This window comes from Stenella coeruleoalba (assembly GCF_951394435.1).
Source record: "Stenella coeruleoalba genome assembly, chromosome: 1".
Lineage (NCBI taxonomy): Eukaryota > Metazoa > Chordata > Mammalia > Artiodactyla > Delphinidae > Stenella > Stenella coeruleoalba.
This window is the reverse complement of record NC_137169.1, coordinates 1099583-1169378: the sequence shown is the minus strand read 5'-3', so window position 1 is coordinate 1169378 and position 69796 is coordinate 1099583. Positions and strand designations below refer to the sequence as shown.

General features: G+C 62.2%; 1 protein-coding gene across 1 annotated transcript; it reads right to left on the bottom strand.

Annotated features, from left to right (window-relative positions):
- Positions 1–10427: 10427 nt before the first annotated feature.
- Positions 10428–68844, bottom strand: SKI (SKI proto-oncogene). The gene is made up of 7 exons (XM_079927341.1): positions 67587–68844; positions 13376–13495; positions 13179–13294; positions 12433–12695; positions 12031–12332; positions 11222–11452; positions 10428–10651 (listed from the first exon to the last, which is right to left on the bottom strand). The coding sequence occupies exons 1-7, from the start codon at positions 68553–68555 to the stop codon at positions 10463–10465; spliced, it is 2190 nt and encodes a 729-aa protein (XP_079783467.1). The 5' UTR covers positions 68556–68844; the 3' UTR covers positions 10428–10462.
- Between the last annotated feature and the right edge of the window lie 952 nt (positions 68845–69796).

Genomic DNA, 69796 nt, shown 5'->3' with positions numbered 1-69796 from the left:
TGAGCCCCTCTCGAGGACCCCACTAGAAAAGAGGGCAAAGGTGGAGCAGAGATGAAGGGGAGCCTTCAGGCAGATGCCTGGGTCAGGGCTGGGGGTGCACCTGGAGCACCACAAAGGCCCCGATCTGGGAAGAACCTGCTGGCCAGCGGGTGCACTGGAGAGCTGGCCAGTGGACAGTCCAGACCTGCTGTGAGCTGGTGGGGGTGGGGGGGTGGGGAGGTGAGGTCCCAGAGGCAAGGCAGGGCCTGGGGAGGGGGCCCCAAGTACCAGCCAGTGCCAGGGAGAGGAAGGGTGTGTAGACGAGGGGGTTATCATCCTGATGACAGTGAGGGCTGGGGACAGAGGAGGCGAGGCCTAGAGAAGACAGGGACAGAGAGAGAGGCGGGGAGAGCACTTCTACAGGGGAGCAGGTCATGCGAAGCCGTCTCTGGTCACATCCTTCAAGGCCCATCCCACCTCCCACCCTGGGGGCTGGGGTGCCCTGGGGCTTCCCCACCCCCACCCCCCCCAGCAGTGACTAGACTCAACTCTGCGCCTGCATGGAGGGCAGTGGGGAGGGACGGGGCCCAAGGCCTCCAGGGAGCCCGCGCAGGGTTCTCACAGGGATGCTTTTCCACACCGGTGGGAACGCGCTGCCCAAAGTTCCGAGGGGTCTTAAAGGATCCGTTTTGCTTCGGATCTGGCATAAAAGGCAGGCGGCCCCCCAAAGATAAGGACACCCAAGCAGGCTGAGCGCAAACCTCCTGGGGAGGGCGGGCTCGTGTGCCGACCCCGGAGCAAGCCCCTCCCCGCGCTCGGCCCGAAGGTGCAGTTCCCGCCTCCGCCGCCGGGGGTCGCGCCGACACCCCGGCCCCCCTAGGCCGCGCGGCGCTCGGATGCGTGGACACGTCAGCGCCCGCCCGCCCCCGCAGGGGAGACGCTCGGAGCGCGTGGGGAGCCCCTATCTTACCCCGGAGCGAGGGCGCGGGGGCTCCAGCCCAACGTGCCCCCAAGGCCCCTCCCCCCACAGGGTACACCTCTGTCTCCCCCCCATCCCGCCTCTCCCCAGCGCGCAGGGCGGGAGGGGGGGCACTTCCTGCCGCCCGCTCCCTCCTTCCCGAGGGCGCGCCACCCCCGGGCCCCGGGTCCGAGTGCCCGGGCTGCGGCGTGTGGGTTGCCCCGGCCCGCTCCGCCCCCACCCCCACCCCGGGCCTGAACCTGATCCCGCCCCTCGCGGTGGGTGGAGGGGTCGACCTCGCGGCGGCGGGGGAACGCGCGGCCCCACCCCCGCGCCCGGCGCAGGCGTGGAGAGGAGGGGCCTAGGGGGGGGCGGGCCGCCCCGTCGTAACCCCATCTCCGACCCCGCCCCACGGCCGGAAGCGCCGCCGTGCCCACCCCCGTCGGAATCGGAGGCGGACTGAGCCCCGCGCCCCCCGCCGGGAAGGGGGAGGGGAAGTGAAACCGAGCGGCGGGGCCCGGGGGCCGCGTCGGGGTTTCTGTAGACGCGTAATCGGAAACTGAGGCCACGGGGCGGGGGCGCGGCAGCTGCGCGGCCATTCCCGACCCCGGCCGCCTGCGTTCCCGCCGCCCCGGCTCTGCTGGGGAAGCCCCCTCGACTGCGGAGATGGGGCGCAGCAGCCTCCCCTCTCCAGCCTCGCTGGATCTCAGGAGGCAGCTCCGGGGAAGGAAGTGGGGGGGATCTGCCCTGTCCCGACTGGAGCAGGGCCTTCCTGGGCAGGGCGTAACCCACCGCCCCTGTCCCCGCAGCCCGCCCCCCAGGCTCCTAGCACCGCCCACGAGGGGCGCACACCCTCCGGGTGACTCACTCCGGCGGAGACACCTACTCGCTGCCTGATTCACTGGGTGCCGGGCCCCACACGGACACCCCGTGCTGGGGGTGCATCTCGGGTTCGCGCTCTGCACCCCCATCGGCACGTTTGCTGGGCGTCCGAGACCCGCGTGACTTGGGAGAGGCCTCCTGGGGTGGCGCGCGGCCTTGGCCCAGCAGGGCGTGGCCCCCGACCCGCACCCCTAGACTCCGGACCGGGAACCCGGAGCCGCGTGCAAAGCAGGCGGCAAAGGGGCTTAGGTTCACCCCAAAAGGGCCTACCACAGGCCTCCGCACCCAGCCCGCGCGCCAACGCCTCCCCCCACCCCAGCCCGGCTTCCGGCCAAGCCGGAAGGAGCAGGAATTTGGAATGTTGGGAACCAGCATTATAATTCTCCAGGGGCTTCTCCGCCCCCGCCCTTCCCCCCAGGGTGGGCGGGGCAAGGGGAGGAGCCTAGTCTGCCTCCGACAAGGCGGGGTGGTACCTCCAGGGCCGGGGGCCACCCTGGCGTCTGGCCGAGACGCGGTCTCGCGGGTGCCGCGTAAACCGGGGCTGGGGGAAGGCCCGGGCACCCGGCCCAGCGCCAACCTCAGGCACGGGGGCGCAAGAAGGCGGGGGCGAGGCCCGTGTCCTGGCAGGGGTGCCTGCAGGGAGGCCGCACTGGGCGGAGGAGCCCCGACCAGCTGGGCCTCCGAACACCGGGCGTGTTGGAGCAGCCGCTGCCTTCCCGCCGGGGAAGCAGTTGTGGGGAACGGCAGACGCCCCAGTGACGCGGCCAGTGACACCTGCCTGGCTGCGCCGGCTGCAGCCCTCTGGACGCAACACCACCCTTCCCCGGCCCGGCCTTGGCAGGGAACCTCCTCCACAAACCACCAGAGCCTTTTCTGGGACTGTTTTTTCTTAGAAACAGGAAGTTGGGGTGTGGGCCACACGTCCCCCAGGTCAAGGCCCCGCCGAGGGCAGAGCAGGGTGGGGGTTTGGACTCTTGGGAACTCGCCATCCTGCCCGGCTCTTGCAGCCCTCTGGCGCCCGATGGAACCCCAGGTGTACGCAGAACAGAGGCGAGGGGAGGGAAACAGGATGACCCGGCCTGGCTGCCTGGGCTCTGCTGCCCACTCGGCACCAGCCGCAGCACTGGGTCACTTGGGCCTCTCGGTGGCGCCTCCACGAGTCCGGCCCCGGGCGTGTAGAGCAGGCGCACCGGTGCTCTCCTCCCGGCCCCAGCCCCGCAGCCGCTCGCCCGAGCAGAACCTGCCCCCCAAGGCCAGGAGACCCCTGCCCCGGACGAGGTGCCGCAGCCGTCCTGGGCCTGAGGACCTGGGTCTCTGACCCCAGCCCTGGTGGCTCAGCCCCTTCCTCTTCTCCAGCGGAGCTCCTGGGCCCTGTGTCCTGCTCACTGGGCAGGGTGGGGGGTCTTCTCCACCGCTGCCCCGTGTCTGACGCTTTCTCGTGCTCACAGGTGAGCATCTGTCCGGTGGTCCCACTGCCAGCCGCTCTGGCTGGGAGCCCCGCGGAGGGCACCGTGAGCACAGCCCTGGATGCCTGACGCAGCGCGCCCAGCCTGGCCGTGCGCTAGGCCCGGCCAGGGACACCAGCTGGCCCCGCCCCACCCGCCCGGCCAGAACAGGGAGGTTTGGTTTTGGAGGGTTTCAGGATGCAGGGCTTCCTTCCAGGCAGGCCCCCACCCGCACCCTCGCCGTGGGCCTGGGGACCCCAGGGCCGCAGAGGATGGAGCCCAGGAAGGCCTGTGGGGTGGGCCCTGATGCAAGTCGGTGCGCACTTGCCGCCCAGCGGCACCTGCTTCTCCTGACTCGGTGGAGGGACCAGAGGGTTCTGAGCGTGGGGGAGGGGTGGGCGGAGGAAACCTGAGGGGCTGAGGAGGGGGAGGGTGGGCACCCCGACACTAAGCGCGCGCTGCCAGGGCTTTCCCTACACGCCAGGTTGTAGACCGCAGAGCCGCGCCCACGGCCTGCCTGGGTGCAGGGGGTACCCGATGCCACCTGCCTCTCTGGGGCTGCAGGGGGCACCGGTGACGGGGCGCTGCCAGGTACCTGCCTCCCCTCTCTGCTTGGGTTTTGCAGGACTCAGGTGGCCTTGGACATGAGTGCTGTGATGGGGGCCTTGCAGAGAAGGCAACCTCAGGCTCCCTCCCACACAAGGTGCCCTATCCCTGGAGGTTTCCGGAACAGGCCTCCACGGCAGCAGGAGTGACCTGGGAGAGAGCTTGGGCCGAGCTTCCTGCCTGCAGGGGCTGCCAGGCCGGGCACAGAGCAGGAAGGCCCGACCCCAGCCCGGCCGGACACCTGCCTGGCACAGGACGCGCCACGACAAGCCAGGTCGGGCTGACTCCACCTGCCTGCCCACCCCCCTGCTGTGCGGCCACCTGGTCCAGGGCGAGGAGCCCCAGCGGCCCTGGCCTCTGGCACAGGCCTGGGCACAGATGGCCCTGCAGGCGCACGCCCTCGATCCTTGGGGGCAGGGGCCGGCAGGCATCCAGGTCCCCAAAGTTCTGTCCCCGTATCCTTCCCAGGGTCGCCCGTCGGTGGGTGGGCAGACGGGAGGGTGCAGGGCTGCTGCCCCCCAGAGCACAGTGCGTTTCTGTGGGGAGGGGTTCAGGGTCACTTCCGAGGCCCTGGTTTCACATTCTGCTGACAGCCCCACCCTTTCCTGAGGGCACACAGACTTTCCTGGGGGATGAGCCAGCGTCCCTGTTCCCTAGGGGATTCCACCTCCCTGCGGGGAGAGGGGGGACTACCCAGGTCACCCAGAGTGCGGCCAGGGCTCCTGGCCAGCCCCGGTGGGCCACCAGCTGCCCAGCGGCCTGGTGAGCACAGTGTGGGAAGGAGGCCTCAGGGGTCTCGTGAACCGCCCTAATCTTAGACCCGCTCGTGGAGCCCTCCCACAGTTCTCTTCCTGGCCAGCAAGAAGGGGTGACCCTGCGACAGGACAGGCAGAGACGAGGGGGCAGGCGCAGGTTGGGGTCTGGGGCCAGGTGGGCCAGGGAGGCGGCTGCTGGCCACAGCTGCGCTCTGCTGGAGGTGTGGGTGGGGTGGAAGCTGGGTGGGGGCCACACCGAGGGCCAGGGGCTCGGGGAAGGGAGGATGGGCTGTGCCAGCTGTTGCTGTAAAGGGCAGGCGGCTTCCTCTTTCCACGAGGGCGCGCCTGGCATCCGCCTCCCCGGATAAGGGCCCAGCGCTCGGCCTGCGGTTGGCCCCTTTGACCACAGGACGCTGGGTAGGGGCTGGGGGGGCCAGACTGTGGCTCTGGGACCGGCAGACTAGAGGGGTGAGGACCCCAAGACACAGGCAGGCACAGCTGAGAGCCCAGGGGGCCGGGGTGGGGCCCGCAGCTGCCAGTGACGGAGCAGAAGTGAAAGCCGGGGGGTGGGAGCCACGGGGCAGGGACAGAAGCTGGGGAGCCGAGGAGGTTCTCAGGAGCACCCCGCCCTGGGCTCACGTCACCCCAGGCCTCGGGGGGACTTGGGAACTGGCCCCAACGTGGGCGGGGGGCCCGCCGAGAGCTGCCGGTGCAGGGACACTTTCTCCAGCCCAGGGCCCTGGGCAAAGGCCAGGCTGAGGGATGGCCCCGTGGGTCCCTACAGAGGCCCTTGCTGGTGTGACAGTCCCGAGCCTGGGGACTCAGAGGTGGGGGGGTGGGGCATGGGGCTGCCAGGAATTCCCGAGGAGGGGTCCCTCCCTCCCCGAGGGTCTGATCTCCTCTCTCTGAGCCCTCGGGGTGCCCTGACCCCTTCAGCATGGGCTCGGGAAGGGGGTTCTGAGCTCAGACGGCTCCCATCCTGTCTTCTCTGGGCCGGGGGTGCCCAGAGCCCTTTAATGCCATCAGGTCCCACCCAGAGGTGAACCCAGAGGGAAGCCCAGGGCAGCGCAGGAAGACGGCTGAGCCCGGAGCCCCCGGGAGCTGCCACCGGCCCAGCTCCAGGCCCCCGACAGGCTGAGCACCACGCTGGCCGTGAGGACACCCCCAGACTGCACACCCACTGCACTCCCCCAGCCCCAGAGGGCCCCCAGTCTCCCTCGGGAACACCTCCCCCCACCCATTTCCCTGGCCGTCAGGACCATGGGTGTTACGTGGACCGCCCGAGCGGGGAGCCGGGGTAGAGCCAGGGGCCGAGGGGCTGGGCGCTGGCGGTCAGAGATGCTCTGGGGGAGGGTGAGGAGAGGCCGTCGCCAGGCGGAGCCCAGAATGAGGCCTCACGTCAGCTCTGGGGACAAGTGCAGACTGGGAAGCACATGGCGCCCACTCAGTGGTGACAATGCCCCGCAGGGGCGGCAGATCTGGACACCGGACATCACCCCCAGTCACACCACCCAACCCTGCTGGGCTCAGTGGAGGTCGTGAGGACGACGTCCGTGTCCAGCATTGGGAGTGGCAGGGCCTCAGCTGCCCTCAACTGGCGTCCATGCCTGCAGGACCCCCGACGGGCCGCAGTGGACGGCTGACCACTCAGGAGACCCCAGAAGATAGTGCTGCGCAGCACCCTGGACGTCCAGGCAGAGGCAGCGGTCAGGTGGACGAGGGACCGCACGGCCCAGTAACGTGGACACAGTGTCTGGCCACCGGCCTTTCTCCCTCTCTCCTCCCCGCTCTGGGTGCGTGGGCCAGGAGCGCTCCCTGGGGGCCGTGCCTGCCTCATCTCTTGCAGGGCAGTGCCCCAGGGTCCAGCCCTGCCCGGGGAAGGGGGCCCTCAGATTCTGACTGATGGCCCTACAGCTCAGTGGAAGGCCACTCCTGAGAGGGACAGGAGTCAAGCCCAGGTGACACCTGCAGCGAGGGGGGCAGAGGGCATCGGGCCCAGGGCCCCAGGCAGCGCTCTCGGGTCCAATGCGCGGGCGGGAGGGGCGGGGCTACAGCTTAGGGCCCCGCCCACCTCCCGTCCCCTGACCTGTCCCCGCCCCTAGGTGGCACCCCATGACCCTGGACCTCGGGGCTGCTTTCTCCTGGGCCCAGCTGTCCCCGCCCCAGCCTGGCCTGCGCGGAGTGGGCTTCTGCTTCCACACTGCAGCCCTTCGTGTCCCCCCTCCCTGGGGGCTCCAGGGGAGCACTTCTGGGCCCAAGTCTGGGGGGCTTCCCGAGGCTGGGGGGAGGAGTAGGGACCCGGGAGCCCTCCCAGGCTGCGGTGCGTTTTCTCCAGGTGACCTGGGAGGCCCCACGGCCTGGGCTGGGAGGCCGGACCTGGGTGGCCAAAGGAAGCCTTAGTGAGGTGGCACTCTGGGGCCCAGAACCGGGGGCGCGGCGGTCCTGGGGAAGCCCCTAGGTAGTCGGACAGGCGGGTGGTGGCCCTCTGCTCATCCTTCAGGGCAGCACATTGGGGTCTGCGGTTCTGATACCACCTGGCCCCCTCCCCGTTAAAGACATGGGGCAACTCTGCAGGGAGCTGGCCGTCTACCCCGGGGTGGGGGGGGCAGGCCTCCAGGCCCCATGGGGGACAGGCCAGGAAGGGCCCCCAGCCGACGCCCACAGTACAAGGAGGAGCCGCAGCTTGGCGTGACCTGGAGGGAGAGGGATGGAGGGCGCCCCAGCTGGGACCTGCCCGCTTGTGCCCCGTGTCCACTTGGGTTCAGTGGAGACTGAAAGGCCCCAGGGTCTGATCGACCGGAAGACAGGCGCCCCTTCCTGGGCTCAGGCCTAGATGGTGGCTGGAGAGGAGGGGTTCTGGGGTGGCCAGGCGAGCGAGTCCTTTATCTTACGATGTCATCTGTTTGGGGAGGGGCGCCAAAGGACTAACGGGTACACAGAGAAGTAGAGAAATATGCCAAGCTGTTTTTTTCTTTTTAAATCAGGCATTTATAAACAAGAAAGCATACATTAATTACATAAAAATAGTTTTCGAATAGTGAGTAAGTCATCATATTGTCATTAGCAGCAGCAAAGGAGAGAAGGGGACGGTGATGCAGACGCTCCTGGCGGGTACGAGGGTGGAGCTGTGGTTTTTTTCCTTAATTGAAAAAAAAAGTGTCATTTGTGACTCCTGACTTAAAGCAAGAACAAGATGGCCTCCCCGAGCCTGGTGGGCGCGGCGGGCGGTGTCGCCCAGAAAACCGGCTCGAGCCGGTGGGCATGTTCTGCCTCAGGTAGAAATAACCCAGAAAACAAGACAGCTACCAGGTAAGAAGAGAGATCCGGCAAAGGACCTACCACGTATACGTATGATACACGAGTATCAGAGGAAAAAGTATTTACATGGTCGCTTTGTACATCTGCGAGTTCTGTACGAAAAGCAAGATATCATGTGAGTGAGTTAGCTGCTCCACAGATATGAATGTTATTGCTGTTGTTTTTTCCCTTCGTTAAAAGTCTTCTTTCAGCATAGAAATAATGAGTGATTAAACTGAATACACGATCATTTCGATAATGGGTATTACACACGGGGAGAGTCAACAGCCTACGGGAGAGTGCCTCTTCAGCAAAGAAACTCCAACTGCAGCCGCACGGCAGGAGCCCGGGGACCCTGCCCCCGAGGACAAGCGTGGACAGCCCCACGGCCGGCCTCGCCCAGGGGCCGCCAACGGCGCTGGCAGGCCAAGGGACCTCGGGGCGGGCCTGAGTCCACCACCCCACCTCCAGCTCTTCCCGACATCTGGGGACCAAGCCGGACAGTGGCGGCGTAGACCCGATGGCCGAGACGTGCGGGTGACCGGAGGGAACAGAGCGCGGGCAAGGAGGCGCAGCGGCCCCCACTCGCAACTTGGAAAAATGTATCTCCCTCTGGAGCCTAAAAACTCAGAAAGTAAACGGAGCAAAGCAGGTGGCCTCGGGCGGGTCCCGGGGGCCCTGCGGTCTCACTACGGATTTTCAGACTTGGCAACAGAGCACAGCCGCACAGAAGCACACTGACACACGCGTCACGCTTTGCTCCAACTACATCATTTACTTTCCCTTGAAGAAATGACCGCAAAAACACAACTCTGGAAAAACAAAGCTAAACACAGCATTCTGAGTGTTGCGTGACACAACCGACCCTCTACACGACACGGTAATAATGCCCATCGGTGGATATACGTGTGGCAGAGGTTTTAAATTCCATGCATACAGATTTAATAACTGCAAAGAAAAACAGAAGCAAAAAAATTAAAAAACAAAAAAGAAACAAAAAACAAACAACAACAACCAAACAAACGCTGCATATACACGATGTCCCTTTTGCATTGCACTTTAGAAGGGAGGCCGGCAGCACCCGGCCCCCACCCAGTAAACCAAGGGCAAAACCCCACCGACGATGCCGTCACCCGGTCTCCGCTCCACTCGGCGGTTGCGGCACCACCCCCGGCCACGCTCGCAGCTGCCGGGGTGCTGGAACGGACTCGGGCAGAGGGTTCTGGTAAGATCTCTCCATGTAAATAAATACCATGATTTTAGGACGGGCAGCCACCTCGTCTACTGGGAAATCATTTTTCAAGCTTGGGCATAAGAAACCTTATACAATTCGCATACAGTTGAGAGTAAACGAGATTATTTGGAATAAATGCAAGTAACTCATTGTGATAGTGGCAGATTCAATAGCTACTGAAGACATATTTTGGGGGTAAAAAGACAAGTCAGGGTTTGCTGTACAAGATGCTGGAAGGCACAGAACTACCCCCCGAAGTTCAGTTTTTGCATTTTCGTTTTCGTGTGATTCCCTTGTTCAACCAAGCACCAGAGGGGTTTCTAAACACTTGAGCACTTAGGATGTGAATGCTCTATAAATCGGTTTGCAGTATTTGAAAGTAAAAACCTCAGTTAACTGGGGAATAAAAAGAGAAGGGAAGATTTTTGACAAAGTGCAGTTCTAAATATACGTTTAAATGAACGAACAAACAAGAAGTGAAATAATGCTGTGTTTTGTTCCAATGCTGCAGCCTCAGTCCCCAAACAGAAGGAGCAACGTTTGCCGAATTGAGAGGGTTGCCTGGTCGAGGGCGCGTGTGCCCAGCCAGCGCGGACCCATCTCCCGTCGCCTCCAAGCACACCTGCGGACACACCTGTGGAAGGCGGGCCGGAGCGGCGGGCGGGTAAGGCGGCAGTGTTCCAGCTCATCGTGCCTGCGCGGTGCTCTCCGTGCCCTTCCCGGTGGCAGCACAGGAGACGGGGTTCCTTGTGGCTGAAAAAATAGACTCTGGAGAAAAACCCTTTGTGTTGTCACGCGGCCGCGGGCGCGGCATGAGCTGTGATGGCTTCGAGGGGCAGGGCGGCTGCCACCCTGGCTCCCTTGCGGGTCCTCAGGTGGCGTCACGTGTGGGTGGGGCTTTTAAAAGTTAGTCATTAAAAAACATGTTGATTTCTTTGAATATCAAGTCTCCTTATGGGTTTTAAATAGCTTATCACAAAAGTGTAAATGTTAGAACGATCCGGCAAGCGGAGCGCCAGCTGCAGCTACCGAGCTGGCCTCGACGCCGGCTGCAGGTGGGGACCGGCGTGCTTGCTTGACCTTGGCCAGTAGAAAATCTTGCAGTGGATTCCAAAAGCATGTGGTTCCGAACACTAGCTTGGTTCTAGGCACAGTAAGACGTTGTGCTATATGGACCGGGGCTGGGGGGCCGGGGTGGGGGTGGGGAGCGGCCCCGCCGGCACGGAGCCCCCAGCCCCGCCGCCCACCTGCCCGCCCGCCCGCCCGCCCTGCGGCGTCCGCCCCGCGCAGCAGACAGTGGGTCCGGCTAGGGCTCCAGCTCGGCCGTGCTCTCGCCGCCCGTGGCCTCAGAGCGGGGCCGTGGCCACAGCTGCTCCTGCAGCCCCTTCACCACCTTCTCCAGGTGCTCCCGGGCCTCCCGCTCCCGCAGGAGGTCAGCCCGCAGCTGCTCGCGATCGGCCTCCGCGTGCTGCAGCTTCACCTGCAGGTCCTCGATCTGGAAGGGGACGCCCCGCGTTAGCCGGGCCCGCTCCCCACCTGGCCGCCGCCCCGGCCCCGGCCTGACCCTCCGGCCCATCACAGGCTCGCCCCGCCCGCCGCCCACTGGACCCGGGCTGGTGAGCCTGGCAGGGCCTGGGGGAGCTTCCCGGGCAGCACCAACCCTGCCCGCGGAGACCCCGAGTTGGGGAACTACCCGAGCCCCGAGTGCGGAGGCCTCGGGGCACCTCTCAGCCTCCTGGGCCCCGGCCCGGGCCCCGGAGATGGCCGTGAGACGGGACCCCGTCTCCCGACCCCAGGCCAGGCAGGGTGGCCAACTGGGACAGGCTGAGACTTTTAACGGTGCGTGAGGGTGAGGGTGCGGGTATGGGTGCGGCCCTCCCCCCAGGACGGGAGGTGAGGAGAGCCTGGGGCCAGGACACCCCCCTGGAAGGAGGACCCCAAAGCCCAGCAGGGCCAGGTCGGCCTGCAGGCTCCCCACGCCCGGGGCGGCCCCGCGAGGAGGGGAGGGACCCTGAGATGCTGATGGACGGTGCACGTGTCCTCCCCGGCCGGACAGCCCACATACCTGGGCCGAGTACTTGGCCCGCAGGCGGCCGGCCTCACAGCCCTTGTCGCACACGCGCGCCTGCCGCGCCTGCTCCAGTTCCCGCTTCAGGCGGAGCCGCGCCTCGTTGGCCTCCTTCATCTTCTTCTCATTCTCAGCCCGGAGCCGCTCGATCTCCTTCCGAAGGCTGCGCTTGGCCTCCGTGGCCTCCCGCAGCTTCTCCTTCTTGGCCACGCGCAGGAACTCCAGCTCCTGGGGCGAGGGCGCCGGCTCAGGGGCGCCCTCACGCCAGGCCTCTCCGGCCCCGGCCCTCCGGTGCCCACCGTGCACAGCCCGGGGGGAGTCCCTGCGGCCGGGGGAGGGGGCTCCCCCAGGCACGGTGCCATCTGGGGGCCCCGGGGACCCTACGCAGCCAGAAGGAGAGGCGGCGGCCCTTTTCGGGGTCTCAGCCCCGGCCCCCAACACGCTCATGAAGATGCATGTGGGGAGCCACACCTCCAACCAGAACCAGGGAACTGGTGCGGGTTTCTGAGAGAGTGGTGGAAATGGGGCTCTCGGGGCTGGCAGGGCTGTGCTGTGCTGGGGCCACGTGTCAGACGCCGGCTGAGGTGTGAATGCAGCTGAGCCCTGGGGTGACAGCCCCGCCCCCCACAAGGTGGCGCACAAGGCGACCAGGGGGCCGATGGCACAACCGCAGGGCCTCCAGCCCCCGCCGGGAAAGGAAGCAGTCCCGGGTGGAGCGGCCCGGAACCGGCGCGCAAGGGGCCGGCGGGGCAGCGCCCGCTCCTTCCCCGCACACTCGTGCCCCCGCCGGCCCCCGCCCGCCCCACCTGGTGGAGGCTGCGCTTGGCCTGCAGCGCGGCGCTCAGCTTCTCCTCCTGCTTCACGCGCATCTTCACCACCTCGTGCAGGAACTTCTCTTTGGCTTCCTTGGTGTCCAGGCCGCCCTCCAGGGCCTGCCGCAGATGCTCCAGCTCGGCCTCCAGCCCGCTGCTCGGGGTGTCGGCGGGGGCCGCGGCATCGGGGGCGCCGGGCGCCGCAGGCAGGGCGAGCAGGCCCGGGGAGCTCAGGTCCTTGGCGGAGCCGGATGAGGTAAAGGACGGGGAGGACAGCGAGGACAGCGAGGAGGTGACTGCAAGGCAGGCGGCGGGGGCGCGGGTCAGCAGGGGCCGCCCCCGGAAGAACGGGCGGGCGCCCCCGCCGCCCCGGGGCAGGTTTGCGGCCGCACTCACACTCCTCTCTTCCCTCCACCTCCACCTCGGCCTCCGAGTCCTTCTCCTCCTCGGGGGCAGGCCCGGGTGCCGGCGTCTCTGGGGCTCCAGGGGTGTCCACTGTCAGCTTCCGCTTCCGAGGCTGGACGCAGCTGGTGACGGGCTCGGGGGCCCGGGAGACGACCGTGGCGCAGGGCGGGCTGCTCGCCACCTTGTGCTGGGCTGGCGGTGCTAGGGCCACGTTGGGGGCCACGCCCGTCTCAAAACTCTTGTAGGAGTAAAAGCTGCAGGGGTGTGGCGGGCATCGGGGCCTCGGCATCTGCCCCTCGCAGCCCCTCACCCCGCCCCTGTGCCCCTGCACGTCTCCGCACCTCCGCTGCACACCACCCCCCATCGTGGCCCCAGCTCCCATGGACCGTGCAAGGGAGCAGACACTACAGCCCGGGGCCCTGGGGGAGCTGCAACACGGCGACCAGCCACCATACGTGGGACAGGCCACAGCCAACGTAGAGCGCGCGGCCAACTCCAGACGCCACAGAAAATCCTAGCGTTCCCCCCCCACCCCCCATGCCATCAAAGAACCAGCACTTCTGCAGCTGCCTCAACCGGGGGGCTGGGGATCTGACACACAGCCTGCAGACCATGTGCCCGTCGAGCTCAGTGATGATTAAAGCGGGAACCTGCTTCCCCGACTGCTTCGGGGCCCCACAGCAGGGTCAGGCTGAGCTGGGACGCAGACATGCCCGTCAGAGCTGGCGGGTACTCACCTGTCTCGAATCAGGGCTGGGAGGTGTGGGGAGAGCTCTTTGTCACTCGCAGAAACCGCAGGGGACCAGGGTCGGAAGGCAGAGAGGCGCTGGCGAGGGTGGATGCAGCCCAGGCTCTGTCGGGAGAGAGGCGCCGTCAGAGGCTGGGCCCCAGGCCGCCCCGCGCGCCCGCCCCGCACGCCCGGGCCACACGGCACCTTGCTGGAGGAGCCGGCCAGAGTCCGCAGCCAGCCAGACTGCTTGTCCTTCTCGGAGGGTGTGGGGTGCTGGGAGGGGGCGTCGTCTGCTTTTCTTACGGAGGCCGGGGGCTCGGAGACCTGTGAGCAACACAGAAGTTCCCGTTGGCAGGTTGCGAGGGGTCCCCCAGGGCCCAGTCTCAGACGCAGCTGAGTACGAGTCGTGTCCAGGGACGCGTACACCCTGCCCGACTCATCACCCAGGGCAGGCCCGGCCCCACAGCAGTGCTGCACACACGCCCACCGGGCACTGGTGCAAGACAGCAGGAGGGACCCCTGCCCCTACCCTCAGGCCACCGCCGGTCTGGAAGAGGCAGCCCGGCAGGCAGGCTCGCTGGCCGAGTATAGGGCCCTGTCGGCACCACGCAGAGCTTTCCAGGGGCGCCACGCAGCACCCCCAGAGTTCTGGACTTCACCACATGGGGCCTGGGGCAGCTGCACGCTAGGCTGGCAGGGCAGCCCTGGGCCGTGCCCCCTCCCCGCCTGAAAGAACATTCCCCAAATGAACTGTGTTCAGTTTGGCAAGGAAGCCCCCTCGACTTTCCCAAGTCTTGCTGTCAGGGAAGGAAGCTTGGGACAGCGACCCCGGGCCCAGCAGCCGAGCGTTGTGTCTGCTGGATGCTGTGGCCCAAGTGGCCTCCTGGGCTGGTGTCAAACTTCCCCCCAGTCTGCTGGCACCAGAGTCCTGAGGACACAGGGTCCCTCCCCAAGAAAACAGAACAGTCTTTGGAGGACGGACGGTGCCTCCCCCACCCCGCCCCGGCCGGAGCCTGGGCGTATCCGGGAGGCCACTGAGGGCGAGGGGCTGGGGGACAGTGCCCATCACCCCCAGGCCAGACCTCAAGAGGGGTGGGGTGGATGGGGGAGGGGCTCCTTCTGCCCCAGGGGGCACTTGGAGAAAATACTGAACCCCAGAACTGACCCGAGGGTCAGCAGAGCCATCACCACAGAACTCAAGAGACAGGGGGCCAGGCTGGGCCAGGCCCCCCAGGGTGAAGGAGCCGGCACACGTGGGTGTGTGCGCAGGGAGCCAGGCTCCCTAACTCTGCTCCAGGCAACGTGTAGCCCTCGGGCCCCAGACCTGTGGGTCGGTCCCCGCACAGGGCAGCTGTCCCAACAAACAGCCTGCCCACCCAGCCCCAGGAGACGGTTCGGGGGTCCCACAGACAGCAGGGACCGTCTGCTCAGACCTGAAAACACTCAGGAAAGAGAGACCCACTTGGTGCTGCTTTTCAGGGGAAAGGAGTCGTGGTGATGCCTAGACCGGGCGACACCCACAAGGGTGGGGTTTCCTGTCTGAGCCCAGTTCTCAAGGGAGAGAAGCCACAGCGGCCCCGCCGGCTCCTCCGATTCCGAGAAACCTCAGGGAGCCTCGTGGCGGGTGTCAGATGAGCCGCGCGGCAGAGCCGGCTTCCCACTTCGGAGAAGGGCCGGAGCCTCCTGCCCCCGCCTCACCCCGAGCCCTGGTCCACCCAGGACGCGGGGAGGCAACTCGGAAAGCCGAGCAGCCCCTGAGACTCCGGACCCCGGTGCGCCCTCCAGGAAGCGCAGCCGACCGGTTACGAAAACGAGGAAGCAGCGGAAGAGGGGCTTGTGGAGCGAGGCTGGGCGGGCACGGGGCTGCCAGGGCCCCGAGGGAGTGCGGCCTCCTCAAAGCCCTGGGAAGGACGGGCCAGCGACAGCAGGCAGTCGGGGACAGAGCTGTGCGCGGCCATGGCCGCATGTCCCCCCGTGCGAGGAGGTGAGCCTGTGGCCTCCGGCTCCTGACCCCGCTGGGCGCCTCGAAGCCCAGGACGCTCCCCGGCAGTGGGGCTGGGCGCCCATGGCCACTTCCCCACAAACGAGGACCCGGGTGGGAGCACGTGCCCCGTGCACATGCCCCAGCGCGGGCGGTGGGGGTGCTGCCTGACTGAGAAGCCTGTAGGGACAGCGCCAAGACGTGGGTCCCAGGAGACACCCCACCACCACAGGGTGCCGCCACGCAGGACTGCTCAGCGGCCATGCGCGTGCGTCACCACGGAGGACAGGACACGCGTCTGCCCGTAGGGCGCTCCCCACTGTGGGGTCTGTGTGTCACCCAGGGATCTGTGTACGTCTGCAAGGATTTGGGGGTACGATTTGGGAGTGCTGTCACTCCTGTGACTTTCATGTCCGGCCAGGCCAGGAGCGTCAGCCAAGTCAGAGGCACCAAACCGTGGGGCCCGCTGGATATGGGTGGAGTGGAGTGTGGACGGCTGCTGGGACTGTGGCCACCGCCAGAGACCAGTGCAACAGCAGCAGGCAGACCGGGCCGGGGGGGCTTCCAGCGTCCCCCACCTCGTGCTCCCAAGGGCCATACTTAGTGCCTGAGCCCCAAAGGCCCTGCAGGCCAGCCCAGCCAGGCAAACCTGGGGGGCTCCTCCCTGCAGGCAGCAGGCCCTGGACCCACTGGCGGAGCAGCCTACACCCTGTGCTAAGGCCCAGAGGTGGGGAAGGGGCGGAAGGAGGGCTTTGGGCCATCGAAGACGAAGCTCACCCTGGGTTTCCGAGTCCCCACCCCCAGTGCTGCACTGAGAGCCCCAGGGCCTGGCAGCACGAGGGCCTGGACGCTGGGCCCTGGCCTGCACATCTGGGGACCTCAGGAGCCCCCGGATGCTGGCAGTCCCCACCCCATGGGCCTGCCCTGCCGTGCCGCGCTCTGTTTCTTATGCCCTACACCTTGGACATCTTAAAACAGAAAGCGACAACGTACGTGGGGGAGGAAAGAAAGGAGAAAGAACGTTCCAGATGCAGCTCGTGGCACCGGGCTGAGGCCTGAGCGCACGGCGTGACGTCCGCACACACAGAGCGCTGGGGCATACCACCCCCCATGTTCCCAGCTCTGGGGCGACCCTAGCAGTACAGAAGGGCGGATCCCACTAACCGCAATGCAGAGCCGGGGACAAGCAGGGCACAGAGCCGCCCAGCGCTAACCTGCACGGGACACAGCAAGAGAAGCCCAGCAGCAAGGGCAGGACCAGCCCCAAAGGGCCCGGGGCTCAGAGAGGAAGGCTCAGACTCAGGCCTCGAACACAGACACGCAGGCAGGGCTGAGGGAGATGCCGCCTGAACACGGCGCGGCGGGGCTGCCCGGGCTGGGCCCAGCACGGAGCACGTGGGAATGCATGCCACCCAGGCGGCTGCCCGGCTGCAGCAAGCGGCCACTCGGTCACCTCCCGGCTCAGGCCCACGACTGCAGCCGTGAGCCCTTGTGGGACGTGCAGGTGACAGGGCTCCACCCGCCCAGACAGGCGCCGCGCTGCCCTGAGATCCGCCACCTGCACGGAGGCAGGCGTCTGTCCAGGGCGCCCCGGGCCGTCAGGATGAGGGGCCTCCCTGCACCCCCAGGGGCCACACACACCTGCTCAGGGTCGTGCACACGCGAAGCTCAGCTGTGCAGGCCGCGCACTGGCAGCCAGAGGAGAGCGGTAACCACCCCCCTCCCCGGGCTGGATCGGTCTGTTTCCTCGCAGCACAGAGGCGTCCCCTCTGGCCTCGGGGCCTAAGGCCAGGATGCCCGCTGCCCTGGGCGCTCTGCAGGGCTGAGGGCGGCTGGTCCCCACACGCCCTCTGGTCCAACAGCACTAGACAATGTGTCTGGGGGGCCAGGTGGGCGCGTCCACCCAGTGAGACCTGCGCCGCTGGCCAAGGAGCACGGCCTGGACAGAAGACCTGCCCCACGGAGGAAACACTTGGCTCCCCCAACTCTTTGCTGGGGGCGGGAGTTCTGCCACCTCGGGGACCAGGCCCAGATGAGGGTCCGGCCAGGCACTGTGCTCGGCCAGGAGGCGACACGCACTGTCCAGCCGCCAGACCCTGGTCGTCAACTTGTTAGAAGGACATCAGCCTCGGTGTCACCCCCTGCCCCCCGGACCCCAGGCTGACCCAGCCCAGCCAGCAGATACAGGAAGAGCGCCAGCCTCTCCCCGGAGGCAGCGAGCAGCCCCCACAGATCAACACGAGGGGCCACGTCCCCACCTCTCGGCTGTGAGCGCACACCTTCCAGGTGAGCGGGAAGCTCGCACAGAGCTGGGGGTGTCCTCCAGAGGCACGTGCCCTGCTGTGCAACACACCTGCCTGCACCCCCTATATCATCCCCTCCCCACCCACCCCCCCTCCACCTCTTCACCAGGCGGCGGCGAGTGTGCTGGGAGAGCAGCCAGCCTCAGAGCCGACCTGCAGGCAGCGGCTCCCCTTTGCCAGCTCACAGTCCCACAGATTCTGCACCAAAGGCCCAGGCAGGCTGTGCTAGGGGCCGCGAGAGCGCCTCACCCACCGTCCAAGGCGGCTCTCACTTCAGGGATTTCAGGGAAGGGCTTTGGGACGCGCCGGGAGGACCGGGTGGGCGTGGGGAGAGTGACTGCTGCCGGTCCCGTGCAGAAGGCAGAAGCGGAGGGGCGAGACCACTGGCCGCCAACCTGCAACACCAACTGCTCCAGGAAGCTGTGACGATGGTCCAGAGCCCACGGCACCTCCCCCCAGGCCAGTGCGGGGGGGGGGGGGGGGGGGAAGCAGCAGGATCACCCAAAAGCCCAGGAGACCGAGATCGGAGAGAGCCGCCGCGGCGAGGCCCCGCCCACGGGCCACCGGTCAGGACGAAGGCGGCCGAGCGCAGCCCGGCCTGGGCGTCAGGGGCTGCTGGACCTGCGCTGCCACCGTTATTTTCCACACGGCTGGAAAGCGGGTCCTTGAAAGGACACAAGCCAAACCCCCCCTCTGCTCCTCACGTCCTCACCGGGCTCTCGGGGTGAGGGCGGCCAGGGGAGGGCCCTCCCGGCTCCCTAAGGCCGAGACTGTTTCTGTGCAGCTCCCCTACGATAAACTGCTTCCTCAAACCATCTCAGAGAAAACTTGAAGGTGAAGCGTCTGGAGGAACCATGAGGGCTCCGACGGTGTGAGCCCCACCCCCAGTGAGCCGCTTACATGACACCAAAGCACAAGGGACCAAAGATGAAACAGCGGAGGGGGACTTCAGCAGCCTCAGACATTTGTGCTTCAAAGGACGCCATCGAGAAGGCGAGAAGACAGCACGCACAACGGAAAAAAACCTCTGCAATCACCTCTGATGAGGGACCTGGATCCAGAACACATGAGAACGGAAACTCGAGACAAAAACAAGCCATCTCAAGGGCGCAGGCCCTGGACAGGCATTGCTCCCAAGGCGGCACACACACGGCCAGCAAGCGCAAGCACACGAAGACATGCTCAGTGTCACTGACCATCAGGGAAACGCACCTCACACCCGTCAGGACGGCGACGATCACAACCAGAAAGCAAGTGTCGTGAGGATTCAGGGAAATCGGGAGCCTGCGCGCCGCTGGCAGGGATGTGACCCGGGGCAGCTGCCAGGAAAGCTGGTGTACAACCACCCCGTGACCCCCGGTAAACACCCGAGAGGACTAGAAAGAGGGACTCACACCTGGTACCAGAATCTAGACCAAGTGCACGGGAATACCTGTCACCTCGTACGCCTGCAGGTGAACCTACAACCACCTCAAAAAAACCGTAGAATTTAAAAAAACACCGTGAGGTGCCCCTTCACACTCACTAGGACGGCTGTAATTGTTGAAAGGATGGACGCTACAAAGCGTCGGTGAGAGGGGGCTTCCCTGGTGGTGCAGTGGTCGAGAGTCCGCCTGCCGATGCAGGGGACGCGGGTTCGTGCCCCGGTCCGGGAAGATCCCACATGCCGCGGAGTGGCTGGGCCCGTGAGCCGTGGCCGCTAAGCCTGCGCGTCCGGAGCCTGTGCTCCGCAACGGGAGAGGCCACAACAGTGAGAGGCCCGCGTACCGCAAAAAAAAAAAAAAAAAAAGCGGCGGTGAGGATGTGGAGAAAGCGGAACACTGTGTGCTGCTGGTGGAGGAACAGAGCTGCCGTCGCCGTGGAACAGTCTACAGAACCGCCGTACAGTCCAGCAGCTCCACTCCTGGGCCTGTACTCAAGATTACTGAAAACACACCCGCAAAAACATCAGACACGAGTATTCAAAGCAGCATTATTCGTAACAGCCAAATGTCCGTCAGTGGGTGAATGAAAAAACAAAACGTGGTCCCGTCCATCCACACACCGAGCATCGCTCGGCCTTGACGAGGAGTGAGGCACAGACACGCGACACGGTGGAGCCGTGAGGACACAGCGCCCGGTGAGAGGAGTAGATGTGAGAGGCCACATGGTCCCATTCCCGTGAAACGTCCAGAACGGGAGATTCCGCAGACAGGAAGTGCATTGGTGGGTGCTGGGTGATGGGGGGCCCACGGGGCACGGGTTTCTTTCAGGGTGATGGAAGCGTCCTAAAAGTAGACGACGGCGATGGGTGGCATACACTAAAACTCCCTGGCTCATACTCTTAGAAAGGGCGCATTTTCTGGCACGCGAATCACATCTCAACAAAGCTATTACTAAAAATACCTATTAGAAAAATAAGAGGAACTGTTGGTTGAAAAACCCAACCACTGAGGATCGAGGGTTCCTGACCGAGGAGCCCGGGGAGCCGCTCAAGGTCCATGGCACCGAGACGGCGTCAGGGGTCAGGCAAGGTCCCGGCGGGGCTGGCATCCACTGGGCACCTGGCCGGGCAGCCAGGGCATGTCCAGGGTGACAACGTGGCCCTGGCCAGGGTCCCATGGCGGGTGGGTGTGGGGCTGCACACAAGTGCAGAGGCTCGACACGGAGGGCGGCCCCGAGGTCCTGAGGCCCACCCCGGCCCCCGCCTCCCAAACCCTGTGGCCTGGCGTCCTGGCAGTGGGCGCCCCGGAAGCCCCACCCCGGCTGGCTCTCTCAAGCCTGGTGCCACTTCACAGGTAGGGCCAGAGGGCGCTGCTCAGGCCACCACCTCACACAGCAGGGGGCAGGAGAACCTTCAGCGCGCTGGCCGGCATCCACCCGCTCCCCCCACCAGCACCCGCCCTCTGGCCCTCCCCGCTCTGTGCCCCGACCCTCAGCAGCTGAAGACCTAGGTCCCCTGGCAAGACATGGGCACGTGGGCACGCCCAGGTCGGCACCCAGGGGCAGCACCCTCTGGGGGATCAACTCGGCATCACCTGTGGCCCCATCACCATCTTACAAGCCACTCGGAAGGCAAAGCAGTCCCCCCACCCCGGCCCCCAACCTCAGGGGCCTTCCACCCGCAAGAACGAGCCTGCACCCCCCAGACTGAGGCCTCAGAAAAGCGGTGAGAGACGTTCTTACAAATGCACAAATCGGCAAAAACGTGTCTAAGGAGCATTTTTTAAACGTTACAGACGGCATACGAAAACCACGTTTAAAAAAAAACAGCAATCTTACAAAAAAAAGAAAAGAAAAAGTCTAGGAATCTTAATACAACACATCTATTTCTAACTGAATCTTAACACGGAATTCCACTCCTAACTGATATTTCTGAATTAGAAAGTCACTGCTGGTCTGGAGCTGAGGCAGCACTGAGGGTCTGTCACCCGGATTCTAGGTGAGGAGCAAGAAACACACTGGAAGCATTCCTGAGACTTCCAAGCCCCAGGACAGGACCCAAGGTGATTTGTCCCCCAGAGCAGGGACAGGTGAGTGTCAATGACCGCAGCCCGGCGGGGGCTCGAGGCGGGGGTCCCGGGGAGACCCCCGTGGGGCAGGGGCCGGCCAGGGAGCCTGGGGTCTCTCCATGACATTCAGAGCGCCCCACGGTCCAGCTGCTCATTCTGCAATTTTCCTGTCATTTAGCGGATCAGCAGAAAAACAGCCAGGACCACAGACAGAGATGAAAAGTTCCTGCTGGGCAGTATGGGGCCTTCAAAGCAACCCACCCCACCTCTCTGAACCCCGGTGGAGGTGGGGCTGTCACAGCCGTCAGGCTGGGATTCCCGGAGATCGGTGGGGGCAGCAGCCTCCAGCCCCGCTTCTCAGCCCCGGAACCCCGGTCCGCACACTCTGACACCGGAGAAGACAAGCGAGCGTCCCCGTGGCAGTGTGGAGCTGAGCCCAGGAGGACACGCCCATGTCACGTGCTGGCCCAGGAGGCCCACCACGACCAACAAGGGCCTGGGGCCCCCGCCCACCATGCAGGGGAAAGTCCCTCAAGAACCCATAACCATGGACCTGCACGGACCCCTAAGAGGGGCAGACACCCACAGACCCTACACGTGAGGAGCACAGGGTGGGAACACCCAAAGAGACGCAGCCGGAGCGGAGCAGACACAGAGAGAAGCTGTGCATGTGGGTGGGCACCAGCGCCGGGCAGGCACATGGCACCCCGCAGAGCGACCCCCCCCCCCCCCCGCTCTGCTGGACTCTCCCGCCCGGGGTGAGCCTGTTGCCCACAGGGACCGCAGCAGCTCGAGGGGCGGGCAGTCAGCCCCGCTCCTGCAGCCACGTGGACCCACTGCCAAGACCGGGGCCAGCCCTGCTGGGCCCCTGAACCCCTGCCCGGGGTGGGCGCAGCAGGGAATCGCAGGCTCCTTCCTGCAGGGATGCCCGCCTCGCCTCAGAGGGAGGCCGCAGAGGAGAGAGTGTGGCTCCCCGGGGCGATGGTGGGGCTCCGGGCCACCGCATCCCACCTAGGCTTTGTGACAAAGTCCTGCCAACAGCACCCACGTCTCCTACAGCGCAGCTCTCAGCCCCCACGCTTGGGACCACTCCCTCTAAATCAGCCCAAGGGCTGCGTCATGGACGGTCCTGCAGATCTCACAGTTCTAGAAACTGCAGAGCTATTTTTGTAAGTACCATTAATATTTTCCACGTGATAATTCATGTTTCATATTATGCTTAAATTAACCTATTTTCTGATTACTGTGGTACAGAGGAAGCGGATTAACTTTGCAAGACAACCCCAAACCCCAAAATGAAGTGAAAATAGCAGTTTTACAGATTTGCTTTGATTTTTTTTAAACTTAAATGGGTCACCTTTTCTGTTATTTCCACACCGTCGACAAGAATAAGTTAAGACTTTTCTAAGGAAACAGTCGCTGCCCCTCCCCTGGGAACCAGACCTCAGCGGCTCTCAATGGAGGGGTCCGCATTCCCTCCGCAAGGAGGGACCTTTGGCCTGGCTCCCAGAGGGAGGTCCTCCCACCCACCCCCCACCAACCCTCCTGTGGAGGAGAATGCAGAGAGGGGACGGGAGGGGCAGGGCGGGGCTCTGGGAAGGGGTGTCCCTGAAGACCCTGGACATCAGCCCCGACACGGGGAGGCCTCCGGTGGCCCTACAGTCCTCGCCACGTCACGGACCCGCCACCAGCCCTGCTGCACAAGGCCTCCCACACCCCTGCAAAACCTCCCTTTTAGCATCAGAAAATCAGGGGAAGTCCCCCGCTGGACCAGGCAGGGTGGAACGGAACCTTTTCTTTTCCTTAGCGGTCACTGGAAAGTAACTGTTAAAAGGACTTTACAAAAAAAACCCCAAACACCAGAACCCCAGGAACAATGAAGCTGTTCTGGGGCTCATTCTACTCTTAGGACAATGTCCTTGAGGGGTGGTGAGGGACAGCGTCTTTCCCAGCGCCCTGACCGGCCGGGGGGGGTGGGGGGGGCATAGTGGTCGCCAGGCCTCCAGCCCCTGGGCAGAGAGGGAGGAGGGCCAACAGGCCTCGCCATCCAGAACAAGAGAGAAAGCCAGCAGGCAACACAGGGCACTGGGGCCGCCCTTCTGGAGGGTGACTAAGAACCAGCCTGAGAGGAAGAGGACAGTTTACGGGGCAGCGGGAGGGGCGGGGCTGGACACCACCATGCCCCATGTGGCCCTCACCCCACCAAGGCCCCTCGGGAAGGTCGGCCTCACCCTCGACCCCCAACAAGCCTCTGACGCAGGAACCACCAGGACGCATGGGCGCTGTCCCCAGACAAGGGCCCTGATGCAGCAGCGGGCACACGGGCCGGGCAGCAGCTCTGCCGGGTCACCAGCCGCCCCGCCGCCCCTACCTTCTCCTGTTCTGCCCCCCGCCCCACGTCCGTGCCCAGATGCCAGCCTGTCCCTGGCCCCTCTGCTCACACCCACAACTGCCGCCAGGGGTTCCGTGGGCGCCTCACCACACCCACGGCGTCTCCCTCACCGCCCCTGGGGACACAGCCCCCGTGCCTTGCGGGCCCCAGGTCCCCTCCACTGGCCTCCTCCTCCGAGCTGCACGCCATGCCAGGTGGGGGCCAGGGCCACCCTCTGCTGCTTAAACCTCCAGGGCACCCCCCCACACGCCCCCGGACTCACAGCTGACACCTGCCGTGCTCGGACCAGGACAAGAGCGGGGCACACGCGAGCGGACGGGCGTGTAGGGGCGTGTAGCCTGCACACACGCATAACACGGCACTCTCGTGTGTGATCTGTCACCTGCTCCAGGTGAGAGCCTCAGAGAGAAGCCCGGGCCCGGGGCAGCCGGGAGTCAGCGGGGACCTGGCAGGCCTTTCACTGAGCAGAGCCCTAGACCTGGCAGGCTGGTGGGGTGGCTCCCAGGTGGCCCTGGGACAGGCCCTGGGGAGAGAGCCCCCAGCCCCGCCTGGTCCCATCAGTCAGGGCACCGATGCGGACGCTGGCCGGGGGCGCTGAGCCAGGATCAGAGGCTGCCGGGACACAGCAGCCTCCCACGTCCTTCCAGTGAAGGGCCTTCCGCTCCTCTAAACGCCGACGTGATGCCGGCCGAGGGTCTCCTGAGGTCTCGGGACCCTAGGCCTCGGCTGCGAGCGGAGGGGGCGGCAGATGGCGGAGCACCTGGGGGCCCAGGGCAGCTGAGGCCTCGGGCTGCTCAGTGTCCCACCCTGGAGGACACACTACAGGAGGCCGAGGCGGGAACGCGTCCCCAGACTTGGCTCCGCCATCTCACCCGCCCCCCACTCCCGCGGGCTGGGAGCCCGAGACCCCAGGTCTCTGTGCACAGAAAGCCTGCTTGCCACGCGCCAGGCCCTGCCGCGAGCTACGCAGCCCAGCTCGCCTGAGCGGGAGCCTCGGGGGTGGGTGCGTGAGCCAGGACGGAAGGAGGACCGGGAACCTGGGGGCCGGGGTCCTGGAGAAGGTGACACAGGTGCTGCGGGCTGGTCAGTTCTGTGGAGGGACTCGAAGGCCCAGGAGCTCCATGCCCAGAAGAAAGGCCCGGATCCCGGCCACCATCAGCGTCCCGAGGGCACTGCCATGACACCCACGGGTCAACCACAGCCCAATCTCAGAGTTGACTTCACTGACACACAGACACGATGCCAGTAAAGAGGCCCAGCCCCAGGCGAGGGCACGTGATGGACCCCGAGCGCCCCCAATCCATGCATCCTGAGAGGCAGGAGGGAATCGGTGCTGCTCTCAGCACTCCGCCCACCAGACCCAAATTCCAGTGCTGACCGTGCAGGATGGGGGGCTTCCAAAGAGGCAGGCGGGGGGGAGAGACGAGGACTCTCTGCTCTCAAACGACTCCTCCCCCTGGCTGGCACCCAGCTCCCTGGGCCCCGGGAGGCCCTCGGAGGACGAGGTCCACCGCCCACACGCCCCATCCCACTTAGGGGAGCCCCGTGCTCAGTCCACGGGAGCAGACCCTCCCAGCAGCCCACCTCGCAGGGGGCCACAGAGCCTGAACCATCCTCGGGGGTAGAGGAGGCCGCTCACGACGTTCTTGGGGTCCAAACCGCCCATGTCAGGAGCTCCCCGTTTCTCTCCACATCAGGATTTTTCCTGTCCAGGGAGCACTGTCCCCGTCTTCAGAATCTAAGTAAAAACATCCCCAAGATGTACCCACCCAAAGGGGACAGGCGGCCAATCTCTGCACAGCATGGGGGTCTCCCGGCCCTCCAGAGCCTGACACCAACTACCACACACCCCCGGGGGCAGGAGGAGGGCCGGGAAGGGGGTCCTAGGAGGCCCCTCCCACGAGGGCTTTTTAACCTGAAGGTAAGACACCAGGGCTGGCTTTGCAGGCCCACGACCGCACACTGGGGTCAAGGCTCTGCTGGGGTCACCTCTTCACCTTCGATCAAATGTTATTTTGTGAATGAAATCCAACGGGACAGGGGTGTGTGCAGAGCCAGAGAGATGGCGTGTGATCCCAACGGGCCAGGGCTTCCCTTCAGACAGAGGGGGCCATCCGCCTCCCACCCCAGCCCAGGAGGCCGTCCTGGCCTCTCGGTACCCACGCTAGAGTCAGAGACGCGGCCAGAACGGGAGCTGGGGACCCGGGTTCTCGTCTCTCCCGCCTTCCACACCTCAGAGGGAGGCAGAGGCAGCTGGGGGTGGGGGGCAGCGCCGTCAGCCAGACAAGGACGAAACACACACGCAGGCTGCAGCGACCCTGCACACACCTCAGACGCTCTCATCTTTGCATTTAAAAGTGGCATCACACGACGGCAGGAGGAACAGTAAAACTCAGGGTGATAGCTTAAATTTTTAATTTTTTCTTTATCTGAAATGGCATTAAAAAACAATACCCCCCCCCCCACTGCGACAAGTTGAGAGACCTCAAAAGAGAGATGAAGTGTAGGCATTTCAGGCCCTTTCCTCCTGCTTCCCAGACAAAAGCCGGGTTACGAAGCCAGCCCAGACCCTCAACGCGTTCGGTCACCGTGGACCCGCAAGGTACCCAGCTGCACAGGCTCAGCAGCGGCCACTCGCCGTCCTTGGGGACGCAAAGGGCTGCCCACAGAAGCCGGCCCTGCGGTCCAGTGTCACCCACGTGGAGCCCCAGGGCGCGTGTGAGCGCCACCCGTCGGCTCACGCCAGAGCGAGGGAACTTGGAAACCACTCTCTAACTGTTAAGGATAAGATCCTGCAAAAGAAGACTTTTAAGCCCATTTGTCAACACCTCCCAAGTGCACACGGAGCTGGTGATGGCGGGGAAGACAGAAATTCACTGGGGAGGCTGCCGTGAGCTGCCGCCCAGCTCCCCACAGCTCCGCGAAAACCACCGTGCATCTGAACCAGAGCTCAAGGCAGCACACAGGCTGCCCACTGGGGTCCAAACACACTTCAAAGCCAAAGGGTTTTCTGTGCTCCCAATTCTAATTACAGGAAAAGGTCACTTCTTTTTATCGTTGGGGGTGCATCTGTCCAGGAAGCACACACGTGGGCCCCTAAACTCCCCTGTCCACACCAGCCACTGACGGGAATGTGACAGGGATGGAGCCGCGGGACCGTGCGTGGAGCGCCCACCCCGCCCTCCAGCCACGGGGGCCACAGCAGAACCCCGGGTGGGTGCGGCCGGGTGGGCAGGTGACCCAGAGGAGGGTGGCTGAAAGCCCATCTGCCTCCACCTCTCCTCCTCCAGGTGCAGGCCTCCTGGGGGGGAAGGGAAGGGAGCCCGACCCAGGGCGCTCTCGCAGCGGCACTGGCAACGGCTCCCCGGTCAGCTGGAGACCTTGGGTTCCCCTGGAGGGGCTCTCAGGAGGGGCGCAGCAGCAGGGGGAGGCAGCCTGGCCCCTCACCCAGACCTGCAAGCAGCCCCGAGAGAAATCAGGGTGACCCGGGGCCAAAAGGAGGCTGCGGCGAGCCAGGCGTGGGCGGCAGGACCAGCGGGCGGCGCAGGCGGAAGGCAAGACACACCGGACCTGGCCACCGCTGCGGCACCGCTGGGCCAGACCCCGTGCAGCCTCCTCCGCCAGCAGGCGGGGTCCCAGGGGAGCTGCCCTCCACTCCTCAGCAACCTAAAGATCCTCCCCAGGCAGGTCCCCTCCCCCAGGCACCGCACGTGCCGACGGCCGACGAGGCCCAGCCCCGCTCTTGCAGGCACCCCGGCCTCAGCGGGCAGCTGGAGGGACGGCACTTTCGCCCGCTTCCCCGCCAGGAAGTAGCCCCGGCCGGCCCCGCCCACGCCGCCGGTCTGTTCGGCTTCCTCAGCGCCTGCACCTCTTCCCTCCCTTCCCCTCCCCCTCCCGGCAGCCGCCCTGCTTGTTTTCTCGCCATAGAAACCGACACAACAGTGAGCCCAGCGCTTGAGCCGGCGCGGGTGGACGGTGGCGCTGCCCGGCCGCGGGGCTACTCAGAGCTGGCGCGGTGGCCGCCTCTGCTTCCAGGCGGAGGCACCGAGGCCGGCAAGGGGCCAGCGAAGTCACCGCTGGTGTATCCCCGGTGAGTCCCCAAGCCCAGGCTGAAAGACAGCTGCTCGTGGGTCCCAAAGACGTGACCCTGGAATCACAGAGCCGAGAGTCCACGGGCCTGTCGCCAGCACTGACCAGGGCACAAGGCGGCAGGGCCACCAGAGTGGGTTCCTAGTAAAATGAAGAACACACGGCGTGAAGCGCACCGCGTCACCCTCACACTCGGATGAGGGTCTCCAAGGGGGCCCAGCCCCTCCCGTCTGAGGCTCATCCCTGCCAGTGGGGTGGGCTGGGGTGGGGAGGGGGCGAGGGTGACCAGCACCGGGGAGGAGGCTATGTGGGCCACACTGGGCCCAGGAGAGCCAGGACGCGGGCAACAGGGGTGAGCGGGGGACGCGGCTGAAGAATCCACACCAGTTTTTCATCTGAAAAATGGGGCGACACAGGCTCTGCTACCTCAGAGCAGAGGACATGGGGTTTCTCGAACGTCTAGCCCTAACACGTCTCGCCTACAGCAGGAACCACGCCGGTCACATGACAGCCCCGCAGCTGCAGAATCCCCACCACTGGTGAGCCGGGCAACGGGCCCTGAGACCCCTGAAGCTCCCCTCCTGCGGAGCATCCCAGGACACCCCCCCATCAAGAGGCAGGTGGGGGCAGGGCCTGGCAGGGGCAGGAGGCCAGGGGCCCAGGCACCAAGGCTCTCCCAGTGCTGCCAGGCCAGACTCTGGGTGACATGGCTGCACCAGGGGACCTGCCCAGCCCAGGACCTGACCCCACCCCCACCCCCGCCCATACCAGCCCCCGGGCCCCCTTCTCTCACTGCACAAAGCCAAGGACCCCACAGGGAAGGGAAGGGTGTCTCAGCAGCCCTGGGGGAGGGAGCAGAGACAGGGGCTTCCTGTGCCTTCTCCTTGGGGGGAGGAGGGCTGGGGCCACCATTAGAATCAGCGGCTGGCCCCTCGCCCCAGGTCTGGGCCTGCTCTGCCCACTGTGGCCAAGGCCACAGCAGGGACCGGAGCCCACGGCCCACCCGCGCTCTCTCTGACCCTCACTGACCCTAAGACCCGAGTTCACATGATCTAATAGGAAGACTGGGGTCTCCGGTTTCATTTTTTAATACCCACACTATAGCCTGTGTTCGCTGCTGTTTTCTAGGCCAGGTGTACATTCTTAAAAGGTGCACGTGTGAGGTGTCAGGTGACACGGCCTCCTCTCTGCAGGCCAGGAGACTGGGTGTCATGTCGGGGTTGTTCAGGGGTTCAATCACATGCGGTTACAGCAGGCCAGGCTCTGGCAGTGACATTGGGAACACCGGGCCCTCCCTCTGCAATGGTGACCCAGGCGGCCTCCTGGAGAAGGGGCCGCCGTCTGCCCACACAGGAACGGGTTCCACCCCAATGGCTAACGTGTCTCCTAAACGCTAATGACACAGATGGCGGGAGAGGGGGTGTCACCACTGAATCTGCTTTTTGAAAGATCCCACTTGAAACAACTAAAGGAGAAACACCTCACTTCCCTCAAGGAGCCCGCCGACCTCCGGCCTCGGTCTCCCCCTAGCAGGGTGTGCACATGGGGCCAGAGTGAGGCAGACAGCGCCTCTATCTGCAGGGCTGGGGCGTGGGGTGGCCTTGGCCGGGGACAGCTTTCCACGTCCGTGACCCTCCCCCAGCCCCCTGCACTTGCAGCTGGAGCAGTCCTTAGAGGGAAGGAGGCATTTCCTGTGCCCCCCCTCCCAATTTCCCGACATTCTTGGCAAGCCCAGAGGAGAGGAGGTGACAAGGACGGGAAGGGGCTTGGAAGTGGCGGGGCGGGAGGACGCGGCGCCCGGAGAAGGCCGGCGGGCAGGAAGGGGCTCTCCATCAGGGCATCCCCCGTGGGGTGTCCGCCAGGCCTGCAGCACCCACAGAGATGCAGGGGGCCAGGGACCCGGGCCTTCAGGACACGGAGATGCCCGGCGGCTGGGAGTTGGGGTGACTGTCCAGTCCTTGGCCACTAAGCCTCAGAAGTGCTCTGCGGCCCCACCTGGCATTCAGCTGCCCCCGTTGGACTGGGAGGGAAAGCCCTGCACTGCTCACCGGCGCAGCCTGGGGCCTCCAGACACCAGGCCCATGACAACTGGGCCAGAAACGCCAGCGCTGCGTGTGGGCCCAGAGCGACCGGAGCCCAGGAGCCCAGGAGCCCAGGAGACGGGGCGGCTGCTTCTCCCACAGGCTGTGGAAACGCCCTCCCCGCACGCCCAGCAGGACAGGAGGTCAGAGTCTAAGGCTGCAGTCAAGGGCTAAGGGAGGGACCCGGATGGTGGAGCGGTGCCCCCGGGGCCAAGTCACAAGGACCAGCGTGGGGTCACCCTGGGGTCCACACACGCCATGCAGCCCTGTGGGTGCACGGAAGCCCAGGGGATCCACGGCCGTCCCAAGGCCCTGGGTGTCTCGGGGACACAAGGTGTTGGAGCTTCCTGGGGGTTGAGGCAATGGCTGGGATGGAGACCCTGGGCCCGCAGTCCCACATGCTGGGAGCTCTGGAGTCTGGCCAGCACCAGCCCTCCAGCAGGTGGTCTCTTCCTCCTGCAGGGTTAGGGACGCTTCTGGCCGTAACAAGGAAGCCCGGACGCTCGGGGTCCCCACCCAAGGCCAGGACTGATCTCCACAGACGCCCTGGGGCTCAGTGGCGCTCCTGGCCTTCCGCCCAACCCTGGCAGCAGGCACAGGAAAGGGCAAAGCCCTGCAGGTCCGCATGGGACCCAGCTGCGCACCTATCAGAAATGAGAACGCCACGGTGGTGGCTGACAGCCCGGGCCTCAGGGCCGCGTGCCCGCTAACCGTGCACAGCCCCGACAGACACCCCATCTGTATTCAGCCTCGGAGCAGCCCCATCTCCCCGCAACATTCCAGGACCCACGGAGAGGCCTCTGTCTTCAGAACAGGAAGGTCAGGCCCCTGCTCTAAGGGGCTGAGGGAGAGGGACACGTGAGGACCACATGATTCTGCCTGGGGAGTGAGTGACCAGGTGGGGACTTCTCCACTGGGAGTCGTCTTCAAAGCAAGTTTAGGAATCTGCATGTTGCAAGAATGGCCCCAGAAAAGCCGCTCGTCTGGCCCCAGGGCCCATCTTAGCTGCTGCCCCACACGGCCTCCCAGCAAGGACAGAGGAGGTGAGGCTGGGGCCAGGCCTGAGCCCACGTGGCCAGACCTGCAGCCAGCACGCCCTGCTCAGCTGAAAGGACTCTCTGCAACGACGCGAGGCCACGTGACTCCATCCGGCCCAGGGTGCCGGCCTCTCCTGTACATGGATGTGAAGGCTCGGCCTGAGCAGCCACTTTGGGCCAGGAGGCAGCAAGCAAGAGTGACTCAGAGAGCCAGCGAGGACGGGGCTCCTGCCTCCAGGCTGCACTCGCCACGGGGGGTGTGCGCGCTGTGTGTCCTCTGCACGCTGGCCAGGCCCCACCCCGGCTGGGGGCGACCACGAAGCAGGGCTGCCAAGGGTGGAGCGAGCCCTTGCTGACCTGCACCCAGAAAGCAAAAGGTCACAAGCCTCAAGTTTTGTTTGGAAGGTTTACAGTAAACAGCACAAGCTCTCTGTCAATCACCAAACCAAAGCTTGAGTTGTTCTTGACTTCACTTCCTCAGACAAGGCATCTAATCAGAAAATCTAGTTGACCCTACCTTTAAATCAGTCTTTCTTTTTAAACAGAACGAGCGTCCGCGGTCAGCCAGAGACCTTCCCCCAGAGCCAGGCTTGGCAGTTGTGAACACCCACTTCCTCGCCCCCCGGGCGGAGCCCGGCTGCGTCAACAGCCCCACACCCGCCCTTGCCGGGAGCAGCCGGAGGCCAGGACACGCACACAACACTCACTGCAAACGCACACGTGGACACAGGGGCCCAAGAACCCCCCACGTTTTGGAACAAAAGGCAAACACCTCAAGGCTAGGGGTCCTGCATACATCAGGACCGAGGCACTGGGGAGGCTGTTCACCTTTCCCAGGGAGAAGCCACAGCGCTAACGAGGGAGCGTCACCGGAGAGCAGCCAACCCTCCGACAGGCGAGGCTGTAGCATCTAGGGGGGAGCACAACCCCAGGGGTGGGCCAGGGGGACCCCGGGAAGCACAGGGACGCTGAGGGCCCACCCTTCGTGCCCAGCGGGGGGAGCAGCAGAGCCAGGCAGGCCGACCTCCGCCCGGGGGCCCAGCGCCCAGGCAGCTCCTCTCACCGCAGGGCCTCACCCTTCTTTTGGAGACAAATACTGAGCACCAAGAAAACAACTTCTGAGCGTAGAAAGTGACCTGAGAGCTCGAAGAACGGGTCCTGGTGCCCCTGGGGGTGTGCCCTGCCCACCGCCCCCAGAGAGGCAGATGCAGGGCCAGGACCACCTCCCTCCAGGATGCTGGGCGGCGTGGACTGGAACCGGGCCGGCTGCGGGCACAGCGGGCGAAGGAGGCTCGAGCCGCAGCAACGCCGACACCAGTTCTTCCACACACAGCAATCTCCACCCCGGAGGGTAAAGGCCAGAGAGCAAAGGCACGCATGACCCCAGCGTCTCCGCAGCAGAGAAGAGGCCCCAGGCCCCCACGCCTGGGCAGCAAGGACTGAGACTGTGCTCGGGGCTCTCCCACCCGGCCAGACCCCTCTAGAGGCCCCTCCTCAGCTGCCGGCAAACATTGAAGGATGCGGTAGAGTGCTCGTGGAAAAACCAAAGCCCCGGAGAGTGGGAGGCCCCGGGTGGGAGGGACCTTGAAGGACCAGTGGGCAAAGGACAGCAAAGCCCAGACACGACCGCGGCGCCTGTCCCCGGAAGAGCAGAGAGGCCGCAGACGCCGCCCCGTGCTGGCCACAGGGAGCGACGACAGATGATGGGGGGGGTGCGCATCCGCAGTCCCTGTCACCGCCGCTGTCCTCCCGGGACCAGCACGGGGCTGGCACAGCGTCCACCTCGCCGTCCCTCGCGCCCCAGGCCCCAACCTGACTCCCGCTTCTAGAAACAGTGCGGGGACGCACGTGGCCAGGGTGTGGACGTGGAGCCCCAGGCAGGCCTGAGCGTGTGGAGGGTGCCGTCCACCGAAGCGCGGGGAAGACGCACAGGATTCACAGCACAAGTGTTCTGGAAAGTCACAGAAGGAACCAGAACAACGTGTGAGGGAGGTTTCCCCAAATACGTGAGCCCTTCCAGCCTGTGAACCACTCACCTACTCCCAGTGACACAGAAAACGGAAGGACAGAGCTGGGAGCCGGGCGGGGCAGCGGGAGGGGAGGAGGGGAGAGGGCCCCGCGCCACGCCCATCTCCACAGCCACCTGCCCCTGCAGCTCCAGCTCCTGCAGCCCTGTCGTTGGAGCCTGAGTGGCCTGGCACACTCTGGGCCACCGGCCGCAGGCACGGGCAGCGGCAACATAACCCGTGTTTCCCTGGACCTAAGAGCCGGGCTCCTGCCACCTGCCGCCCTCGGGAAGGAGCACATCTGAGGCCGGCTACAAGCAGAGCACCTCAGAGCCTCGAGAGGGACGGCTTTGTTTAAAAAGGTACCAGGGTCATCCTGGGAGCAGAAACACCTCACCTGCTCCAGGGTCCAGAGAAGCAGGGCCGGTGCGGGCCAGAGGAGGTGGGGGGGAATGAGGTCCCAACACTGCAGACAGACACAAGCCAGGGCAGCGACAGGGAGACTTGGGTTTGGGGCAACACAGACGACATCAAGGACGATGTGGACAAGACGGCAGCGCCAAAGGGTCAGCAAACAGGGACACCGACTCGTCGACCCCCGTCATTGCCAGGAAGGTCCCGAAGGCCCTCCCCACGCCGGGCCGGCCGCCAACAGGGGGCTCCTGGTGCGGCCTCCCACCGGGGCTTCCCACCTCACTTTGCTTTAGCAGGTGGTGTCGTCCCAACCAGTCCTGGTTTCTCTTTGTCCTAAACCGACACACGTGTGTGTGTGCGTGTGCGTGTGCGTGTGTGCGTGTGTGTGTGTCCGCGCGCGCTTTACCACCATTTTTCAGCTACTGAAACATGTCACCTCAGGGCTGCAATTCAGACCTTTCAGCCTGTTTCATCCCCTGAAAGGCCGTGTCAAGCCCCAGCCCTGCCCGTCTGTGCGGAGGGCGAGGGGTCGTGAGAACACACGACGTGGCGTAAAGATCAGGGCAGTGACCTTTCGACCCAGCCTCTCTGCAGGGCCCAGGCCTGCCGTGCCAGTGAGGGGCCGGGGGCGGGGCGTCTCTCCCCAGGCCCCTCGGCCAGGCTGGCCCTGCACCTGCCCACAGGGGCCAGTGCCCCCTGGGGAAAAGGAAACGAGCAAAGAGGCCGGACACATCCTCCCTGTCCTGAGGATGCTGCCTGTTTTGGGGATCAGGTCCCCTTTCCAAGAAGCCACTTCTGTCAACTGGGTAACTCTTCCCCGGGCATCATCCTCTCAGGCCATCTGCACAAAGGTCATCAGCACCTCCTGGCCTTCAGCAGTGGTCCGGATGGGAGGAGGGGGCACCCCAGGGGCCCCCCAAGTCCCCGTGAGTCGGGCAGCCACACAGGAGACCCTCAGGGACAAGGGCCGAATCTCAGCCCTGGAGGTCCTGCGGGGGCGGAGAGGGGTCTGGGTGCTGGCAGGCCCAGACAGACAAAGGCTTCCGTGGGGCGGGAGCAGCTCGGCATAAAGGAGCGTTTGGGTCGGCGCAGGGCAGCATCGAGCCTTTGTGCCGAGGGTCCCGCTGCTGCAAGTCCCCGGCTGGCCCTTCATCCCCGGTGGGAACTGGGCGACAGGACGCCGGACAGGGCCCTCCTAATTAAGCTCCAAAGGGACGAGCCGCACCGCCCCCGGCGTGGCCGTCGGGCAGAGGCCACAGCACCTTCGGGGGCAGGTGCCCTCCACCTGGGGCTGCCGGGGCAGCCTGAGGGCCTGACCACAGGCGAGGGCGCATCCCGGGGTGCCCATGCTCCCGCCACCCACAGTGAACCGTGCCAGTCCCTGGGATGCCACAGGCGGGACCGCGTCCGTCTGTCTGGAGCCCAGCCCCGCCCCGCGAGGAACAGGCCGGTTTGCTGAATCCAGGGCCCTTTGCTGAATCCAGGGCCCGGGAGGAAAGCACGCAGTGGCTCCGCCCCACCCCCAGCTCCCTCTGGGGCTGGTGGCCTGAACTTTTCACCCTCAGCACAGACACCAGGAAAGGAGGGCGCAGGGGTGTCTGCCCGCGGGCGGGGGAGGGGAGGGCGGCCAACACCCACCGCCCCCCTCCAGAAACCTGTATGGCCCCTTTTACAATGGCCAGATGGCGGCCCAGGGCCCGCAGGCCTCCTCACCCTCTGTGACCGCCTGACCTCTCGTTAACAGGGACAGAACTGGGACCTGCGGCCACACCCCCACACCCTGGAGGGGCCGGCGAAGGTCACCAGGGCTGCGTCCATCCCCCGGCCTCGCGAGGTGAGCCAATGCCTACACCTCCCAGACGCTCCTGTGTGAGAACCAAAGAGGACCCAACCCGCCAGTGGGGATGGGGCAGAAGCGGTGGAGGGATCGCGGCACAGGACACCGCAGGCGCTGCCCAGAACCTGCCCGACGGTGCAGGGCACGGCCACGACGAGCAGGGGACACGCGGGGATGGCTGAGACTCTGGGCGCAGAGACCGACCCGCACGCCCCATCCCCCCCAACACGCGTCACGACGACAGGCCGGGAGAAGCAGGGACCTGCCGGCCACGGCCATCGACCAGGCTGCACCCGGGGCCAGGCTCCATCAGCAAGTGACCCCGGTCTCTCCTAGGCGTTGACAGCAGCGCATCGTCACACCCCGAGACCAGACACTACCGAGCCTCGCCGTCCCTAAGGACCAGCCAGAGCCACCGCACGACGCAGCGCACAGCCCGCCCGCCTGCCCGCCCGCTGACCTCCCTCCAGGTCATCGCCTGTCCCCGTGAGGCCTGTCGTTCTAAACTGCCACGCCGGGCGTGATGAGCAGAGCCAGAGGAAGAAAGACCCGCTAGGACGCGGCCCCGCCGCTCTGCGGCCTCCGCAGAACCTGCTGGCAGCGCCTCTCATGGGACGTGCTGCCCAGGGGTACACGACGGACGTCACGGCAGGACGTGCTGCCCAGGGGGTACACGACGGACGTCACAGCAGGTCCCAGACAGGGCCGCGAGGAGCCAGGTGTGGGCTCGTCCAGAATCCCCAGCAGCATGGCCACACCGAGGGCCCAGCGTGGCAGGGACGCCTGAGCCAGAGCCCAGTGGGTCCCGAGTGGCGGGTGGACCCCCAGTACCACTGAACGTAGGCTGGCACCCCACAAGCGCCCGGGGACCTGGCCAGGCGACCCGCAGCTTCCTCAGGAGCGCCAGGCCTCACCACACCGTGCGCGCCCACTGCCCCTCAGCCCCTTTGCTCTGCAGCCCTCCACCAGCAAGTCAGGTCAGTCACCCCCTCGGCCAGGGAAAGGACTGTGCTCTAACGCCGGGCAGGGAAACTCTGCCGCACCGCCAGAAACCAAATCAAATATGGTTCCGGACAGTCCTCTGGAGTGACTCAGAGGCCCGCGGTGACGACCGGGCCGGAGGACACCGGGCAGGGGTCTGGGCCGGCACTGCCCGCCTTCCCCGTCACCCAGCATTCACAGCCTCCTGGCCCGTCGCTGCCCTGTGGTCAGCTCGGCACCACTGGGGGGGCCAGACGAGGCCTGTGCCCTGGATGCAACTTCCCAGGCGGCCATGTGCCCCCGAGGGCCCCTCCCGACTCAGGCAGCCAAGCCGTGGCCGGCACCTCCTCCGCCCCACGTGCTGGCACTCCGCCCCGTGGCTCAGCCACCGCAACCCCCGGCAGGAGCCCGGCCCCTCGCCCAAGACCCGCGTGTGCTTACTCGAGGCTACGCCTGTCCAGAAGCTGGGACGGAGGAATCGGGGTGAGGGGCACACACGGGGGCATCTGCCAGCCGCCAGAAAGGCCCAGAACAACAGCAAAGACAACGTGGATCAGCTCCCCGGGGCTGAGGTCCTGCCACGCGACTAGTTCCCTGAGCTGGAGCCCTGCGTCCGGGAGGCCGCCAGTCCAGGGCTGGGGCCAGTCAGGCACCCCTGGGGCAGGGGCTTCCAGGGTGAGTGACGCCCACCGAGGGGCTCCCCGCCCGGCGCCCAGGCCTGTTCCACGGCAGCCCTGTCCCCCTGACTCCAGGGCTCGGGCCACCCGGGCCACTCAGGAAGATCTCCGGCCACCTGGTGAAACCGTTCTGATGCAGCTCTGGGCAGACACCGGGGTGGCACTGCAACCTGTGACCAGGGACGATCTGGAAGTAGGAGGCCCACGGTCCCACCTGTGCCCTGGTGCCCAGGCTCACCGTGGCACAGACGTGCGCGCCCCTCCTGGGCGGGACCACAGCACAGCCCTGACCTGCTGGGCCCTGAGCTCCTCCCCACAGTGTCTAGGAGAATGCAGCCCCACCCTCGGCCTGGCCGAGCCCCAAAGCCACTGACCATACCTCCAGACCTAAAGGAAGGCTCTAGGCAGATGTGGTACTTAAGCGTGAGGACACGAGGGCGTACAGGCCACTGTCACCGCTCTGCTACACCCCGACGGCATAACCGATGTGCCACCTCCTCACTCTGAAAGGCATCACACTGCCTGGAAATTTCTGAAAAGCAAAACACACAACTCTGTCCCTGCTCAACCTGAAATGAGTGGCACCTGGTAATCCCCCTTCCCCGACAGCCGAGTCCTCAACTCGGAGCACTGTCCGTTCTCGCAGGTGCCACGAAGAGCGCGTGGACACAAGCCCATTCTCGCAGGTGCCACGTAGAGCGCGTGGACACCAAGCCTGTCGCTAGACTGGTTAAGCGCTGGCTCGACGCAGCTGCTACTCTGAATAGTCAAAATCACAGCACTTTGTTCATAATCAATTCTGACTAAAATTGAAAAGGCAGTAATGAAGATGTTAACAAAAACGAATTTAATGTAGCCAAGATTACTGCAAAAAGGAAAACATATCTGCTCACGACTGCCGTGCCAGTCAGCACAACACAGAGGTGTTTTTGAAGCCTTCCACCTTGGGGTCTGACTCGCTCACCTTCCTTCCTAGGGCCGACAGCACCCCTGGGGTCTGCCACTCAAGTCTCCAGCTATTTTTGCTTTTCATGGGATTCCAGCAGCGCAGAGCACCCCCCACACGCCCCCGTGCAGAGAAGCCTCCCCAGATGTCTGCATCCCGCAAGATGACAGCAATTTTTTAACTTTTGATCTCGTTTTTCTAATGTCGTTTATGAAAAGAGTGCCTGATTAGACAAGCTGGAAGCCGATTCGGGGGCAGTAACCACACCGCGGGGAGAGGACCCGCCTGCAGCCCAGATGGCGTCACAGGGACCGATCACCCCCTCCCCCAGCCAGTTAAAACCCAGACAAGATCCAGGAGACGACCGCCCTCAAGGCACTGGACATAGTGACCAAGGACAGTGACCCCCCCCACAGATGCGGAAGCTCTCGGCCACCCAGCTCACTGCCTTGAGCTCTCAGATGGCAGCGCCCAGGGCACCCCGAGTTGAGGAGACAGAGCTGATGGTCCAGAGGGGCCAGTGCGGCTGGAGTGCCCAGGACACAGCCACAGGGTGTGGGCAGGGTGGGCAGAGCGCAGGCTGGCACACGCGTGTGAGGACACTGCCAGAGGCCGGGAAAGACCCAGCAAGAGGTCAAGGGAATGGCGCCCGGGGCCCACGCGGGGCTGGGAGCAGCCCTGCTCCACCCAAGAGGCTGGGGTACCCGAGTCCTTGCAGTCCTGGCTACTCAGGATGGTTTTGCCACAGTGTGGGGGATAATTACCCCTAGAAGGAGCATTCCTCTGGACCCACCCAAGAAATCGTAAAAGCAAGACCTGTGAAGATCAGACTGTCTGCAAGTAACCTAACTGTGCCCCAGGACAAAGCTTGAGAAGATTTACAGGAATTCAGAACATTCAGCATCAAAACGTCTATCGCCCAGGAAGCAGGAGAACACGAACCACAATGCAGAGTCACAAACCCACTGAAACGGACCAAAACCTGGAATTCACGTAGAACGTTAAAACCATCACTAAGGCCAGACTCTACGTGCTCAAGAAGTTAAACAGAGACACGGAAGGTCTGTGAAGTCAAACGTCCACAAGAGGAAGACGATGCTGGATGGGCTGGCAGAGCGTATGTGCAGCGCAGATGCTTGTGACAAACTGATCACAATGGAACAGAGAGAAAGAACCCAGGAGAGGGGAAGAGCATGGGGGGGGGGGGGGCAACTTCAAACGGTGAATCAACAGGTAACTGGAGCTCCCGCACGAGGCACGGGGAGCAGGAAAAGTCTTCAGAACACCAGCCAAAAACTCTCCAAACTTGAAAAACACTGAACTCCAAAAGCTCAATAAACCCCAAACACACGCAATCTAAAGAAAGCCACAGGGCTTCCCTGGTGGCACAGCAGTTAAGAATCCGCCTGCCAATGCAGGGGACACGGGTTCGAGCCCTGGTCCAGGAAGATCCCACATGCCGCAGAGCAACTAAGTCCGTGCGCCACAGCTACTGAGCCTGCGCTCTAGAGCCCACAAGCCACAACTACTGAGACCGCGTGCCACAACTACTGAATCTCACGTGCCTAGAGCCCGTGCTCTGCAGCAAGAGAAACCACCGCAATGAGAAGCCCGCGCACCGCAACGAAGAGTAGCGCCCACTCGCCCCAACTAGAGAAAGCCCACATGCAGCAATGAAGACCCAACGCGGCCTAAAATAAATAAATAAAATAAAAATAAATAAAATTTTAAAAATAAAAATAAAGAAAGCTACAGGGACTTCCCTGGTGGCGCAGTGGATAAGACTCCACACTCCCAATGCAGGGGGTCTGGGTTTGATCCCTGGTCAGGGAACTAGATCCCACATGCATACTGCAACTAAGAGTTCGCCTGCCACAACTAATGAGCCCACGTGTCATAACTAAGGAGCTGGCGGGCCGCAACTAAGGAGCCCATGAGCTGCAACTAAGGAGACCGCCTGCCACACCTAAGGTGCCTGCCTGCCGCAACTAAGACCTGGTGCAACCAAATAAATTAATAAAAAAAATTTTTTTTTAAAAAACATAAAGGAAGCTACAGCAAAGTACATCAAAATCAAGATGCTCAAAACCAGTGATAAAATGAAAATCATAAAGACATCCCAGAAAGAGGAACAAAGGACCACATCAGATCAGCATCTTTAAAGTACTGAAAGGAAAAAAAAAACTATCAACCTGGAATTCTATACCCACTGCAAATACCTTTCAAAAACAAAGGGGAAGTAAATACGCTTTGACACCAAAAAACTCACCACCAGTGGACCGATACTAATAAGGAATATTAAAGGACATGCTTCAGGCAGAAGAAAAACACCACCAGATGGAAATCTGTAGCTTTACAAAAGAATAAGCAGTGCTAGAAACGATTACTACGTAAGTAAATGTATCAATTTCTCTCTTTTTATTTAAGCGCCTTTAAAAAGCAATTGTTTAGGGGCTTCCCTGGTGACGCAGTAGTTAAGAAACTGCCTGCCAATGCACGGGACACAGGTTCGGGCCCTGGTCCAGGAAGATCCCACATGCCGCGGAGCAACTAAGCCCGTGTGCCACAGCTACTGAGCCTGGGCTCTAGAGCCCGCGAGCCACCACTACTGAGCCCGTGAGCCACAACTACGGAAACCCACATGCCTAGAGCCTGTGCTCCGCAATGAGAAACCACTGCCATGAGAAGCCCGCACACTGTAACGAAGAGTAGCCCCCGCTCACCTCAACTAGTGAAAGCCCGCGCAGCAGCGAAGACCCAACGCAGCCGAAAAGAAATAAAAGAAAGGGATTTATTACAAAAAGAAATTGTTTAATCATAAGCTGTAATGACGTACTGCAGGGATTATGACACGTGTAAAAGTGCAGTGCGTGAAACAAAAAGCCAGGAGCAGAACGATGGGCAGGCTGCAGTGAAGTTCTCGCGCTGCAGGTGCTGTGCTGGGTGCCGCTGAACGGTGACAGGTCCAAGGTGACGAGGATAAAGGCTGAAGCCCCGGGCAGATCCTTAAAATCCCAAAATGAGCACAGCAAAGGAGGCAACAAGGAAATACTATGGAATCATAAACAGTATTTGATTAAACCAAAGGACTGCAGAAACCCACAAAAAATGAAACAAATAGATGGAAAAACAGAAAACGAACAAGATGAAAGACTCAAACCTGATCCTGTCAATAATGAAAGTAAACCTCAGTGGGTTGAACACCCTCCACTAAAAGGCAGAGATTGTAAGACTGGATAAGAAAGCCACATGCAGCCTACAAGAAACACATTCCAAACGTGAAGACAGGTTAAAGCGAAGGCGTGGGAAGGGAGACGCAAATTCACAGGAGTAAAGAAAGTAAACAAAAGCTGAAACGACTACATTAACATCAGGCAAAGTATGTTTCAGGGCAAAGAGTATTCACCAGGGACGAGGGACATTTCATAACTGATAAAAAGGGTCAAGTGATCTTTAAAAAAAATCATAAACACGGATGCCCCTAATAACAAAGCTACAACATACGTGAAGCCCAAACCCGACCTGACTGCAGAGACGGATCTACAGTCACGACAGAAAATCCCAGTCCGCTTCTCGCAAAGACAGAGAGCAGGACACAGAGGACACAGAGGACCAGCCAGGACGGCAGCTGTGAGCAAGGCTGCCAACACTGGACCTGAGGGTTCGGAGCAGCCCCCAGCTCAGCTCCCCCGACGTGCACAGAGGGTTTACCGAGATGGACCGTACTCTGGGCTGGAACCAGCCTCGGTCCCTTCAAAAGGAGCCACGTCACACAGGTGGGTGCTCTTACCAGGTGGGATTCGATGCGCAATCAGTAACAGAAAGACCTCTGGAGAATTCCCAAATGTTTGGAAACTAATTCACTTCTAAATAAACCGTGCATCAAAGAGAAAATCAAATGGTAATTAAAGTTTTAAAGTGAATGGAAATGGAAACAATGCACCAGGATATGTGCAATACCCCTGATTGCAGGGAAGATTTCTCAGCTAAAACATCAAAAGCCCCGTCCAAAAGAATCAACTGGTACACTGGAGTTGATCAAAATGTTAAAATTCTACTCTTGAGAAGAAAAAAAGGAAGAAAAAAGAAAGCCACACTATGAAGAAAAAAGAAAGCCACAGACAGGGAGAAAGCTTTGCAAAGCATAAACGTGAAAAGGGACTTGCACTCGGAATACATAAAGAACTCTCAAAATTCACCAATAAGACAACAACTCCACTGAAATAACCAACAAATCTTGAACAGACACTTCACCATAGAAGACACACAGACGGCAAATAAGCCCACAAAAAGATGCCCAACGTCATTAGGGAAACGCAAATTAAAACCACAATGAGCGTCCAACATATGAAACTAGAAAAAGGACAAATTCAACCCAAAGTAAACCAAAGAAACGGAAATATAAAGATCAAAACAGAAATCAATGAAATAGAAAACAGAAAAAAATCAGTTAACCCAAACTGGTTCTTCGAGGAGACCACTAAAATCGATAAACCTTTACCCAGATTGATCAGGAAAACAAAAAAAGAAAAATGACCAGCATCAGGAACGTGAGAGGCGCCACTGCCCTGATTTCTACAGCGAACAGGAAAACGCTGTCAACAACCCACGCCAGTAAATTTGACAATTTAAATGAATTGGGCACTTACGTGTAAAAAGCAACTCTCAACCTAGAACAGATAACCTGAATAGCTAAAAACCTTCCCACAAAAAACCTCCAGACCAAAATGGGCTTCAATGTAAGCGCTACCAAATATTTTGAAAAGAAATAAATAATTATTTCAAAAAGTTTAAGGACGGAATACTTCCCAAATAATTCTATGAATCCAACATTACTCTGATACCAAAACCAGACAAAGATATTACAAGAAGGAAAAAACAAAACAGAAACTATAGCCCAATATCCCCCACGAATATAAATGCAAAAGCTTATAAACAGGGCTTCCCTGGTGGCGCAGTGGTTAAGAATCCGCCTGCCAATGCAGGGGACGCAGATTCGAGCCCTGGTCTGGGAAGATCCCACGTGCCGCGGAGCAACTAAGCCCGTGAGCCACAACTACTGAGCCTGCGCTCTAGAGCCCGCGAACCACAACTACTGCGCCCACGTGCCTAGAGCCTGTGCTCCGCAACAAGAGAAGCCACTGCAATGAGAAGCCCGCACACCACAATGAAGAGTAGGCCCCGCTCGCCACAACTAGAGAAAGCCCGCGCGTAGCAACGAAGACCCAACGCAACCAAAAATAAATAAAACAAATAAATTTATTAAAAAAAAAACTTATAAACAAAATTTTATCAAGTCAAACTCAACAATATTCTAAAAGGATGAGACACCGTGACCAGGGGAGGTTTATCCCAGAAAACGAAAGGTTAGCTGAATTCAAAATCAGTCAATGTAACTCACTATATTAATGAACTAAAAAAGATATGCACCATATAAATAATCTCAATAAATGCAAAAAAAAGCATCTGACAAACTCCAACCCATTCCTGATCAAAGCAATCAAGGACAGAACTGTAGGGACTCCTTCAGTCGAATAAAGAGCATCTACAAACCCAGTAACTTGTGAACGACATACCCAATGGTGAGATACTGCACGCTTCCCCTAGACCAGGAGGAAGGCTGTCTGCTCTCACGATGTCTACTCAGCCACAGGAGGCTCCAGCCAGTGCAATCACACAAGACAAAGAAAAGGCATCCAGATCAGAGAGGAAGCAAAACTGCCTTTATTCACAGATGTAAAACCTGACAGGATCTCCAAAAATCTACTAGAATGATTTGCAAGGTTGCAAGATGCAAAATAAATTGTACTAGCAACTTATAATCAGGAGCTGAAATTTAAAAAACAAGAGTACTTACAGGGCTTCCCTGGTGGCACAGTGGCTGAGAGTCCGCCTGCCGATGCAGGGGACATGGGTTCGTGCCCCGGTCCGGGAGGATCCCACATGCCGCGGAGCAGCTGGGCCCGTGAGCCATGGCCGCTGAGCCTGTGCGTCTGGAGCCTGTGCTCCGCAACGGGAGAGGCCACAACAGTGAGAGGCCCGCGTACCACAAAAAAAAAAAAAAAAAAAAAAGAGTACTTACAATAACACCAAAAAAGAAAAGGAAAAAACTTGTTGATAAATCAATAAATCTGAAAAAAGGCGTCAAAGACCTGTGCCCTGAAGACTATAAAATATTGCTGAGAGAAACTAAGCATAACTTAAACAAGTGCAGCAATATACCTTGACCATGGGTTGGAAACTCAAAACTGTTAAAATATCAGTTCTTCCCAAATTGACCTATAATCTAATTCAATCCCAACCAAAATTTCAGCAAGATTGTTTTTCACAGAAATTGACAAACTGATTCTAAGATTCATATGGAAATGCAGAGGACCTGAAATAGTCATAACAACTCTGAAAAGGAACACAGCTAGAGAGTGAATATCACCTGATTTCAAGAATTATACAGCTATAATAATCAAAAACAGCACAACATTGATATAAAGATAGACAACTCGACCAGTTGAACATAAGAGAGTCCAGAAATCAATCCACACACATATGGACAACTGATTCTTGACAAAAGTGCAAAGATAATTCAGTAAAGAAAGTATCGTCTTTATAACAACTGGCACTGCAACAACTGGTCATCCACATGCAAAAACATGAACTGGATGTGGACCTTGCATCATTCCCCAAAATTAACTCAAAATAGATCACAGACCTAAATGTAAACCTGAACGCTACAAAATCTGTGGAAGAAAACAAAAGAGATGATCTTTGTGACCTTGCATTAGGGAAGATTTCTCAGCTAAAACATCAAAAGCCCCGTCCAAAAGAATCAACTGGTACACTGGAGTTGATCAAAATGTTAAAATTCTACTCTTGAGAAGAAAAAAAGGAAGAAAAAAGAAAGCCACACTATGAAGAAAAAAGAAAGCCACAGACAGGGAGAAAGCTTTGCAAAGCATAAACGTGAAAAGGGACTTGCACTCGGAATACATAAAGAACTCTCAAAATTCACCAATAAGACAACAACTCCACTGAAATAACCAACAAATCTTGAACAGACACTTCACCATAGAAGACACACAGACGGCAAATAAGCCCACAAAAAGATGCCCAACGTCATTAGGGAAACGCAAATTAAAACCACAATGAGATACCCCTCCACACCTGTTAGAAGGGCTGAAACGAGAGCAACCGCAGCAAGTGCTGGCGGGGATGCTGGCGGGGATGCTGGCGGGGATGCTGGCGGGGATGCTGGCAGGGATGCTGGCGGGGATGGGGAGTGGTGTGGGTGCTCTGGACCAGCTCGGCGTTTCTAGAAGGGCAAACCTGCACACAAATACACGACCCAGCCATTCACACCTAGGTGTCTACACAAAGGAGACGTGAACGTCCCGGCACAACTTGTAAAGGAACGTTCCCGGCAGCTTTATAAGTAACGGCCAGGAACTGGAAAGGATCCCGAGCGTCCGCAGGTGAGGGAAGAAACAAACTGCGGCAAATCCGTACGATGGAGCAAAAACAAACAAAAAACCCAACTACCGACACGACCACACAGAAGAATCACGAGACAATTATGCTGAGTGGAAGAAACCAGACCGAAAAAGAGGCAAATCCATCTAGAGTGAAGGAAGCTGCTCGGTGCTGCCCGGGGTGCGGATCGGGGGACAGGCCGGAGGGACCGCCAAGGGGCACGGGACACTTCGCGGTAAGGGACGGTTTCTTCACCTTGACTGGAGCAATGGTTTCACGTGTGTACACATTTGTCAACGTTATCAAACTGTACGTTTTAAATATGCACAGCTTATTATGTTAATTATACCTTTAAAAAGCTGCCTTTAAAAAAACTATACAGCAATTATCCCAACTGGAGCTTTTATATTCCAGGACTCATTTGTTCCACGGCTTGAAACAATTCCCAAAGGTCAACGACAAGTGTAACTGAGCAGCAGAGGCCACCATTTCGTCTGCAGTCGATCCCAAGCACGTCCTTTTCCATCCCCAAAAGACTCGCAGAACTGCCGTGGCCATGCATTCAAGTCATTTCTTTGTCCAGATCAGGAACCTGCAAGCACTTCCTATAAAGGACAAACCGTATTTTTGGTTTTTTTTTTTTTTTTTTTTTTTGGCTTTTTGGGGCCTGCGTTCTCACTCCAGCTGCTCCAGGCTCCCACAAAAGCAGCCACAGGTCAAGTGGATGCCACGGGCAAGGCCGTGAGCAGATACAGCTTTATTTACATAGATGAGTGGGCTCTGGCCTCAGCCCAGGGCTTCTCCCAGGGGGGCCCAGGGGCAGCGTCACCTGGGAACTTGTAAGAAATGCAAATTCTCAGGGCCCACCTCAGATCTAGGAATCTGAAACTCCGGGGGTGGGACTCACAAGCTCATCACTGAAGAATTCTGAAGCCCAAGCTCTAGAACCACTGGTCTGGAAAACCGGCAAGAACGATGGACTGAACCAGAGGCAAGAGTGAGCACTAACAGAAAGCTGCAGCCCACACTCCGCAGGAGGCCCTGGGCCTTGGGCGGCCGGTGATGAAGCGTGTCTGCTGACTTCGCCACAGGAGAAGATCTCAAAAAAGGAGAAAGGAAAGCGAGACGTGTCCTGACAAACCTCTATTACTGAACAGCTCCTGCTGGTTCTTTTCACTTCTTGACAAGGAGTTTTCAACCCACTTTTAAAAGGCAATTCCAAAATTGTCTAGGTTCACATTCTCCCTTGACTGCCTCCACTCGACACTCGGGGATGATTAAACCTCAGAACGAGGGGTCTGAGTCATTCCTCCAAACATCAGTCAAGACCACACTCAGCCGGAGACGCTGAATGCAAGACCTTCAAGGGCGGTGAACCCTGTGTAGACACGTGTGCACACACACTAACAAGAAACAAAACACTGCGAGAAAACAAACCCTGGTTATCCGAGGGTTGCTCTGGTTAAGTCACAGATCACTGGCAGTACCGCACCGTCCTTTTTAAAGCATCTCTTTATGCTCTTCCTTCCCGAATGCTTAAAATGCCAAAACCTTTTGCAAATTCAGTGAAACTCATCAAGAAGATGGAATAATTAAAATGCGGAACGAAAGAAAACCAGTTTCAAGATGGAAGAACAAAGACGCTTCAACTCCGCCCTCCTCTCAAAACCCGCCAAAGCCCCCACCCTCCAGCGAAGGAGCACCTGCGCGGGCGGGAGGAGGCTGGGCCGGCAGCGGCGGCCAAGGGCCACGGGCCACGTGGACAAGCGCGGGGTGCGAAGACGCCAGCGACCACGGCGGGCAGAGAGGACGTTTCTCGGGAGCAACATCAGGGGCTCATCTGCAAGTGTGTCCGCGGGACAGTTCGGCGGACCCTGAGTGCCCAGCCATGCCACCCCACCGCTGCCCATCATGCTTCCCCACGACGTGAGCAGACGACAAAGAACCACCAGCGTGGGGAAAGCCGAGGCCCCAAAACCAAAGGGTTTCGAAGGAAACCGCCGTTAACATTCCTGGGGATAACAGACAAGATACTGCATCCATGAAACGAGAACAGGCGAGCGCTTTCACAAAAGAAACGAAGAACAGAAAAAGACATATTAAAAATTAAAATCACAAAACCCAAAAGTCGACAGGCAAAAAAAAAAGTATTAGATGAGAAAGTGGAAGAAATCCCCAGAAATGACACGGAGAGAGGCCGACGTCCAGCCGGAAGGTGCTCCAGAGGACAGGAGAGCAACGGACCAACAGCCGGGACTCGCCACTAGGAACCTGCAACCGGGCAGACGGCCCGCGCCAGGCCTGCCACAGTCACCTGCCTGATGCCGGGCTCAGAGGGAAGAGGTAGGGCACACGCCAGGTCCGGCACCTCAGTCTCAAGGAGGGGGACAGCACCTCACAGGGGAGCAGGAAACAATGACCAAGCCCAGGACACAGAACGGACAGGAAGTGAGGTCAGGACGCAGGAGCTACTGCAGACAGGAAAGTGAGGTCAGGATACAAGACCCAGAGCAGACAGGAAGTGAGATCAGGATGCAGGACCCAGAGCAGACAGGAAGTGAGATCAGGATGCAGGACGCAGAACAGACAGGACGTGAGATCACGACGCAGGACGTAGAGCAGACAGGAAGTGAGATCAGGACGCGGGACCCAGAGCAGACAGGAAGTGAGGTCAGGATGCAGAACCCAGAGCAGACAGGAAGTGAGATCAGGATGCAGGACGCAGAACAGACAGGACGTGAGATCACGACGCAGGACGTAGAGCAGACAGGAAGTGAGATCAGGACTCAGGACCCAGAGCAGACAGGAAGTGAGATCAGGACGCGGGACCCAGAGCAGACAGGAAGTGAGGTCAGGATGCAGAACCCAGAGCAGACAGGAAGTGAGATCAGGATGCAGGACGCAGAACAGACAGGACGTGAGATCACGACGCAGGACGTAGAGCAGACAGGAAGTGAGATCAGGACTCAGGACACAGAGCAGACAGGAAGTGAGGTCAGGATGCAGAACCCAGAGCAGACAGGAAGTGAGGTCAGGACGCAGAACAGGACGTGAGATCAGGATGCAGGACGTAGAGCAGACAGGAAGTGAGATCAGGACGCGGGACCCAGAGCAGACAGGAAGTGAGATCAGGACTCAGGACCCAGAGCAGACAGGAAATGAGGTCAGGATGCAGAACCCAGAGCAGACAGGAAGTGAGGTCAGGATGCAGGACGCAGAACAGACAGGACATGAGATCAGGACGCAGGACGCAGAGCAGACAGGAAGTGAGATCAGGACGCGGGACCCAGAGCAGACAGGAAGTGAGATCAGGACTCGGGACCCAGAGCAGACAGGAAGTGAGGTCAGGATGCAGAACCCAGAGCAGACAGGAAGTGAGGTCAGGACGCAGAACAGGACGTGAGATCAGGATGCAGGACGTAGAGCAGACAGGAAGTGAGATCAGGACGCGGGACCCAGAGCAGACAGGAAGTGAGATCAGGACTCAGGACCCAGAGCAGACAGGAAGTGAGGTCAGGATGCAGAACCCAGAGCAGACAGGAAGTGAGGTCAGGATGCAGGACGCAGAACAGACAGGACATGAGATCAGGACGCAGGACGTAGAGCAGACAGGAAGTGAGATCAGGACGCGGGACCCAGAGCAGACAGGAAGTGAGATCAGGACTCGGGACCCAGAGCAGACAGGAAGTGAGGTCAGGATGCAGAACCCAGAGCAGACAGGAAGTGAGGTCAGGATGCAGAACCCAGAGCAGACAGGAAGTGAGGTCAGGATGCAGGACGCAGAACAGACAGGACATGAGATCAGGACGCAGGACATAGAGCAGACAGGAAGTGAGATCAGGACGCGGGACCCAGAGCAGACAGGAAGTGAGGTCCGAACACATCCGCTGGCTCAGGGTAAACACGTCCCACAGTCACAACAGTCAGCACGAAGGGTGGATTTATCCAGACCTGAGACGCAACGGCACGGGCAGGCCTGGACGGGGGGCAGGCACAGGTGACTGAGAAACACGGGTCAACAGAGGATAAGCCGTGAACCAAAGGAAGCCCCTGCCCAAAGCCAAGTGGAGAGTATAGGACAGGGTCACTGGGTTTGTGCCTTCGGCTCTTTAGCCATGACCCCAAGTGGCAGTAAAGGTAAGAGGATGCCCACATCGTGATAAGAACTAACATCAAACCCTCAAACCCCAAAAAGACGGAGAAGTGACGTCCGCGTACCTGGGGAGCAGGGGCACAAGCCCGCATCTTCCACCACATTACAAAGTGGGCCTTGCTGGGCAGCATGTGGCTAAAGGTCACCTGTGCCCCGCAGCGGGAACGGGCATCTGGAGGAAAAAGAGCCCCCACGGCCGTGTCCACCCACGACATCCCGATCCTGCCTGCGAAGGCCGAGCCACAGCCAGCGTCAGCCGGCCTGGACCTTGAGGACGTCGGAAGCAAACAGAAGATCCCGACTCAGCTGCCCCACCCAGGGCGGCAGTGACAACCAGAAGTGCACACAGGACTGTCCGGCAGCCAGAGGGTGCGCGTCAGCACGTCTACGCTGAGCACCAAGGAAATCAAAATGGACAACAGGCAGACAAAGACCCCGAGCTTTCCACGTGGCGGCTCCTGGGGGAGGCAGCACCGCTTCAGGGCTACTCAAGGGACAGGGAGCAAGGAGAAGGACCCCCGGCGGGTGGGGCTTCCCAGCCCCCTGTGTGCTCCAGGATGGGCTGGAGGGCCTGGGCCAGCTAGCTCCTTCCGTCAGCACCAATCCTGGAGACAACTCCATCCATCGCTGGGCCCACAGCCTGATGCTGCCTCGTCTAAGGGCAGAGGGGCCGGCAAGGGGCCGGGGGGAGGGACACAGGCCCGCCGGCCAGCACTCCGAGCAGGTGCATCACGCTGGTCGATGGCCCAGGCTATACGGCGGACCTTCCCGACACTTCAGAATCAACAGCTCGAGATGAACAAGAAGCTCCCACGTGGATCAGAAAGTCTCGGAAGAACTTTCGAGAGAGGTCCCCCTGGACCCACCTAGAGACCACCTAGCAATGCACCTGGGGCACCTGAAACAACGCAGCACAGCTCAGGACGGCGCCAGGCCCGGCAGCGCACACACACTACAGGACCGCGGCCCACAGAGGACTGGCTGCCTCCACTTGTGGCACCTGCGGCCCTTCCCTGACTGCAGAGCGGGGGGACCAGCGAGCGCAGTCACCTCCTGTGGCAAGGGCAAGCTGCGCGGCCAGGCAGTCGCGGCGGGGCATGCACGGGGCCCGGACGGTTCCCCCCCGTCACAGCAAGCCCTGACGTGGATCAGCGGGGCAGGCGTGAGGCTTCCAGGAGAACGGAGCACCTCCCGCCCCGGCAGCGAGCGCTCCGCCCGCAGGGTCCACCTCTGCCCACGACGGAAAGGCGCCACCAGCGCTAAGCCCGGCCAAGGCCTTTGCCGACGGGTCGCCCCTGCCCCTCACACCCCTCACGCCACCTGGCAGCTGTGGCGCTCCTTCCCACTCTGGCTGGGCTCCCCGGGGCCACATGCCCTCCAGCATCCAAATGAGGGCACCTTGGTTCCCTGTGCGCCACACAGAATCCGACACCCAGGCGGGGCGCGGAAGGGGCCTCAACTAACGACACCAGGGCCTTGAGCAGCAGAAAGCACTGGTGCGGCCCGGCCAACGGCACCACGCTGCTCAGGCACACGCCATCCCCCTGGGCCCGGCGGCCAGCGGGACGCACAGCAGGGCCACCTGCTCCTGCTCTCACGCGGCCCATTTCTGCCTCCGCCTCTGCCTCACCGTCGGGCTTGGAGCGTGTGGCTTGTTTACCGAGAAACGCACACGTGTGGGAACGCGTCCCCAGGGATAAAAGCGAGACCCCTGGCGGGACAAGATGTGAATGCAGGAGGGCTTGAGGGAATTGAGGTTCACAGGCTGTCTCCTCAAATCGCCGTCTGAGGACAGAGCCGCGATGGGTCCTTCTCCCCTCACCGGAGGCCCGGCCCCAGGGATACACAAAGGATACGTCAAGAGCAAGCACACACACTGACTCGGGGGCCTCACGGGGGAACGCGAGGGCCCCGGCCCCGGCACGCCCACGCTGGCTGACTGCGGGGGCCGGAAAGGGTGGCAGGGCTCGGCCCATACCCACGCGCTGCAGGTCGGGACGGGCGAGGCTGTGCGCCACGGTGCACGGTGCCCCACGGCACAGCCAAAGCAACTTGCACCAAGTCGGGCCCTGAACATCCATTCCAGTCAGGCCCTCCTTGTTCTCCTGTGAGGCTCAGTACTTACAACCTTCTGCTGATAGGCTGGACCCACTGGAAGGCTCTTCTGGCAGAGCTGGGCATCGGCCCGACACTGGCCTCAACCAAGGACCCCGTCCCGAGCTCGGAGGGGCGGTGGGAACACGGGCCTCGTCCTCTCTGGAGGCACGCGGACCATGCCGGAAAGCCGGGGGCAAGGTGCCCGTGGCAGGGGCCGGGCGTGTCTTTAAGCTCCGTCTTCTTTTTGGGCACAAGGCACTGACGTGCCTGCCCTTGGATTAACATTCTGGCAACTCTCTGTGGTCAGGAGCTCACACGGACGGAGGCCCTCGGCAGGTACAAAGCACTGTAGCCCTAAGGGACCCTGCAAACTGCTCCCTGGGAGGCTGTATCCCCAGCACAGGGCCTGGAACCTGGGGGCCTCCCCAGCCGCACAGCCACGGGGCACCTGTCTGGAGCCTGGCCGCCCCTACACAGCCCAGAAGAGCTTCAGAACATCGGGCCACGCCACGGGCGCGAGCTCATCCTCGATCAGCCACTACTGCTCTCAAAACACTCTCATCCTTCTTAGGGTAGCTAAAATGAGTCAACCCCTTTTTTTTTTTAATCTTACAGGGCTTTCAGAGATTTGAGGTAGGATAAAGGTTTGCTTTCCAAATGGGGAAAAAAGGGACGTTTTTCAATTCTCTCCATTCCACCTCAAACCGAAGTGACAGGCACCTGGAGGCCGCGCTGCGCACCAGGCTCCCTGCCCTCCTGACCCCACCCGCCCAGAGAAGGACACAGATCCAGGCGCAGGAACGAGAGGACGTTCTGGGCAGGGAAGAGTGTGAGCGAGCCCAGCGCACGGCGCACCTGGGCACAGCCCAGGGTGGAGTGGACACAGGCACAGAGACGGCCTGTGGGCTCAGGGACAGTGAAATGTCAACAGACGCAGCCCCATGGGAGGCCCCCGAGACACGAGCCACTGGGGAGGAAGCGGCTGGGTTCCATCCATGACCCCTAACAATGAGAAATGGAAGACGGCCCTACGTTCACGTGCAGAAAGATCATCTGCCGTTGGCAGTCACCTTACCGCTGCCCGACGGGAGGCAACCCCTACCGAGACTGGTACCCGCCCCCCGGGCTCTGGCCTGGGGGCAGGCGCGTCCACAGCAAGGGGCCGCATCTCAGACTAAACCACCTGGTGACCCGGCTCCCTGTAAGGGAGCCGTCAGGAGAGGATGGGCCACACGCTGCCATGAGGTGTGGGGCATGGCGGTGGGGGGTGGGAGAAAAGCCATCAGGAGGGACCGAGTCCCAGTAGGTGGCCAAAAGAGGGACAGTTCAGGCATCAGATAATGGCAGGACGATTGGGACACTGAAATGGGCTGAATTTGGTGACACCAAGCAGCAGGAGGGGGAGGGAGGGCAGAGCTCCGTGAGAAGCAGACCGGCCACTGTCGCGGGTCAGGCAGCATCGCAGAGGGACAATGAACCCACCAGGAGAAAGTTCACGGGGACAGGATGCTGGCAGGGTCTAAAGTCTGCCCACAGATTACTTATTAACCATGGAGGGAAAAGGCAGACCCCACTCACGACAGTGATCAAAAGCTGCCGTCCCCAAGGGGAGGCAGACTCTGAGCCTCCTGCAGCTTCACGATCCCGCCCCAAACGCCACCTGACACCGACCAGGAGACACGCCAAGGCACCCCGGCTGGAGATCCACAGGACGGCTCCCGCCCTCCAAATGCAGCGTCAGGCAGGACCAAAGGTGGGGAGGAACTCAGGAGACGGCCCGGAAGAGACGGCCCAGGGCGCATCCTGGCGGGTCCCCGGCAGAAGCAAACCACTGTGAAAGGGCCGAGAGAGATGACGGGCTCAGGACGGGGCAGCAGCTGGGCCCCCCGGTGGTCACACACCCAAGGACCACAGTGACGGACACTCCCTCCAGCATAGCAGGTGTGAACCTTGGTGAACCTGCTCTCAAAGCTTCACTGCAGGTTTGAAGATTTCTTAAAAAGTCCCAAACCAAGGAGACGCAGCAGGTTTACCAACGGCAGCAGCAGCCACGCCACTGAATGAGGACACGGGATCGCGCACCAAGAACGGGCCCGGCGCTCTGGGGACGCCCAGCTCGCGCAGGGCAGTGACCGCCTGCGATATTTAGGCCGCGCTGAGTGATTTTTCTAAGACGGACCCAAAGGCGTCGTCAGAAATCAAACAGCATGAAAAACCTAACTCTCAAAATTCCAGATTTCCTGAACAGTAACAAACATGGTTATAAAAACAAATGTCAAATTCCAGTTCAACTCTCTGGTACAATGATCCAGCATCCAGCACATGAGGACCTGGACCAACAAGGAGCAGGGGAATGGCGACGCCCACACCCCACACCCCCGGCCCCTCCGAGACCCAAGCCCCTGGCTCCTGCCGACAGGAGATGTCGGCCCGTGACCCCGCCCCACGGGCTCCTCCCTCCCAAGCCCCCAGCCCAACAGCAGCAGGACAGGGAAGGAACCTCCCTAAGCGGGTACACACTCCCTTGCTTCCACCGGAGAGGACCGCTGCTGGCTTGTTTACCCAAATCACCACTCGAAGAATCACCCGAAGTTGTCCCACTTGAAATCCCATCCCATGAGCCTTGCTCTGAAACAGAATGCAGGTCTTCCCTCCCGCCATGGGGCCACGTGAAGGTTGAACTCGGCAGAGAAGGGACTCCCGCAGCCCGTCACCGGGCACCACCTGCTGGCATGGCTGAGGTGGGCGGCTGAGCTGGCCCACGCACGCCCGGCCTGCACACAGCCCAGGGGCCCCCAGGACACGGGTGGCTCCCAGCCTCCCAACAGGACCACACGCAGGGGCCCAGGCCAAACGCACCACTACCCCCCCCACCTCGGACCCCACCCCCTGGCAGTGGGCTGAGAACTTGCAAGTCCATCGGGGTGGCCAGCATGGGGCACACTGACCACAGACTGCACAGGCCCCGGTCCACCCATGAGCCCGCTGCTGGCACAGAGAGCTGTGGCCGCCTGGCTCACCGTGTGCTCTGCCCACAGCACCTGCTGGCGCCCGCCCCACTGGCCCGGCTAGCTGCGGGGAGGCCACCGTGCCAGCCCGCTGTGCCCACTGCTGGCCCCAGCTGGGCTCCCGGGACGGCTTGTCGGGCCCGCTGCCTCCTGTCAGATGCCCCGGCTTCGGAAACAGAGAAGGGTTGGGGCAGCCGGAAGCTCACACACGGTGCTGGGCCTTCATCGTGACCGACGCAGGGGTGGGCACCCCACCACCCCACTTCGCAGGTGGGGACACCGAGGCCCGAGGAAGTAACGGGGCCTCAGATCCGAGGGAGAGACTGGCCAGGCCAGGACCTGGGCCCGGGAAGCAAGTGTTTTTCGGTTCTTTGTTGTTTCTGGTTTTGTTTTTGGTAAAGAGCCAATGTTTTATTTTTTTAATTTTTCACCGCAGCACACAGCTTGTGGGACCTTAGTTCCCCGCCCAGGGATGATACCCGGGCCCTTGGCGGTGAGAGTGCAGAGTCCTGACCCCTGGACCGCCAGGGAAGTCCCAGGAGTCAGGTTTTAAGAATCCATGCCCCTAACCACTAAGCTAAACTGCCTCTCTAAGTTTCAAGAAACTTCTACTTGACTAGAAATACAAAAAATTATACTTACTACTACTTGCACAGAGAAGATGGGGGCGGGGGGAAAGGTTAAAATCAGATCCAAAGACAGTGATTTCTGCTTCACTGTGGGCAGCGGAGAGGCCAGGGAGAGCCCGCTGAGAGATTTCCAAGTCCTTCTTTTCTTTAACCCAAGCACAAAGAGCCAGCCTCGCTGCGGTCACTGCAGGCCACGCCCAGGCTCCCACCACCGGGTCTTCCCTTTGAGTCCAGCCAGTGGCGTCACCCCACCCAGCGGGCAGACCGGGCGGTATCTGCAAAACAACAATCAAGGACCCTCCTTTTGAGAGGCAACGGCGGGCCGCACAGCCCCACTACCCTGCCTCTCATCCGCAGTCAACAGCTAAGACAAAGCTGGACGGAAGAGCAGACGGTGACCTCGGCCCCCCAGGTCCAAGCCTGCGCCCGCCCCCTGCAGGAGGCCAAGATGGGGGTGTCTGGAAAGCAAACATTGGGGATGGTCCGGGTCATCAGCTCAGGCAGTGCAGCCCCGGGGCTGGGGTGCGGGCAGCGGGGCACGGCTGCCCCGGCCAAGGCCACCACCCAGGCCCCAGGAGCCACCCCATGACCTCAAGGCCCTTCGGGGCTCCAGGGAAGGGATGCCACTCCCACCCCCACCCTCACCACCCACACCTCCACAAGGTGGCGGAGCACAACAGCGAGTGGCCCACCCGGAGGACCCATGTCTCCCGGGCCCCCTGTTACCGTGGCCTCCTGAAACCAATGCCAAACTAGTGGAAATCACGGCTGGGGGCCGGTCTGGGCCCAGGGCCACGAGAGGGGCACGAGCGCCAGCCACGCGGAAAGCGGTGTCCGAAGGTAGAGGGAGGACACCAAGGGGCCAGCGGTCCTGGGCTCGGGCTCCTGGGCCTCCCAACTGTCCTGGAGCCGAGCCAGGTGGGGCTGCAGGTCCGCATGCTGGCCCCCGAGCTCGGCGTCGGCCGCCCAGCTGCCCAGGAGCAGCTCTGACCTTCCTCCCAGTCTCCCGGGAAAAGTCAGCGTCCGGCCAGCGGGCACTCCTGCCCCGAGCTGCCCCCAAGCTGTCCAGGGCAGGGGTGGGTGTCCGCCTGCTCTGGGTCCAGCGCGCCACCCACATCTGGTGACACGCTTAAAAGGTGGAGACGCGGTTCTCTGTGTGGGGAGAAGCATCAGTTTCAGAGAGTCCATCACTTCCTCTTACCAGAACTTTCTCCAGAAACTGGGGCAGGAGGCAGACTTCACAGAGAGAAGACAGCCTCACGCCAGGCTCGCCGGGCCGCCCCTCGGAGCCTGACACGCTCCTGCCCTGCCCTTCCCCACCCCGGGCCGAGGCCCGGCCATCTGTCCAGAGCCTGGCCCCGACCAGGGCACACGCGCAGCAGCCCTCGCAGAGGCCTCCCCAGGACTAGAAGACGGCCCGCGCGTGGTGGGCAGAGCCACCCCCGGCCCCTGCAGGCTCCCTCCCAGCCCCCACGAGCCGGGCACAGCGCGGACGCCCCATCACGGACGACGTCTGCATCCAGGTCCGCCCGCCACGCTCCACCGTGAGACTTGCCGGCAGCCCCTCCTCCAGCAGGTCACTACCCCTCCCACTGTGCCCGGCTGCACCAGAGTCTCTGAGGCACGTGGGGTCTCCTTGTACAAAGATGGGTGTCCAGCCACAGTGACAACAGAGGGGTGACTGAAGCAGCCGACAAAGCATCAGACTCCAGAAAAGGCAGAGCGCTCCTACAGCTGAACAAGGCCAGACAAACAGCCCGGTTCAAAAAGGGCAAAGGACTCGAACAGACCTCTCTCCAAAGAAGACACACGCACGGCCAACAGGCTCACGACAAGATGCTCAGCATCACTGATCATCGGGGAGCGCGAGTCACAGCACAGCGAGACACCACCTCACACCCGTGGCCGCCATCAAAAAACAGAAACCAGTGTCGGCGAGGATATGGGGAACCCGGGACGCAGGTGCACCACTGCTGTGGAAGGCAGTATGGAGGGCCCTCAAAAAGCAGACGCAGAATTGCCGTGTGACCAGCCATTCCACACGTGAGAACGTGCCCGACAGAACTGAAGGAAGGCTAAACCCACTCACAACAGCACGATTCAGCGTGGCTAAAACATGGAAGCAACCCAGGTGTCCACTGTCTGATGACAGATAAACAAAATGTGGTCCGTCCACCCAGCGGAGTATTATTCTGCCTCACAGAGGGAGGAGATTCTGACACCTGCTCAACGTGGATGGACCCTGAGAACACGATGCCGAGTGAAATAAACCAGACATAAAAGGACGAATTCTGTGTGATCCTGCTTCTGTGAGGTCCCTGGAGGATCACACTCACAGAGACAGAAAGTAGGAGGGTGGGGCCCGGGGCTGGGGGAGGGGTGGCCAGTGAGTGTCTCATGGGGGCAGTGTGTCAGTTTGGGAAGATGAGAAAGTTCTGGAGATGATGGTGGTGATGTTTGCACAACAGTGTAAACGTGCTTTAATGCCACTGAGCTGTGCACTTAAAAAAAAAAAAGGGAAATTTTATGGTACATATATTTCACCCCACACACCAAAAAACCACGTATAAGAAGAATTACAGAAAAAAATACTAAAAATAACAAAATGGCCGACTCCATTAGCAAAAAAGGAATCGAGAGCTATTCAGCTCTCACATTAACAAAGCTATTCTGAATGACGGTAACCTAACGTTGTGAGAAGGTAGGAACGTGGGCGTGTAACTGGCACACCGTTTAGAGAAAGAATTCTGGTAACAAAATCTAGAGCCCTTAAAAAGGGCCTACACCCTGCGGGGGTCAGAGCCTCCTGAGAGATGCCCAGGACTGTGCGCGCAGATTTAAGCACACAGTCACCCCACGCGACCAAAGATGCCAGAGAAGTATAGAGACACATCGTGTGCGTGAATAATTAAATGAAAGAAACAGGCCAGGGAGCTCGCTCTGAGCCACCAAATCTCCTACGAGAAACTCACCGGAAGTCCCAGGCGTCTGAGGAGATGCACTTGCGGTGACACTGATCTGAGCCACCTCAGGACCCAGGCCCTCCCCTCCCCTCCCCGCAGGGGCCGGTCAGCCAGTACAACCATTTCAGAAAACAGCTCAGCATGACCTCTGACCCAGCACAGCCCGTGCTCCAGACACACGTGCACACGCTTGCACCAAGGACGCTCCACACTCCTGTTCGCAGGCACTCCCAAGTCCATCGACACAAGAGTGGGGACAGGCTGGTGTGCGCCCAGCAACCAGGCCAGCAGACCGCACGACAAGACCCAGGGGGAGCCAGCAGCCTCGCTGGACACAGGTCCAGACACGGGGACGTTCAGGATGGTGTCCGGGGGGGGGCAGGAAGCAGCTGGCAGGTGTGCATGACTTTCCGTGCTACCACGCGCGGCTGTGCTGAGGTTTCTGCGAGGGATCCGTGGTAAGATGCTCCCTGAAGCCTCACTTGTAATGACAAAAACGTGGCCCAACCGTCGGATGCAGAATAAACGCCAGGACCCTCAATACCACAGATTACTCGCAAAAATGCTACGTGGCTGTAAACACGCACAGACGTGCACAGAGATACGTGCACACAGGGGCGTGTGCCCAAGGGAGGGCTGTCACCCACTCACAACGGCGGCCGCGGATCCTACAAGGCCCCCGCAGGGGACTGTGTCTGAGACGGCGGGGATCCAAACACAGGCCGGGGACCGGCTGGCACTAAGACATTCTCGACGATTTTGTCAGACGCGCTAATGGCAGAGTGGTGGTGATTTTCTCCAATTCTGTATCTGTTAGACGGATCTTGAAACACTTAAACATGAAGTGAGATAATGCCTGGGGTCTGCTTTTAAAGAGGAGGAAGGAGGGCTTCCCTGGTGGCGCAGTGGTTGAGAGTCCGCCTGCCGATGCAGGGGACGCGGGTTCGTGCCCCGGTCCGGGAAGATCCCACATGCCGCGGAGGGGCTGGGCCCGTGAGCCATGGCCGCTGAGCCTGCGCGTCCGGAGCCTGTGCTCCGCAACGGGAGAGGCCACAACAGTGAGAGGCCGGCGTACCGCCAAAAAAAAACAAAACAAAAACAAATAAAAAGGAGGAAGGAGCTAGATGAAAAGAAACGAGTAACACGACGGCACGTGTGGAACCGGTGTGTGGCTGCGTGAACTGACCTCCCGACTCCGGGGCACTCTTGAATCTCCCAGTTTATAAGTCACAGACATGTCACCATGGCACTGAGAGACAAGCGCTGGTCCCTTCAGGCGGTGGGCTCTGCTGGGCAGGATTCTGTTCCACTCACCCCGTAGCCGCAAAGGCACAGGCCCAGGCGGCTCCGGAGCGTCTGCGACTCTCGCGAGCCCCAGGCACGGCCTGCGCCCCCATCCCTCCGCTCGCTTACAGCCGCCGCGGGGCCACGCTGCAGGGCTGCCTGTGGAATCCCGGCCACACTCCTCAGTCCCGGGGACCCCAGGGCCTCTGGCACGGGGACGCATGAGAGAAATCGCAACACAAGTGTAAGCGTTTAACAGAACGTTTAAAAGCCTAATTGCGTACGTGATGCGTGAGAGGCCTCCAGCTCAGGTAGTTAAACCCCGAGGGGCACTAAAAACCACGGGAGACCCCCCCAAGTGACTCAAGACCACCTCAACAGCAGCAACAGGAAAATGAAAGCAAGTTCTCCCCAAACAGGAGACTCCAACCTCCCCTGCAGGACACCCGCCCCGCGGCAGACTGGACACAGGGCCGGCCTCGGGCCGCACTGTCGGCTCGGTGGGGGGCGGCAGGAGTGGAGGCCTTCTTCCTCGCCGTGGGGAAGGAGCGCGATTCGGAATCCCCGGGCCCTCACGGCAGACAGGGATGCCGGGGACCCAGCCCGCAGGGGTGCCAGCGCCGGGCAGGGCAGGCGCCGCGTTCTCAGTCCTCTGCAGTCGCACCCGTCGGCACATGGCCCAGCCCCAGCTCCACTGCAGGTGGCCGGACCCCGGCTGGGAGGAGGGTCCTGAGCGTCCCCCACCAGGGAGCCCAGGACCCCGCACGGCCGCTCAGGCCACGTGGAGCACAGCTTACCTCCTGGAGTGACGCGGGGCCAGCCCAGGGCCCACCTTGGTCTCACAGCCTAAAGAGCTTTATAAATGCAGAAAAGACCCACTAGGGTCAGGCAAGCTAGGCGACACTTATTACATACAAGGATGTTAAAAAAAAATCACAGTTTTGATAGTTCTGCAAAAAAAAACTTAGCAAATTTACAACAAAACTGTCAAGTAATTAAGGCTAGGCACTTCACACATGAACTTAAACTGCTAATTAAAATCCCCTCGCTTAATTGACTACATTTGCATATCATTCAACTTGGGAGTATAATTTTTTTAACGGTTTGGGCAACGTGGTTCGAACGCCAGGAAGCGGGAGGCGGCAGGTGAGGGGAGCCAGCAGCCCCAGGCGAGACCAGGGAGGGCAGGGCTGGGACCCCCGGGGCTTCACGCCAGGCCTGGGGTCCCCACCCCAAGTGCAGAAGGAAGTCAAGGCCAGCAGAGACCCCCCGCCCCCAAGGCTCCCCCTTGCAGCCCAGCACCTCTACCTTGCCTTGACCTCCGGCGGGGAGGGGCCAGGGGATTCCAGAACTACCCACGGGACACATGCACCTGCCCCCCCTCCAGGGGCAGCACAGCGGCCCCCCGCCCCATCTGCCCCGACTCCGCCAGGGGCTCACGGAGCACCCGCCCACGGTTCCAGAGACACACCCGCCCCACAGGGGGCGACGTCTTGGAGTCAGACAACCACACCCGCCCACACCCGCCTCCCAGCCCAGCCTCACTCGCGGCGGCTGGAACACGAAGCACCGGGGCGCCGAGGCCCCACCGTCTCTAGGGCCCGGCCCGCGCCCAGCGGGTCCACATGAAGACTGTGCACCTTGCCGTCCACGGCTGGACCCGTGGGTCCCCGTGTGAGGCACCCCAGCCGCACGCAGGGTGAGAGGGGCTCTGCAGGGCCAACGGCCCGCCCCTCTTGTTCCAAGGGTGGAAGGGCAGCAGTGAGTTGATCCAAGAGGAGAACGCCGGGCAAACAGGAACGCGTCCACCAGGACGGGCCAGAGGAACCGTGAGCACGGCCGCGACCCCGGAGAGCGAGGAGGTCGGGTGTGAAGGCAGCACACGCGGCCACTGGCCAGCTCGCCTGTCACTGCCGCTGCCACGTGGATGCCTCGCCCACCCACCGGGCCTGAGCCACGAACCAGGGCCACGGCAACATGAAAGAACCCTGAGGTGTCAGAGAACAGATGTGGACCCAGAAAGCAGGCCACTCACAGGCCCAGTCACAGCCCCACAGGCCGTCCAGATACCCCCGGCCTCAGAGCCAGGTGGGCTGCCGGCCTCCCCAGGGCTGTTGGCAGTGGGTGTGGCTGGGACGGCCCATGATGTGGAGGTGGGCTCCCATGCTGGGGTGGTTTCCTGCACACGAAGCGGGACAGACCCTCGGCCCTCCCGGAACACGCTACGTGGCGCAGGAGAGGCACGGGGGCGCCCCTGCCCAGCTGGGAAGAGTGGGGTGCGGAGAAGACCGTGCCGCCAGGCCCAGGTTTTGGGCAGGTCCCCAGGCACCAATCACAACCACCTGGCTCCTGTGACGACGTGGCCAACAGCTCCTCGGGGGCTGAGGGAGGCCAGCGCGGGCACACAGGACCACCTGACATCCAGTGACTGACCCCAAAATGCATCCATCGCCCCCACCTACAGTCCTGACATTCAACCCAGTTCCACGCTGCTGGCCACGTCGCGGGGAGCCTACTTTCAACAAGAGATGTTCCTTTCGAAGTAGCCCACCAGCATCCCAGCGGAAGACACGTCGGGGCCGACGCCACACGAGACCTGTCCAGGGAGAGCGTCCCTCGAACCCCCCATGCAGACCCAAGCAAATGTGAAGCAGGGCGAGGACGCCCGACACCTACAGGACAGCTCTGTCCACTCCCGGGAAAGCTCCCCGCTCTCTCCTTTTCTAGCCATCCACAGCCAAGCTGCCAGTAAACCTTGACGATTAGTGATTTCATGCCTCTATGAGTCATTCAACGAGTATTTATTCCAGGCCCGGAACTGGGGACCCAGCCGAGACCAACACCCCCCCCATGAAGCCGACAACACAACCACAAACACACAACCCCAGAGCCGGCCGCAACAAGGGCTCCCCGGAGAGCCCAGACCGCGGGGCAGGCCTGACCGCTGCGGGCTGCGCGGCCCACAGAGCCACGCCAACTTCCTGAATTATCTGTAGCTGCAAAATCAAGAAGTCGCAGTGTTCTTTGAGTCTTTCTAAATCAAAAATGTAAAATCAGAGGAGACGCAAACGCCAAATATCCGACAGCGTCCTGTCTGCTCCCCCGGCCGTCCCACTGCACTGAAGCAGGGGCTTCTGGAAGCCAGCCCTGTGTTCACAGACGGCAGCATCAGAGCTGTGCTCTGCTCCCCCCCTGCCCTGAGGCTGCATGGGGGCCCGGGCCACGCTGGCACAGGTCACACCGTGGACACACATGCAGCCCAAGGCCCCGCCCGCCCCACTCCACTCACACGGACACACGGACACCGTTCACAGTGCTAACCCAACTCCGACCAAAACCAGCTTCAGACCCCACCGCGTGGGCCCCACACTCCCGGAAACGACTTCCCGTCCCTTCTCTGAGGCTCGGGTCGGCCCTCATTAACCCACAGATGCGTGTGGCCCAGAGCCCCCGCCCCGCGATCTCAGGGCCCAGCCCCCCTGGACTCGCCCCATTGCCCCATGACCAGTGGGCAGGAGGGAAGGAAGGGCCCTTGGAGGAATGGAGCCTTCTCCCTCTCCCGCAGCTCTCACAGATCTTAAGGAAATAATTCAGCCTCTGTATTTTAACTCAAAACAAAGAAACTTCTAAAAAACATTTCAGTTGAAACTTGCATAATTCTTCCAGTGGAGAAATCCTCCCCAACTTTCGCAATCCTTAGAAAGAGACACATTATTGCTGCTTGTGTAACAGTCTCCGGGCCACAGAGAGTCCGGCCGCCGGCCACGGACACCTCCCGCCAGACAGCCGGGGCGCAGGGCCCGGAAGCACCGCCTCCCCCAGGCCCTCCCGGCGCCCGGCGGTCACCCTCCCCAGACTTCCTTGTGGGCCTCGCCTGGCATCTCAGACAGACGGTACCCAGACGCGCTGCAACGAAGCGTGGGAGCCACTGGCCCTACTCTCGAAGCCCCGCGCCGACTGAGGGGTCCCGGGGGCAGGAGGGTCGGAGGCGAGGGCCACTCAAGGACCCTGCTGCCCCCAGAGAGACGAGGGCCCCGCCCAGCTCCAAGGAGACATCCTGGACATCGGCAGGATGGCTGAAGACGGGCAGACGTGGCCCGCTCACTGCACAGAGACTGAGGGCCAGCCCCCCACGCCTTCCCTCCCTCACACACGGCTGACCACAGGGCTCAGGGCAGCAACCAGAAGCTCCTCAAGCTGCTGTTTCCCTTCTGACAAGGCCCCGGCCTCACTCTGGGGCCTTCGCGCTGAGGACCAGACGGACCCGCAGACCCTGTCCTCCTGCACAAGGGGCGGGGCCCGTCCAGGAGCCTGGCCTCGCATCATCGCCCGATGGCACCCCGCCTTCTCAGCTGAGCGTCCAAGGCCAGGGAATCACCATGGAGCCCCATGAAAACCTCGAGCAAAACAAGTGGACAAAGGGACAGCCGAGGGACTTCCCCGGCAGCCCAGGGGCTAAGATACCCGCTCCCAATGCAGGCGGCCCAGGTTCGATCCCTGGTTGGGGAACTAGCTCCCGCACGCAGGCCGCAACTAAGACCCGGCACGGCCAAGAAAAACAGATAGATAAACAGATAGATACACAGGTAGAGAAATAAATATCTTAGAGAAAAAACAGGACAGCCAAACCTCACATCTAGGGCCAAACCTGACGGCATCCGGTGAGCACAGCCCCCCCATGAGAGAGGGAGTGCCGGGAAAGGCATGCTGGCCAGAGTCCCTTCCAGCCTGTCGCACGCTCCTGACTCCATGCCCTCCCGTGGCCATTTCGGCTTGAACGCACAACACGCAGCCCGCTTAGAGGCCCAGATCTCCCTCCACCACAGCCACAGCCGATCCGCAACAGACACCAAGAGACTCAACGCTCCTCCACGCCAACAGCCCGGCCGGGTCTCTACTTTGAGGAAGCACTGCTCTCTGACTAGAGAGCCGTCATCAGGTGACGCAGGGAAACCGTTCCAGCGCTAGGAATTCAGACAGACCGCACCGTGGACACTCACACCACACACCACGGCGACCATCGGCCCACGAGCCCCTGGTGTGCAGGCAATTCTACAAAGACGACTCCTGCGAGGACTCAGCGTCTGAAGGACAGGGGCCAGCGAGCGACACCATCCCCGGTCTCCGGTCTGAGAAGCGGGACCCTCCGAAGGCACAGCAGTTCCCAGGAGCCCGTTTCTTAACCACACAAGGAACGGCCAGGCTCCAGCCCTGGGGAGACAGCACACCCCCGCCCCGCCGCCTGCTCGGCCCGCGAGGAGCCCTCCCGCGGAACGAGGGGTGCGTCCCAGGCAGTAGCCAGGCTGGCAGCACCAACGTCCCGCCATGACTGATAGCAGCCGTACCGTTAAAACACCAGTCCAGTTTGGTTCAAACGCCATCAGATAAGGGACAGAGCCGACTGGGCAGAAGAAAAGGGGAGGGGGCCATGGGAAGGCTCTGAGGCCCCCATCTCCTCGCCACACGTTCCCAGCAGCAAAAGGACACGTCCTCACCCCGCCTATGACCTCATCACTTAAACACCCCCCAAAAAACACTGCCAATGGCCGCTACTTACTACAGTCCCCCTTTCACAAGTGAGGAAACTGAGGCAAACTTGCTCAAGGTCAGGCAGCTAGTGAGGAACGGAGCAAGGGACAGGGCGAGGACATGGGAGCAGCCCCGTGGGGCTCCACGTTCAGACCCGCCCAGCGCGGGACACCAAGGACAGCAGCCGGGGCCCCGGCAGCCCCAACAGCCGTGGGACGGCCGAGAGCACATCCTTGGGGCCCCCGTGGCGTGGGGGGCATCACTGAGAAGGGCCCCGGCTGGCACACATGGACGCGCCACCTTCAAGGGTTTCCAGCTCAGGCTGGAGCCCCGCCCCCCCACTCGGTCCCACGCTGGGATCGCCGCCCCACCACAGTCAGGCCGCAGGCACGGCAGGGCAAGAGAAGGCCACTGGGCACCAGGACCCCACGAGAGTCCCTGGCCCCCGCCCACTGCTGACGGCAGAGGACCCGGGCGACCCCTAGGCCCCCGGCACCTGGAACACACTTCGGCTCACTTCATGGCCCCGGCACCCAAGGCCCCCACAAAGAGCGCTGCCAGCACACTCTGTTCCTCTCTGCCCTCAGCCTTGGGAGACCAAAAACATTAAACTAAACTACGAGAAAAGTGAAGAAATCAAAACACAACCCGTGAATAATTTGTCGAGCAGGGAGTGGGAGGGGTGAACAGAGGCGGGCAGGGCGCCGGGAGGGGGTCTTCCCAGGCAGCTTCTTCCAGAACAAGCAGGGTCTGGGCAGCCATGGGTCCCCCTGATCCTGAGGCTCAGACCCCCCCTTCTCACGGGTGGGGTGTCCCTGGCATGTAGACAGGCTGTGCTGGCGACTTCTGGAAAGGACCACGCACCCCAGAATTCCCAACCGCATAGTCACAGAGAGAAGGCAGTGAGCACAGTCCCGGGAAAAGGATAGGCGGCGAGGCCGGCGGGAGGAGTGCCCCCCGAGGTACAGGAGTGGCAGGAAGGCACAGGAGCGTGTGAGCGGCCAGCCAGCCACACGGCCGAGGCCCGGAAGGAGGGACACCGGACCGCCGGCCCATACCACCACTGCAAGGATAGGCCGCGCTGACACTTCGGCCTGGGGACCCCAACAACCACTTACAGCGACCACATCTTCGTCATCACGGGGGAGATTTTTTTAACGGGTGAATGAGCTTTCTGAGCGGCGCTGGGGGGAGCACAGAAGGAGAAAGGGTGGTGCTGACCATCTGTTGAAATCACCAGGCACGAAAGCCCCCTCTGACCTCTTCTCTGGGACTGTGGCTCAGGGGACGGTCCTGCCTTCTCACCTGGCAGTCCCTGGGCCCACAAGCTGAGCCTACGGACACCCATGTCCAGAAGAGCGGAGCCTGCTGCAAGAGGGCTGAGGCCCGGGTCTGCAGCTGCAACAAAGAGCCCACCCCAGGAAGACAGCCACAAACATACACGACCCAGATTCGGACACAGACACAGACACACACCCTGTGAGACAAGCCCCTCTGCGTTCCACCCCGGGGTAAGCGACCCACCACGGGCTTCCCCTGTCGGCCAGAACCCAGCACCACCTTGCACACGGGGCTCCCTCGGGCCACGATGGCTGTCAAGGGGGCAGGCACCCCAAACAGAAAGGCCCCCAGTGTGCAGGGAGCGCCCACCATGCCACCCAGAGCCAGCTCCCAGTCTACAACGAAGGGCCCGGCCAGCCGGCCGTTCCCAACAGCATACTCCCCCACCAGCGCTGCCCACTCAGACTGTCCCTCCCGCCCAATCCCAGCCCCATAGTCTGCAGACAGCTGCCACCTGGGCGCCAGCCTAGCCAAGGGCAGAAACACCACAAATCCACAAACGCACACGGTGGCCCCTCTGAGCGCAGGCGACAGGCCCTCACTTCCCCTCCCCTCCTCCGCTCCCTGAGACTCTGACACTCCGCTGGAGGGGCGCCCAGAGAAAACCGGGCGGGAGCATCTATTCACAGATTTGGAAAAAAAAAAGTTTGATGCAATAGCTGAATTAATTAGGCCTCCCAAGAATAGCTGAGCCAATGCAGCATTCTGTGTGTGCAATTTAATGAGCCTGGATATTTAAAAGAAAAGTTACAAATACTCGGGGAGAGGGGGGAGATGTCACAGAAAGTTAGCGTGGACCCCACTGAATGGTTTCGGCGTCGAGTGGCCCGGGAGCTGCCAGGCTGGATCACACAGATCCTCCGTCTGGCAAACAACAGGGACTAGGCCAGCGGCCCTTCCCCGCGGCGCCCTTCAGCGTTTCAGAGAGAAGGAGAGAAGGAAACGTGCACATCCAAAACAAATCGCAGGCCGGCGGCTACCCTGACACTCGGGGCCCCGGGTGCCCGCTGACCAGTCCCCGAGCCCAGTGCCAAGGGGCCCTCGCCCCCGCACGGGGGACTCTGGGATTCACTCCCTGGCAGGCCAGGGCAGACACACAGAGCTGGAGTCGCCGAGTCTCGGCCCCCTGCCACCACGGCCCGAACACCTGGCTTCGGTTTAGTGTGTCTCCCAAACCTTCAAGGCACAAACAGGCCCTGCCCGGCCAAGTTCTGTCTGCTAGGACACAGGGGCAGGCGCCCCTCCGTGTGCCAGCCCGGGAGCGTTAGGGCCAGGGCGGGTCCCTTCCGCCAACTCGGCCTGGACACCTCCTTGGGCCCCAGGAAGGCCTGGGCTCCCGGCTCCAGCCTGGACGCGGCCGGTATCAAACTTCCCGGGACTCAGGGCAGAAGAGTCCGAGGTCTGAAGCCTGCCCCTGCCGGCCCAGCTGGGCACCGGCTATGGGCCTCAGGAAGGCTTCACCCACCCTGGCCAGCCCTCGAGGCCCCCAACCAGGCAAGCGGCTTGTCCTAGGAGTCGGACGGGAGGACCTTCCTCCCAGATACATGGCCATCTACGGGGACGCCAGCGCCACCCCAAATTTCCTTAAAACCAAACCAAACCCTGAGACGTGTAGGGGAGGCAGAGCCCCTGACCCGGGAGGAACCCCCACCCTCTCCGCAGCCCGCCCTCCTACTCACTCCCCGGGCCCGGCCGTGGCGCGGGACACTCACCCGGGGCACCCGCCGCTTGTACTTGTTGCCGTAGTCGAACTTCTCCTTGACGTCGTCCAGACAGCGGCCGAGGCGCGCCTGCTCCTCCTTGCCCGTGTAGTCCTGGCTGAGCAGGATGTAGGCCCGCCAGTTAGCCGAGTCGAAGCCCCAGTGGCAGGTCCGGTTCTCCAGGGCCTTGTGCGAGTGCACCACGAACTTGTGCGGTGGGTACATGAGGCGGCAGTCGAGGCACTGGATGCAGGCGGCGCTCGGGCTGTTGTAGAGCTCGGGCACCAGCAGCCCCTTGCACTTGCCGAAGCACTCGTGGTACACGCGCACGCTGCGCTCGCTGAGCTCCAGGCCCAGCGCCAGGCTGGCCGCCAGCTCCTTCTTGCAGGGCGGCGGGTAGGCGCCGCCGTACAGCAGCGCGTTGCACAGGCGCTCAGCGTCCGTCTTGGTGATGAGCCCGCACGAGGGCGCCGAGAAGGGCAGGATGCCCATGACTTTGAGGATCTCCAGCTGGTCGGCCGTGCAGCGCGAGCAGTAGATGTGCAGCTCGTCGCACACCGAGTTGATCTGCTGCAGCGAGAAGTCGCGCAGCACCGAGTTGAGGATCTGCGGCAGACAGAGGCGCTTCTCGCCGCCCACCACGAAGCACGAGATGGTCTCGCCCTCCAGCACGGTCTCGCAGCGCTCTGTGGAGCGGTCGGACGGCATGAAGAAGGGCCCGGGCAGGACGGGCGGCGGCGGCTGGATGGCGGGCAGGTGCAGCACCGGCGGCGGCTCGGCAGCCGCAGGCACCGGCGCCGGCACCGCAGCCGCGCCCGCCTCCTTGGAGCTCTCCTTCTTGTAGGCCTCCTGCGCCCAGCGCGCCGAGAAGGCGGCCGGGCCGCCCAGCGAGCTCATGGAGCTCAGGTGGAACTGCTCCAGCGTCTTCTGCAGCCCCGGGTGCGGCTGGAAGCCGCCGCGGCCGCCCGCCGCCGCCTCCATGGTGCGCTCCGGCTCCCCAGGCCGCTCCCGCTCCCGCGCGCCCGGGCCCCCGCGGCCCCCGCCGCTGCCCCGCGCGCCCCGGCGGCGCCCCCGGCCCCGGCCCCGGCCTCCCCCCGCCGCCGGCTCCCGGCCGATCACGGCCGCGGCCTCGGCCTCGCCCGGCGGAGCGAAGGGGAAGGCGGGCGGGGCGAAGGGGTCCCGCCGCTGGAGCCCGCCGCCGCCCGGGCCCGGCGCCACATCCACGCGCCCCGCGCCGCGCCCGCCGCCGCCGCCGCCGCCCGGGCCCCCCGCGCGCCCCCCGCGCGCCCCCCGGGCCCTAGGCGCGGGGCATGCCCCAGCGCGCGCCGCCAACGCCAACGCCAACGCTCGCGGGCCCGGGGCTCGCGGGGGGCGCGCGGGCAGGTGCCGGCGCCGCGAGGCGCGAATCTCCGCGGCGACCGAGGCCGAGGGGCCCGGGAGGAGCGGGGGCGCGGGCGCGGGGCCCGCCGGGCCGTCCTCGCGCGGCGCGCCGCCGCCGCCGCCCCGCTCCTCCCACCGCGCGGCGCCCGCCCGGCTCGTCCCGGCGGCGCTGGCCGGCCGCGTCGCGCCCGCCGCCGGCCTCCCGGCCCGGCCCGCGCCCACCCCGCCGCCCGCGCCCGGCTCCGCGGCCTGCCCGCCCGCCCGCGCGCGCGCGCGCGGCTTCCGGGACGGCGGAGCGCCTGTGGGGCGGCCTCAGACCGCGGCGGCGGCGGCGGCGCGGGGCTCGGCGTACATCCTCCCGGCGGCTCGCTCCAGCTCGGACTGAGCGCCCGGCGCTGAGCTCACGCCGCCGCCCCGCCCCGCGCCCCGCCCCGCCCCGCGCCACCGCCCCGCCCCGCGCGTCGTCTGGGGCCGCGCGCCCGCCTCAGCCGAGCGCCGGCCAGGAATGCGCCCGCCCCCCGGTCCGGCTCTTCCAGGAACGCGCGCTCCCCCCGCCCGCGCTCGGCGCTCCGCCGCACTCGGCCGTGCTTGGGCCCGCCCGCCGGCCCGGGACTCGGGCCCGCTCGGCTGTGCTCGGGCACGCCCGGCCGCTACTCGGCTCCGCTCGGCTCCGCTCGGCCCCGCCCGTCCGGGACTCAGCCCCGTTCGGCTCCGTTCGGGCCCGCCCGCCGGAAGGCCACTCGGCGGGGGCGGTGGCGGCGGCTGCGCCCCGGGTCCCCCATCCGGTGGCGGCAGCTTCCTGCGAGGCTGCGAAGGCGCCCGGCCCGCCGCCGCATCGCCGC

Bases quoted from the DNA above. Each gene is read 5' to 3' on its own strand.
- SKI (XM_079927341.1), bottom strand. From the start codon at position 68,555: ATGGAGGCGGCGGCGGGCGGCCGCGGCGGCTTCCAGCCGCACCCGGGG. The intron at 12,333-12,432 runs GTGAGTGCGGCC...CCTGCCTTGCAG, and splicing joins GGTGGAGGGAAGAGAGGAGT to TCACCTCCTCGCTGTCCTCG. The intron at 10,652-11,221 runs GTATGTGGGCTG...GTCCCCTTCCAG, and splicing joins GGGCCAAGTACTCGGCCCAG to ATCGAGGACCTGCAGGTGAA.